This window comes from Anopheles gambiae, chromosome 3, assembly GCF_943734735.2.
Source record: "Anopheles gambiae chromosome 3, idAnoGambNW_F1_1, whole genome shotgun sequence".
Classification (NCBI taxonomy): Eukaryota; Metazoa; Arthropoda; class Insecta; order Diptera; family Culicidae; genus Anopheles; species Anopheles gambiae.
In genome coordinates this window covers 12,199,084-12,270,431 of record NC_064602.1, presented here as the reverse complement: position 1 = coordinate 12,270,431, position 71,348 = coordinate 12,199,084, and the positions used below count along the sequence as shown (strand labels likewise).

General features: G+C 45.1%; 5 protein-coding genes across 5 annotated transcripts in view; 4 read left to right on the top strand and 1 right to left on the bottom strand.

Annotated features, from left to right (window-relative positions):
- The window catches only part of LOC5668234 (protein-glucosylgalactosylhydroxylysine glucosidase), a 7,659-nt gene extending 1,213 nt beyond the window's left edge, over window positions 1-6,446 (bottom strand). The window contains exons 1-6 of the mRNA XM_061655449.1: window positions 5,609-6,446; window positions 4,732-5,057; window positions 1,935-2,264; window positions 1,308-1,698; window positions 984-1,228; window positions 791-878 (exon numbers count right to left, since the gene is read on the bottom strand). Coding sequence (XP_061511433.1) covers window positions 791-878; window positions 984-1,228; window positions 1,308-1,698; window positions 1,935-2,264; window positions 4,732-5,057; window positions 5,609-5,769 — 1,541 coding nt within the window. The 5' untranslated portion in view covers window positions 5,770-6,446. The remainder of the gene's footprint in view (window positions 1-790; window positions 879-983; window positions 1,229-1,307; window positions 1,699-1,934; window positions 2,265-4,731; window positions 5,058-5,608) is intronic.
- Window positions 6,447-38,984: 32,538 nt separating this feature from the next.
- Window positions 38,985-40,950, top strand: LOC3291745 (probable 4-coumarate--CoA ligase 3). The gene is made up of 2 exons (XM_557684.2): window positions 38,985-39,606; window positions 39,668-40,950. The coding sequence occupies exons 1-2, from the start codon at window positions 39,053-39,055 to the stop codon at window positions 40,758-40,760; spliced, it is 1,647 nt and encodes a 548-aa protein (XP_557684.2). The 5' UTR covers window positions 38,985-39,052; the 3' UTR covers window positions 40,761-40,950.
- Window positions 40,951-42,730: 1,780 nt separating this feature from the next.
- Window positions 42,731-44,669, top strand: LOC133393704 (probable 4-coumarate--CoA ligase 3). The gene is made up of 2 exons (XM_061659691.1): window positions 42,731-43,330; window positions 43,401-44,669. The coding sequence occupies exons 1-2, from the start codon at window positions 42,792-42,794 to the stop codon at window positions 44,485-44,487; spliced, it is 1,626 nt and encodes a 541-aa protein (XP_061515675.1). The 5' UTR covers window positions 42,731-42,791; the 3' UTR covers window positions 44,488-44,669.
- Window positions 44,670-46,898: 2,229 nt separating this feature from the next.
- On the top strand, window positions 46,899-48,741 carry LOC133392905 (probable 4-coumarate--CoA ligase 3). Its single transcript, XM_061655450.1, has 2 exons — window positions 46,899-47,527; window positions 47,595-48,741. Exons 1-2 carry the CDS (start codon window positions 46,974-46,976, stop codon window positions 48,685-48,687), a joined length of 1,647 nt encoding a protein of 548 aa, XP_061511434.1. The 5' UTR covers window positions 46,899-46,973; the 3' UTR covers window positions 48,688-48,741.
- Window positions 48,742-48,916: 175 nt separating this feature from the next.
- LOC1275412 (probable 4-coumarate--CoA ligase 3) lies at window positions 48,917-51,195 on the top strand. Its single transcript, XM_061655451.1, has 2 exons — window positions 48,917-49,925; window positions 50,001-51,195. Exons 1-2 carry the CDS (start codon window positions 49,387-49,389, stop codon window positions 51,085-51,087), a joined length of 1,626 nt encoding a protein of 541 aa, XP_061511435.1. The 5' UTR covers window positions 48,917-49,386; the 3' UTR covers window positions 51,088-51,195.
- The last annotated feature ends 20,153 nt before the right edge of the window (window positions 51,196-71,348 follow it).

Here is a 71,348-nt window from a genome sequence, read left to right as displayed (position 1 = left end):
CCGCTCAAATGGGCGGAAGAAGGCGGGCTGCAATCATTTGGAGCTACGGCTTTTGTTGTTTTTTGCACAAACAACCTTTTTTCGAAGATCTCAGAAATATGATTTCCCTTTTTTGTTTTCGATTATTTCTTCAGTTAGTTTGTTAGGTCAATTGATCCTTTTTGGAGGAAGTTTGGAGCTCATCCCAAACATGATCGCCGTTAGATCGTTCCTCTCCGAAAGCGTACCGTAATGCTTTCTTCCAGATCAGAAGGCAGTTGTGCGCAGAGGAATGTCTTTGAGGTTATAATTTTAATCAGATTAGCTACCTCTTGATCGAACAAGTGATCGAGAGATGTCGTATACCCAACCGGAAGAGAGATGACCTAACACAATCTCGTTAACTTTTCGTGTTCCGTTACGTGTACGTTCGACAGCCACGGGCGGAACTAGATCAGCTACAAAAGGCGCGATGGAAAAATAAAAACTTCCTGTCCTGTTCCGACCTTTTGTGGTTGTCTTGTGTTCTCCCAACAACCTGACGATTTGCTGGCTCATCCATTAGCTTCCCCGACCAGAGAGCGGGAGAGCCTGAGGAGAAACAAAAACAAACATAATCAAACATATCAAGCAGATCCGCCGACTCCGCCGGGGTCTTCTTTGTACGACCGCAGTCTTCTACGAAGGACGGACCCGCTTTTTCAATCTAATTAGTTGGACAACCCTCCCACAGAACCACTGGGAACTACTAGACCAGCTCTGTTCAGGTATGGGAACACACTCCGCTTGATCCGTTTCGCTTTCTACTTACTCGCCAAAATACAAAGCATAGCCGGCGACCACATTCGTGTACGCGTTGTTCGTTACATTTTCATGATCCTCATCCGGTCCCATTACCGCTGAAACATACAATAAAAACCGAAAACATACACTCACACACACACGCTGTTACTACAACGCCGATTCGAGTTAAATGGCGCCCGACGGTGGCGCCCCACGCTTACCCGGTATGTCGTACTGCTCGCTGCCGGTATAGTTGAACCTAACGCGGCTGCTCCAGAATTCGGCTATTTGCTGAGCCATCTCGCAGCCTCCCAGCTGCCGCAACCCTTCCCGATCGTGCGTGGTGCCGAGATAGTGCCGGAGGGCGAAGCTTATATCGCCCGTGATGTGATGGCCGTACTGGGCTACGGCTGGGCAGCAGGGTTGCGTTACCTCCACCCCCGTAAAGGCGCTCTCCCAAGGGAAGCTGGTTGCAAATTTTAAGTAAATATCCAGCGGAACATTTTGATGCTGATCTTTTTTTGTTTTTCGTGAGTATAACCTACCGAGCGCCCCTGAATCCAGCTTCCTGCGCCAGCCGCTTGGCAGTCGGCAGCATCTTCGTGCGGTACGATATCAGCAGCCGGGAGTACCACGGATCGATCAGATTCAGCACGGGAAACATCCACACCTCCGTGTCCCAGAACGAGTGACCTTCGTAGTCGTCCAGGTTGGTACCGCCGCGCCCGAGCCCGGTTGGGCTGAGGCCCCAAAATGGCCCACTCCGCACGGTGAAGCTTGCCTCGAACGGTAGATTGCTGACGAGATAGTAGAGGCTGGCCCGTACGGTACGCTGTAACGGTTCGTTTCCGGTGATTAGGATGTCCGAACGGGCCCAGAACGAACGCCACAGTGATGTATGGGACTCGAGCAGCGCATCGTCCGAGAGGGCGCGGGCTGTGAATTATGTTATTTTAGATTAGACACTAGATTAGATAGAGATCGCTCAAGATCAGAGCGGAAGAAATTGAAAAGATTGGCAGCGTCAGTGAGGCAGTGAAGCGTGAAGTTTCACGCCCGTACATGGTGGCATGTGGAAATAATCTTATCTGTGTGGTGGAATTTTGAACGGGAAGTAAGTGAATTCTTTTTAGGTTTAAGCTGGAACTGTTTCACCCGTTCCAAAAGCGAACCTGTTTCGAACTCCGTCTGCGCAATTGCCTCAGCTCCATCGACGGCCATTAGGAAGCGGTAGGTGACGTTTCGCTTGCCCGCTCCCAGCACCAACCGTTCGGGGACACGGTTCCATAGCACACAGACCGATCTGCCCCGATTCTGGTAGGTTGCGTTTTCCACCTGAAGCGTTGTGCCGCAGCTCTGATAAATGGGATCCACATTGGCGTCACCGGGCTGCGCTGGCGATTTGCTCCAGTGCACACGGGCATCGTGTGTGCTGATGGGTTGAAACTGAATGTCCTCGCTGGTGAAAGCGGGCGCTGGCATCATGGGAAGGCTGATGTTTTCTGGAGGTGAGGGAAAAGTTGGTACCGAATACATTAAGCAGCAGAAGAGCGAGCGGGGAAGAAATAGTGCGGTTTTAATTGCCCGATGCGGTGTGTGTATGTGTGTGCTTTCAAGCGATGAGATTGTCATGGTGTGTGGCTTTGATTGCTGTCCTCCAGGACAGGCGTTGTTGACGGAAGAAAGATCTGGACTTAATAACAGTATGTTGAAGCTTTGATGATTTTGGTTGCTTATGAGATTTGGTCTTTCAAAGTATTGAGGACGTCCGGAACGAGAATAACACGGATACATAACTCCAAAATACAAAACTTCACGAACAATTAGCAAAAATAAGATATATATATTCAAGATCATGATTTTGCTTAGAACTGAGATAATAATCATTTCCTTTGTAAAATGGCAGAGATGCAGCCTTCAGAGAATATAATTATGATATTCTGAAAGTGAATAAAGGTTATATTTTTGTCTTATAAACTTAACTTCACACAACCCTCACTTTTTAAGACCTGTATGTCTTATATTAGGTACAATTGTTTCCACTTTAAAGCAATGAAGCAATAAGCAACGACTTAAAAACATGCCCGTCATAAGTTCAAGTCCCGTATGCACCAAGCTCCTATACGTAGGACTGACTTTCCAAAGTCATATAACTAAGCTCATTAGGGGTTTTAGCTAAGCCTAGATCGACTAAGATTATTGCACCAAATAAGAAGCAGATTGGATTTATGGTACTGAGAAATGGCCGTTCTCGTGGTACAGTCGTCAACTCGTACGACTTAACAACATGCCCGTCATGGATTCAAGCCCAGTATTGACCGAGCTCCTATACGCAGGACTTGACTGCCCAATGTCATATAGCCAAGCTCATTAGTCGTTTTAAGTAGGCCTAGATCGTCTCAGGTTATTGCACCAAATAAGAAGAATTTTGGAGCATTTCAATTACTGTTAAATGGCACAAATTGTGTATTTGTAGAGACACCTATAATCCAAAATGTTAAGTAAAGTTCTCTGTTGACTACATAGTATATCCTCAGAAAAAGTATTTGTTAAATGATATATTAATTACATTAATAAATAAGAATGAAATTTAAACCCTTGGTTAACTGCTGTGGTAAAGTTATTGGTAGTGCTATACGCTGTTGTGACTTCGGAAATATTTAAGGCATAGATTTTAGTTAGTTCAGCCGCTTGGTATAGAATTAATTGGAATAATACATTTAAGCGTGAAATTGGACTTATAAGGGAAAAAAACTCTTGGCTTGACAGTATTGTCTTAAAAATGTGTTAATAAGAACGTAAGATAAACTGAACGCAAGCACTGAAGCTTAAAAAGAGTTCCAGTTGGAATTCGTACAACATACAGAGCGACCCGTACCATGGAAGCTCATATCAATTTCTTCATGGCAGCCTACGTATGGCAATTGAAGGGATTTTGTTTGTTGATTTGTTTTGTATCCTATTTTTTCCTATTTTAGTAATTTGTGTCGAGGTCCAAGCAACAGTCTAGACAAGTCAGACAACGATTTTAGAAACAAAGATTCATGAAACATACGACTAGACCTAAGTATAAAGCCTAAAGTCTTATTTGCTTTGCTAATGATAACATCAAAATGGTGATTTAGCCTAAGATTAGAATCAAGTAGAATACCAAAATCTAATACTACATTATAAGGAAGACGTGTGACGTCCATAAGTTTATAATTGTGTTTTGAAGGGTTCTTGCTGCGGGAAAATGACAGATATAACAGATATAACAGTGCATTTACTAACGCTGAAAGAAAATGTATTCAAAAAAATGAACACCAAGATTGGAACAAGGAGACAGAGTACTGCAGTTTGAAACATTTACATTTTTAAACATTTAAATGAAACAGCTAATAAAATATACATCTGCTTGGCTACACCTAATAAGCAGCTATCCCAAACAGTTAGTGTAAGTACGGGCGTAATGTGTTTATTACATTTATTAGAATCCGTTAAGTTAATATGCCATGTTTTCCACATTTCCCATCATGCTCCTTGCTGCCCTTGACGATAGCATTGTAATAAACATTTAAATTTGTCACAATACTCCCAGATCATGTCCCTTTACGGGAATGTCACGTTATGTTTTATGTTCCACTACTTTGACTACCCATTCTGTTCTTAAAAATGCACCCTCTTATGAAACCAGGCAGGTGCATCGCAATATTGAGCGTCACACTGTTTGGAAAAAGAGGGCGAAAAAGGGGTCACCAGTGCCACTGCAAACACCCTGAGAAAAAACAATGTGTTGCTCCCTATGGAGCATTTCCATGGCGGTTTAAAAGCGACAGGAAGCTCTACACAGGATACAATTATAAATGTGGGATCCAATTTTCTGTCTCTGTTGAACTCCCTGTCATACTTTCGCATACACAGTAACCGCCTTCTTGTTAAAAAAGATAACATTTTTATACATTTTATCAAAAACATGTGTAACCTTACCGTCGTTCGTTCCAACTCGTTCGATTGTGAACTGATTCACGATCACACGCCGATACAGGGCGTGTGGATAGAGCAGATGAGTCAATCGAAAAGATCGTCCGTCATTGGCAAAGTCAGACCGAAACAGTCCCCTGGCAAGATCGAGCGTTAAGTCGCTGGGAAGCAACAACCGTACGTTGGCCATGTTCGGTATCCGGGCGCGATGGCTCAAACCACCTGCACCATTGTACAGGCCGGCCAGGTAAACCGCATCTTCGTACACGGCGAACCCGAGGTGACCGTTGGCGAGGGTTGGCAGCGGTGTCGCTGGGTCGTGCAGGATCTCGCTGAAAGTGAAGAAGGATGATGTGTGTGTGTGTGTGAGCACCGTTTGTATTGACAGGCTTGATGGTTTGGGGTGTGCTTTATCTTGCGCAACCGTTAATCCTTGACTTTCGCTGGAAAAGGGGACCAGTATCCCATGATTAAAAATGTGCATGCCCGATGAGGTGACTTAATTTCCGAATTCCCTCCCCTTCTCGAAACCTGTGTTTTTGTACGTTTGTGTGTATGTTTGGTTCACAGAGTAATTATAGAGCACTGTGCAGAAGAAATAGGGGTTGGTAAAGTCAAGCTCTAATGTCTCTCGGCTCGGAAGTATGCCGACAGCGGTCGTGTTGTGGAGATGTGGGAAAATGTTTCATTTGCTCGCAGCAGAACAGGGGAGGGTCCTGTTATTCTCCAACTTACTCGCACTCCGTCAACGATGATAAGAGCAACGGAAGGCGAAAGACTAAAGTTATGCTAATGAAATAATCATTAACCCATTCACCGCAATGCTAGTTCAGCAATGAGCAATGGGGGGGGAAAAATAGGAAAAGCTAAAACCCATTCTTACCCGGAGGCACTCAGCTCGAACTGGCGTTTGTCAACGGTCGTTATTGATTCGCTCGTGACCGATGATGGACGGGCGGTGGATTGTTCACCCACGTCGCCTGCCGTGGCTAGGCAACTCCCTAGGATGACGATGCTCACTAGCAGCCTGCACACGATCGACATGGCGCGGCGTGTGTCCCACTGACTAGTGGAGGGGTTAATGTTCACTGGCAACTGCACTCAGCACGATCGTTCACTTCACTCAGACCAAGAATTAAGCACGCTCAATCATTGCGCAATGGCAAGCACTGGACGAACCTGGCCCAAACTAGATCAGCCGGATCGTGTAATGATCCTGGGAATTGGTTGATCGGCTACCGTCCACAATCCAGCGGGGTCAGCGGAGTGGGAATGGAGGTTTGTTTACTGGTTTCACGTTTCGTTCCATCACCAGCGCAACACTGTGGCGCTTCCTTCCGTGTTGAGTGTTTCAGCAAATTCCCAGCAGCTCGTGTGCCCGGTCGTACTTCCAAGTCGTGACAAAGGTCCAGGGCGTTGGTTGGTTTTTTTTTGTCTCTCTCCCTCTCTTTTCTTTACCCAATGACGGATCACCAACGAAGAACCCGTGGCGGTGGCGATCGCAAGAATGATGATGTCGAAACTTCAGCATTGAGCGCAATCGTTCCCAAGGTTCCCGAGGGGTGGGGGTTTGTTTTGCAAACAGAGCATTAAGCAACGGAGCTTGATAAGCGGACTGGAGCTATTTCTGGAGCAGCTCCAGGAAGTGCAACTGAAATGATGGCCATCGTTCGAGGAGCTTGTTTTGGTGTGTTCCCGTCCACCAGCAGCAATTCGTACAAACTTCTGGAGGCGATAACGTTCATGGCTGTGGTCATGGTTTGTAATAGTGATGGGAAAAATGAAGATTTCGTCGGAATCGATTCCGGCTAGCTCCGAAGTTTTCTGGAATCGTTTCCCGATAGTAGGTCCGGAATCAGTTTCCGGAATTGGATCCGGAATCAGTTTCCGGAATCGGCTCCGGAATTGGTTCCGGAATCGGCTCCGGGATTGGTTCCGGAATCAGCTCCGGGATTGGTTCCGGAATTGGAATTGGCTCCGGAATTGAATCCGGAATTTGCTTCGGAATCGGAAACGGCTCCGCAATCAGAATTAGCTCCAGAATCGGAATCAGTTCGGGAATTGGCTCCAGAATGGGAGTCGGCTCCTACATCAGAATTGAGTCCGGAATCGGAATTGGCTTCGAAACGGAGTCGGTTTCGGCATCTTCTTAGGAATAGGCGTTGGGGTCCAATGATGTGTTGATAGCGGCAAAGAATCAAAATTTACTTGTAAATGATCTATTCACATGGAGATTCCCAGACTTATTTCGCTTCCCACACTTCTTATTTCAATTCAAACCATTCCGTTTCTGGAGTCAAGCCTGATTCCGTTACCGGAGCAAATTTCGATTCCCAGGTCGATCCCGATTCCGGACACGATTCTGATTCCGGAGCCGATTCCGATCCTCGAATCTCCGAATTCAACTCCGGAAACGGCTCCGGATTCAACTCTGGAATCGGCGCCGGAACCAACTCTGGAATCGGCTCCGGAATCGACTCCGGAATCGTAATCGATTCCAGCATCGGAATCGGCTCCGGAATTGATTCCGAACGCGGAATTGGAATCGGGTAGGTCCGATTCCGAGCTCCCACCACTAGTTTGTAACAATCCGTAAACATGATTTTTTTGCTCCCTTCAACATTTTGTAATTGATAAGAGTATGCATTCATTTCTGACATTCATTTTGATGCTGCAAGAAACACTGTAAAACACACACACACGCAATAGCACTGATAATGCCCGACAGCTGACTGATATTGCGCGTGCCACCTTCATACTGGCCCGTTTCGATTTCGTTATCTGCGTAAAGTGCTGCTAATCGATTGCGATTACGATTATCTTCGCGCCCGTTTGTGCCCCTTCAGCGGGATGCCACATTGCGACAGCTTGGTGGTACCCCCCCCCCCCTCCCCCTCTCTTTGCCTTGATGTGTAATGATACCCGTTCTGCCCTCCGATACATTACCTGTCATAAAAAAACAGGGACGCGGTCGGATTTCCAGCTTCCCCGGATCGGCTTCCAACGGGTCCCACGGCTCCTACCGGTAGCGGACCGGTTTTCCAACATCCAACGTCATCGCCGCGGACATGTTTTGACAGGTGGGGGGGGGGGGGGGGGGGCTGTCACGGAAAGGAAGACTTTTGCGTTGAACAGTTGAAGCGCACGCAACAGGTGTGTACCGCCTAGTAGCCGCTGATGGATAAGTAGCCGCGGCTGGTAAAGTGACTTCGTTTGCAAAGCGAAAATTATTCAATTATCAGTGATTGATTTTAGGATGCTTACCGGGCCCACTTTAGCCCATCGATCGAAGCAATAACTCATACCCGACGCCGTCGTCGTCGTTGTCGCCGGGACGACTCTTCACGCATTTAGGGTACTACAAAATTTCTGGAAGGGAACGATCGCGCATCAAGCGGTGGGGCAACAACGGGACGCGTACCTTGAAAACGGGGCGCAAAGATGAAACACACAGAGAGGAAATGGAATGTGCTTCAGAGTGTGTGTGTGTGTTTGCGCCCCCTGCAGAACGCATTAACCATTCGCACCACGCATGGAAGGCATGCGCAAAAAAGCCTTGAAAAAAAAAAGCCGCAAAAAAAATCACAATAATTTATATTAATTATTTCACGCTAAACATACGCAAGCATGCGTTCGGTGGTAGCAAAAACGGAAGGCTTCCTGGCCTCTCTCTCTCTCTCTCCCAATCCTGCATTATTCCCTTTGATGTTGTCCATTAATCTTTTGCCTTTGCCTGCAGCAACCATCCACGCGATAAGACATCTACTGGCCGTTGATGGTCCACTTCTGAGCCGATGATAGCTGTTGCTGCTGCTGGTGCTGCTGCTGGTGCTACTGTTGAATGATGCTGACAGGACATTAACGCGTGGATCGGTCTCGGCCCAGAAGGGGTAAAATGAATCAACAAGAGTGTCTGAATGTCCGTTTGTTTGTGCACTGCTGCGGCTTGGGGAAGATTGATAAAAATCAACTAATCACAAAGCGGGCGCCAATCAATGACGTTCGACTGGCCACTGACAATCAATCTTTCCCGCGATGGTGCGGGAAATTGGAGCCGTGATGTGATTGGGGAGCTTTCTTTTTGGTGTGGTTCATATTTGGTCTTCAATATTAAGTTGTCTGGGAAAGCTGTCACACGCATAACAATTTCTTATGAATTACACACGATTTTGGTGTTAGAAACATCATCATATAAGTCATTTATGTTTCGAATAGGATGTTTCGAAGCAAGTACCTCAGCTCTACCATAGCAAATTGCAAACAAACACCACGACGTACATATTCCCTTTTGCCACTATCAGCAACACCAAACCAAAGTGCTGCCCGTTGCGACACCGGGTTTGCGCAACCGGGGACACACCGGACTGGGACCCTCCAGGCTAGACCGGGCCGCCGTTCGTGCTGGAGCGTCGCAGCAAAAAAAAAAAAAAAAAACGGCCACGGGAGGCACTGGTCGAGAAAAAACCTTGAACCGACAATGGTGCGACGGATATGTATTTTTTGGTGCCGCGTCGCTGCTTCCGTTCCGGTTGGTGGATTTCACCCTTCGGCTTTTCAGAAATCCCGTTCGCTCCCCCCCTTTCGCCTGCACTTCCCATTCCCATCGGTGAGACTGTTCCCTTCACCGCTGTGTCGCGCCGTGTGTGTTTGTTCAACTCACCGGGCCAGCAAAGCCACCGAAAGTGAGGTGCAGAAGTGGGGTTGGAAAATAATAAAAATAAAACAACTCACCAGCAAAGTTTTGCAACAGGTTAATGCGTGCTACTAATATGTGTACGCACGCACACACTTGCTGTGTTGTTTTTTGTAGAGTAGCGATAGGAGTAGAATCATCAGGTTCATATCATCAGCTACTTAGGAAGGGGTTTGTTATTGGATTGGCCAAAATTGCTAAAACGTGTCACTAATTAAACAAGCAATTTTCTCGTCTGTATGATCCAAAAACTACTTTCAATTGATGTAAGCTGGATTGATCGTTTCCAAAATGTACACAGTAGATACTTTCAATAAATAGAGACCAATTATGTGGGATAGTAAACGATTCGAAATGGTTTTTTTTTAGTATGTTATATTTAAGGTTGAACGAATTTTTGAAAGAATTTAGTTTTTTAACTAAATTAAATACATTTCTCATTTTATTTGCGATCATATTTCGATCATATTTGTGAGTTTTTCTCACAAATCAAGTTTTTCTCACAAGGTTCAAACGAATTCTAATTTGCTGTCTGTTGAAAAATGTGTCTCAGATCAGTATAATATTATATACCATTAAAATAAAAACCATTGTGTTTGATTTTGAGATGGGTTGAGGAAGCAATTAAACATTAAGCAATGGTTACCAACATTAGCATATGTCATAGAAAGTAGATCACAAAAATAGATCCTATTCCATTAGAAAACAGAACTAGAATCCTGAGCAAGACATAGAGACCTACAGAATTGCAAACTGATAATAGGATAAAAATAGGGACTTGTCCTTAATCTATAACTATATCTATAAATAGTTTAACATTTCAAATCGTGATCCAAAATATCCAAAATATTGGACAATAGAAAGAAACAGAAACAAAACCAAATATGGAATTTAACGAACAGTAAGACAAATGCTGAGACCAACACGATACAATTAGACAAGAACAACAACAACAGAGCAGGGAACGTGGACTTCAAATTGGAAAAAGAACGTTCCTTTGGTAATGAACAATGAGATAGAATACTAACTGGATTATTTTATAAATTGTCAAAAAAATCTTTGGAATGTCCACTCGAGTAAGTTCACTTTAATTTACTATCAGATTTTTTTATCGATTAATTGATTGTTATTATATTGGTAATTATTGTTCTTTGCCTCATATATTTCCGGGATTATTGAACGTTAATCTTAAAAAAGGCTTTTCCACGTTTTCCTTTCCAGAAATAAATACAAAAATCATTACAAAAGCAACGCCTTGCACCACCCAGCTTACAGTTTGCCGCCCAACGGAACCTTTCCTTCGCTTTGTGTGATTCACCCCCTTTGCCCCCATTGCCCATGTCGCCCTCGTTTGCGGGGAGTGGGAATCGCGAAGCCCTCACACGACATAAAACGCCATCGCCGGCCGTCATCATGTAATGATCGATGGCCAGAATGATGCGGTCCCGAAGAATGGGCTTCGTACTTTTATGAATGAAATTTCATTTTCGTTTCTCCCCCCTCCCCCCCTCCTTTTCGTCCCGGGGAAAATAAAAGCAAAATGAGCCACACTCAATGCCACACCGATCGGCCATTCATTGATCCAGTCGGACCGTGGCCCTCGGATCAAATTCTTCCCAGCTGAAGGGTTAACGTGGCTAAAGTGGAAAAGCGACAAGGCGGGTGAGAATTTGTGAGAGTCTTTTTTGTGTTCTTGTTTGCGCACAGTAAATTGTGTTTCCCGCTCAAGGTGTCGTGGTCACACGACGAATACGGAGCTTGTGTTTACAAGAATCTTACAAGAACGATCACAGAAATCGATCAGCCGGAGTGTTTGTTGATGGCCGAAGCGGCAGATCAGACAGATAGAGAGAGATAGAGAGAGAGAGAGACAGTGAAAGAGAGAGCTTTGCTCGCTGACCATACCGACAATCGGCTAATGATTTTTCAATTAACAAAAATGATCCCTTGGGATCGATTTCTGAACCTCCACCACTCACTCTCCCTATCTCTCTTTCACTGTCTGGCCTGGCCTGGCCTATCTGCCGGAAGATGGCGCCGGCAAACTTCAAAGCGAAGCGAAGGCCACCGGAAAAAAGGGTTCCACCGGGTTGTGGGTTAGTAGGTGGATGGATCCGAACAATTCGAATCGAGCCTGTGGGGTGTGGCTCGAACCGGAGGCGGAATCGAACATTCGGCCCTGTGATTGATTCCGGTGCGTACGGTGGGCTGCGATCGCAATCAACTGGTCAAGGGAAGTTAATTACACACACACACACAGCCCCTCTCACACGCACGCACGCTCGCAAATGGCAGGAAGCAGTGCGGTGATAACGTAAAAGCTTTGAAAGAGTGATTAAGTAGAGAAATGTTTGGGAGAAACTCAAACAGCAATGCCATAGCTGTGGCCAACCTTTGCAACAATACCCTCCCCTTCTTCCTGTGGGTGAGAGGGAGTTCTGCCGTGCGGTCAAAAAAGGGTACAGAAAACCGGGGCGTCACCACATCGCCGAGAATCTTGCTCCACATCTTCCGGTGGGAAGTGTTCTCAGCGGGAGAATAGCTCATAAAAACCGGCACAGCGAACATGGGCAACACGGTCGGTCCCGATATTGGTCTGTAAGATGGGCGTCCCTTTCCCTTCTCCTCGTGTTCTCTCCCCCCCCTGCAGCAGAATGTCATCGTATCTTTGTGGGGCGGATATTGCGGTAAGGTTAACCAGAGAGTATGAGAGACACATCCCGCTTCAGCACTGCCATTAGCTGGCACGGTAAGACCTTTCACATTGAACCGGGAACGACGCTTTGCGAAACAATTCCCACTCCCTTCCCGAAAACGTGCGGCAAACACCGGGTGACACCACCCTAGGACCCCGGAGCATGGATGTGTTTGTGTTTTTATTTGTACAGTGGACCCACCAAGGAGCCGCCCGCCAGCACCCAAAGGGGCGAAACCAGGAGCAGGCAATCGGAATTGTGAATTGTGTGAACCCTTGAATCCGGCTAATTGTTCCCTCTTGGCGGTGGATTTGTTTTTCTATTTCCTTCTTTTCTCCCCATCTCCCTCACTCTGTGTGTGTGTGTGTGTTGCTGTGTTCGACATTGACACCCGGGCCTGCGGTGGCCACGGGAAAAGTTCAGCGAAGCGTAACGAGCTCTTCGAGAGAGCGCTCATGCCATGTCGCAGCCATTTTTGCAGTTTGGAATATTTTGGGTGAGTATTTTTTCCATCCCATTCATTTGCTTCTATTTTTTTATGCGTTAATTTACTACGCTTTTATGTTGCTGTTATACGTTTGGCGTCCTTTACCCTCCCCAGTTGCCCTTCACAGCAATCACATCAACAGTCCCGCCCCGCGTTCGGGGGTGAACTTTATTCCACAGCACCCTGTTGTAGATTGCAGGTGGAATTGAATGAATACTACCGTATTATTTGTTGCTGTTTTCGTTTTTTGAATTAGTTTAGTCCACACTAACGCCCCATACCAGAGGTTTTGAAAATGGCTCATAGATTTCTATTTTGCGAAAATATCAGCTAGCCCAAAATACGGTTTCATGCTGCGGGATGCGGGAACTGCCACGAGTTGGCAGGCTTTGAATTGTTTATATTGAACCATAAATGAGCATTTCGGTGTTTTGGAATGTGAGCTCAACGTATGGGAATAGCTGTTAAACTATCAATTAAGAATGTAATTAGATTTTTATTAGATTCGCAAGGAATTTCTTTGCTGGAATATATAACATTTTTTCTATCCATGTAAGAGAGTGTTTTATTACTACTTTTTGTTTTAGTGTGAAAACAATTTTCCACATAATCGGCAATATTAAAGCGGCCAGCTGAAAAAAAGGATTTAAGCTGAATGATGAACCCTAGGCAAGGTTAAATACCCCACAGAAAAATAAAAAAATAGTTTGTGTGTTTCGTTCAATTTTTGGAATTTAAGTATATATTAGAACGGATTTAAATTCTGATCTATTTGAAAGTATATTTTTTACAATTTTCTCGGACGGTTTGTAAAATAAAAACTAAAAGGACCAAACTAAAGTGTTGAAATGAAGGATTAAAAGAATTTTATCCAATAACATTAAAGATTCATCTTTTCAATTGATTTTTACTGTAGTGCTATGCTATTTTAATTGTGAAGCTCTGTTGCTATCAATCAAAAGATTTTACTTTGTTTTATATATCGTGCATGAAAATATGTCGTTTCGATAGTGTATATGATTCAGCAAACGCTTGAAGCATCCTGCCATACAACCGCAATAGTAACGAATATACTTCCCAAACAGCGCCCGGTAGCTGCAATCCTCCCGGAACCATTAGACTGTGAATGGTTGAATGAAACGAGGCAACACACGTGGCTGGGACATGGATGGTCAGCAACCAGATACCTGGTACCAATCATCATCGGTCCGCTCAAACAACCAAGCACCAACACCATGCTCGAAGTGGGAAGTTTTTTTTTTTATTTTATTTTGCTCCTCTCCATTCGTTACTGTTACGAACAGCAAACATGTGTATTTGAGTTCGAACAAAAAGTGGTGCCAAGATAAGAAGAAGTTCCCCATTCCCGATTCAAGGTCTCTCCTTCTCTGCACTCGGAGCCGGGCTACGATTTCGAATGTCCGTAACGGCCGTACGAGCAGCGTCGTAATAGAGCTGGCGAAGGAAAATTAAGATTGACTCGCTCGTACCCGCAATCGAACGAAACTAATCGCGAAGAAAGATCGAACAGGAACGGGGCAACCTCGGACAGCATCCATTCGTCGCTGATCGTTGCTTCATTTTAATACACACACACACACACGCGCGTAGACCCTCCAGCGGCTGTGCAGCGAGATGGGGGCGAAAGCGTAGGAAAATAAATGTTATTATAAACGATGCGAAGGATGGTTTCGTTGCTACCGGATTGAATGTTGTTTTAATTGATATTGATATAATTAAGGTTTGGAATTGATGTAGGTTCGCTACCATTGGAAGGTGTGTGTGTGTGTGTGTGGAGCCCATAGCTAGGCTGCTGCAGGGTTGCGTAGTAGTGTCGATGGTTTGAATCGAAAGCAAGATCGGAAGGCGTCGGAATGGAGGAAGAAGAAAGGTCTTCAGAAGCCTTGTGGTCTGATCAATCTTTCAAATGCAAATGATTGTTGGTTTACGTTACTCGTGCTGTTAGCAGCGTGTATTGAGTGTAAAAAATATGTACGATAAGGTTTGAAATTTAAATAAAATGCTCAAATTCCTGAATGAATACCCATAAGCTAATAGAAGATATTTCCAATAAGAGAAAAGAAATCCCGGTTCGTCTCTTACTCGCCAGTTGAAATCTTTCGTTGTTTGTTTTGCGGATTCAAATTAAAGATGAAATTTCTTTTTAATCTTTCATTTTCTCTGCGCATCGGAAACGTACAAACACAAAATGAACGCTCACGATATGTTTCGAGGTCAGGTTGTAAGGCATGTGCCAGTGGATAAGGCGAAATAAAATCAGGCTAGACGCGTAATTACCTGTGGCGGATTAATGATATTCAAACCTCATTCGAAACGATCATTTCGTAACTTTCCAATTGCATCTGCGTTCGATTCCGCTTGCTTCCGCCCGATAACACATTAAGCCGTGTATCAGATCAATTCAGAAGCTGTTCCGCAATTTGGCCGTGGGGGGCTCCTCCAGTGGCGTGTGTTGTGTGCCATAAAATCGCTCTCAATCTCTTTACGAAGCACGCGTGACGCGGTGGAGTACGAGCATTGCAGTATTTTTACGCCTCTTTCATTACGCTGCTGCCTAAATACTGGCAGGAAATTCAGGTGTAAAAAAAAGCTTTGCAGAGTTTGACTGTGTGTTGTTAATTTTGCATACGCGTCCTAATCGTGGCTGCGTTGTCACGCGATTAGCTTCAGACGATTAACGGTTAGACGCATGAAGCTCAATTGTACGTCACAGTGAGGACGTGTTGGCTGCTCCGTGTCTCGTGGTACGCAAACGGTAGAAACGGAAAATAGCTCCACCGAGTGTGAACGAATCAATTTTAGAAGGCCCACACTGGAAGGCAGCCCTGCGGCCTTCACGCGTCTTCAGACGCAATTTGGATTGCATTCCCGTCGGCTTGACGTCCGCTTTCGGGTGATGAAATCAAACATGTGGAAGCATGTTAAATATATCCTGCTTTTAGAAACGACCCAGCCAGGTGTCGAAAGTGCCGGCAACCAGGCAGCGAAAGAAAAGGTGATGAAACTAGAAGTCAACAATGCGGACAAAATGAAACGGGCCCCAATTGGCTCGCAGTGATGCTATTCGTTTTTATGCGTTAAATTCATAGGATCGTTGGTATTTTTGTCTGTGTGCGTGTGAGTGTGGTTGGTTTCGTTTCAAGCACCTTTTTGCCAAGGGAGACAAGATTAATGCTCTTGAAACTGGGTAGCTTCAGCATGGGGACAGAAGCGCTGCTGATAAAAGCATGAAGTGGACGAGAGGGGATTAAAAAAAGAAATCAGAATTCCTTTACACTTAATGCGTCAAGTGCTTGGTACAACGGCTGTAGAAATGGTAGAAATGGTTAATGACGTATCTTTGTCATTACTCCACGGCACGCTCAAGTAGCTGTAAGGGGTTCGATAGGGCCTAAAGATTTAAATATACATTATTAAAGAGTCTGCAGAGTAAAGAGATGTTTTTACCTTCATGATCATATTTTTAATTTATAAAAATATATTAAAAGAGAACTCACGATCGTAATGCTTCTACATAAATTCATGTACACGTGTTAAAGTATTATGCTAAATTTATAGTATGTCTAGACATGTCTAGACACTCCTGATTCTCGAACAGTGTCATAATAGATGCTCTTTTTTCACCCTACACGTCAAAGCGCCCATCTTGGTGGGCTTCATCAGCGAACCAGGCACTATTATTACACCCGCTTTTGCCTACGAGCCCGGGGACGTAACATCCAGCGAACTGTTTAATGCACCTAAAGTAGACTTATTTTTTGAGCCGTTTTTAAATGTATTTTTTTGTTGTTGTGTTGGCCCCGCGGCCCGTCCAACCATCGTCTTTTCTCCGTTGAGGCGGAGGTATTTCTACACCCAACCAACAGTGTACGGCTCGGCCACGGCCACCAATTCGAATTCAATTTCCTGTTAATCTCTGCGGGGCCTGTGAATCCAGTCTTAGTATCGCGTTAAACGATTTCGCCCGTGTGGAGTGTTTAGCTTCGGTCGTTGTTAAAGTGTGGCATAGCGGCAAGTTTGTTTCAGCAGCAGCCGTTTGGGCAGTTGGGGCAAACGGAAGGGCTTAAACGCCCCATGTACGACAAGGGTTATACCACCCGCGGTAGACCTTCTCCGGTTTATGTGTCGTAATTGGGGAGATTTTGAAGTAATGTGTCTAGTGGGGTTGTAGTACGCTACTAATTTGTAATGATTGGAGTAAGAGTTCTTGGTACATTGTAACAATTTGCCTGCACTAAGGACACATTTCGTTATGAGAATGATATCTTCATATAAACTCAATTTACTCCAATTTATAGCACGAAAAACAACGCTAATGCAGCTTGCCAACGAAAACTCTGCCCATGAGTTGTGTTATTTTAATTAATTTTCTCCTCCTCCTCCGGCTACTTGTGCCACCCTAGTGGTCGATGGCTAGTAGCTTCTTTCTTCGACGAGTCGGCTCATTACGATCATAATCATGACCATCAGCCACCACCGTTCGCCGTCATATCATATCTCCATCTGCATCTTGCACTTTTGCGCCGCTCAATCTACTTCTGGCCTACACCTTCTGCCGCACATCTCTTGGTGGTGGCTCGAGGTTCGCATACCATGCCACCTTCATTCCACTGTAACCGACGCCGCGCTCCTTATTATTATTGAGGTGGGTTGTGGATGTGTTTGCGAGCGTTTTGCGTCCCTGTAAGGGTGGGGAGCCTACAACCACTTGCTGCCACCTTCATTTGCGCTGCCAATTGAGCGCTGCCCGGTTGGGGCTTCTTAGCGTGGCGAACCTTGGCAGAACGCAAGCATGCATGGAAATTGTTTGCTACACCTGAACGAGCAGATGAGCCGTCGGCGAGTGGCGTCGCTGGGGAGGTTTGTTTGCACCGCAGGCAGCGCAAAGTGGCAAAGTGGACGTACGTATGGGGGGGGGGGGAGGTAAAGGGGAGGACAATGAGAAAGTTGCAGTAGCCGAGGCCACGACGAAAGTGAGCAGGGCAAAAAGTGAAACGTTGTTTTTGCGCATGCACTTTGAGCATTTCCGTTGGTTCGGTTCCCCTTTAGGTAAGGGGATGGTAGGAGGTGAGCTTCGGTTAGCTAATTTCAGTCGACCACAAAACAGAACCCATTCTGGGTGTTGTGTTGGGCCATCTTGCTTTTGCCATTTCTCTTTTTTCTTACCCTCCTTCGAAGGACGTCTCGGCGGGGGCAAACGCGTCTGCAGAATAGCTCGTGAAATAGCTCTAGCGAGGTATGGTGTAAGCGCTAGCGAGTCTAGCGAGGGAAAAGGGTTAGCCGCATAAATGGTATACAGAAAAACACACTCTTGCAACGCTTCTTATACATTTTCCACGCTCATTTGCACGCAGCGCAAGGAAATGTATGCAACCGCCAGCGAGGCCACCTGTGCATTTGCGCTGTAACTGTTCGCTTGTCTGCCCGTCTGACTGGCTGCAGCAGTCGTGGTTAGCAGCGTGCAGCATGCAGGGAATGCAGAATGGTAATACATATTTTTGAAGCAGATATGCGCTCGGTGTGAAATTGATCGAGCAGCACGTAATGGATGGATACTGGACTGGCTGAGTGCAGTGGAGCCGTGTGTTGCCTGCTTCAGCAGGTAAAAGGTAAAATAATTATCTAGGGAGAAATTCCTGAGCATGTTTCATACGGTCTTACAGTATTTGTTCACTTTGCTTAAGAAGTACCTTTATTTACCTTTTTGTAAATGTAAAGACAATGAATATAATGGGAAATTTAATTTTCTGAAAGGTTAGATTATATTTGCATACATATGATAAAAAAACGATGTGCACAGAGGCATTTTTCTAATCTACATTCATGCAGCAGCATTCAGTTTCTAGAGAGAAGACTCTAGAGAGATAAAACAGCTTCAAGTAGAAATGCTGTGTTATTTTCGTTTTAGTTTGGGAGCAAATGAAGTGATTTCATAAGTTCTACACTAATTGACAAGTAAGCAATAGGGTCGTAGCCATTTCTTCAGAATAATCAGAAATAATTCAAACAGAAGAAGTCAATACAATTATTGTGTAGGAAATCATCATTAGTTTCCAGAGCTTACATCAAAATGTACACTGTATTTACAGTCGCTGCCGCCAAAAGTTGCCTCTCAATCATCAGTTTGTTGACAGTGTTCACCAATTTTTTACCCAAACGCATCTATTTTTGTATTTAAGTCATCAATTTTTGACTCTTGAACGCTAAAATCACAACAAGTTTGAGCAGATTTATGATCGATTGGCTTACGTTCAAAAATTGATGCCTTAGATGCGAAAATTGAGGCACACTGACAAACAATTACATATTGTCTAAAATTTGTGCCTCGGAGACAAAAATAAGTGAGTTAGAGTGAACATGTAGCGGCAACGACTCCATTTATATATGTGCTGAATTTTTTAAGGATATGAGTCAAACATTACTTTCATTTTGAAATAACTGACGCCAAAAGACTTAGAAATGAATAAGAAATTATGATGAGATTTACAAAATAGTTGAAGGAAATCAAATTCGATTGTGTCCTAATTCGTTCTTATTAGAACTTGCACCCCATACAACACGGGAGAATGACGGCGCAGTGCCTATTTGTACAACAACTTTTCTGTGGTTTTATTGACGCCTTGTCCATTGTCTAGAAACGATCATGTACAAACAATGTACTAAGACCTAGAACACGTCTACATATCGAGTCCAGATCTATTATTTTGGAGCCAATGACCCTTTGTTTCAATTTTTACAACTCGTAAAACACCATCGTTTACAACTCATCGGGAAACATGTAGATGTTAGTACCAGCTTAAGTAGCTAGTGAATTTTGTGTACATAGTATGGTTTGACGATATTCAGATTATGTTATCTATTTTAACGTTCACAAAAACGATTCCCACGTGTTTTTGATGTGCAATTAGATAACATGTTTAAAGACAAAATAAAGTCTGAGAAAAGATAATATATTTCACAACAGTTCAGGTAATTAAAATCAACATTCACCCGTAAGTAATAGAGCACATGCGAAACATGACATCTTTTTTTAAATTTATTTATTTATTTCTACAAATGTCCGCCTCGAGGGCTTAACAATGTTTCTTCATTACTAAGGAAAGGATAAGGATGAGGAAGAGTGAAGACGAGAATGGAAGAGGGATAAAGGAGTGTTAAAATCGAACAAATGATAGTATGAATTAAATGCAATCTGGGCTTTAAGGAATGGGTCATTTTGCCCATATCGAGTTAGCCGGGTGGGAATATAGAGAGGTGGCCTATTGCGAAGATGGCGGGAAGGGGCATAAAAGGAAATGGCAGATAAGAGATAAGGAACATCAAGCTCATTAAGGATGACGCTGGCAATGAAACAAGCTTGCAAGTGCGAGTGGCGAGTTTTTATCGAGTCCAGACTCAAGAGTCGACAACGATGTGGATACAGGGTTTCCCACGATTTATTGGTTGGTTCCCACGATTTATTGGTGCGTTCCCACGATTTTTTGGTCATTTCCCATAATTTTTTGGTAGCAACCCACGATTTATTGGTCGGTTCCCAAATATTATTGGTCGGTTCCCAAATATTATTGGTCGTTTCCCAAATATTATTGGTCGGTTCCCAAATATAATATAATATAATACCGACCAATAATATTTGGGAAACGACCAATAATATTTGGGAACCGACCAATAATATTTGGGAACCGACCAATAAATCGTGGGTTGCTACCAAAAAATTATGGGAAATGACCAAAAAATCGTGGGAACGCACCAATAAATCGTGGGAACCAACCAATAAATCGTGGGAAACCCTGTAAGACGGGATTACTGCATTATCATGACCCGAAAGAAAACGCCTCGTGGCAAGTCGTGTAAATTTGCGTTGAACACCTTCCAATCTAGCAATATCCTGCACATTATTGGGGGACCAAACCACACAAGCGTAATCGAGAATGGGGCGTACCCAGCAACAATAGAGAGACTTGAGACAAAGTCGATATGGTCTTTGAACGTAAGCTTTTCATCCAACCAGACGCCAAGATCTTTGACGGAAGTTACACGATTGATAGGAATATCTCTCAACGTGTAGTTCCAAAGTACCTTACGGGTGGACCGACCAAACGAGATGGTGTTGCATTTTAGTGGACAAAGACGCAACCCATTATGTTCACACCAAACAGAGAAAGAGGATAGTACATTTTGGAGTTCACAACAATCCTCAGAAGAAGAGACAGGAAAGATAGATCTTTGTAGCTAACCAACCATCTCGGTCTCAACTTTGCGATGAAGATATAAACATATTATTATTAGCCGAATTTACATTTCGATACATTGTTTTTGTTTGATTCATTCACTAACGTTCATTATTAAATCTATCTCATAAATTGCTAGAGATCAATATTTTTCGTATCGTGTGGCATAATAGACACATAACCCCCAAACAATTTACAACGGGTTGGGGTTTGAGTCTTGCTGTTTTAAATCTATTACACATTAACTTATAATACTCCTTTGTTCCTTTCTACTGTTGTAAGTCTTACATGTACCAAACATCAAAAATGTGTCCAAAATGTAACAGCACTGCCTCGCCGCTTACACTTAATCGCATCGGATGCAAGCTAACAAGCGCGTGCTCGAAAAGATTGCGTTTGTCCATTTCCTACTTTCATCTCATTACCGCTTTGTAAGCGAACCCATGCAGCCTATGCCTTTGCCGTAACGGGGTCGGTGCAGGTCGGCGCAGAGAGCCATTGAAACCCGAAACGGCATTTGATCGGTGGCCACTGCAGTGTGTTTTTCTTCATTACCGATCGCACGACCGATCGTTTGTTACAAACCGATACATACCTGAATTAATAACTTTTGCTACCTGCTTGTGTCTCGCGCTGTGGAGTTGGGAGCGAGAGGGAAGGACACCACTCTTGCGCGATCAATTGACCGGCGAACGTGCGCGCACCCACTTTGGTATGCAGAAAAGGATCTCAATCTGTGCTATCCGCTTCCCACTAATGAGAAACGGCCAGGTTAATAGCTTTCCGCTTTCGGTGTCCCTCACATTGACAATGTATCGTAGGCCACGATTCGAATGGCAGACAATTTGGTACTTGACGGAACAGAGTGAGTAAGAGTACCAAAACCCTTTAACGACAGTAGCACGGATGCGGACGGATGCGAGGAGAATGTGCAGCAACGGTCAGCAGCAAATCTCCAGTCATCATTAGCCCTGGAATGGACGGTTACAAGAAGAAATTCCTTTAGCTGGACTACGGCAGAAGAAAAGCAGGCGCACACACACACACACACACACACACACACACACACACTGCCAAAGCAAATATGTCGGATGAATATCAATAATTTGACATGGATTTTATTGACTGCAGTTGTTGCAGTAGGGAGGGACCAGTTGGTGCGACCAGTAGCCTGTATGTGAAGGGCGTGAAAGGGAGATTGCAGAAAAACTCTCCCTTTTTCTGCGAGTGGGAAGCAAAGGTTTTGTCCTCAACCTTTTGGAGCCCGCAACGGTGACGGCAAATTAATGATACACCATGACGGGGTGGAGAGCAGAAAAAAAAAACGCAACCCAACGGTGACAAACGACAAGTGCATGTGCATAGAATGTCACACAGAGCAGAAGGCGCAAGAGAGGCAGATTTGGTATGTCGTTAGTTGAACGTTCAATCCGTCTAGTGCACTTATGATTGGCAGTGAGGTTTTCCTTTCTTTTTAACTCGTTTCACTCGACAACTCGCTACTTGCTTCGCGACCCGCCATCGCCATAAAGGACTGCCGGCCCCACCGTTCGTTGCGGAGCGAGGCAAAAGAAGTTACTTAGTGTTTTCACTCTTAACATAGAGTGGTCTGTCGGGGCTAGTTTGTGGCAAGTTGCAAAAAAACTCCTGTACAGGCAAGTGTGTGAGCAAGGCGGAGCCGTTACGTCGTGTTAAAAGAATCGAAAACATTAACAACTCGAAAGTCATCAAACATGACCCTTTACCGGCTCGCACTAATCGGCATTCGAAAAGTCCGGCGTCAGTACTGCTAAATTATTCATTCCACGATGCCACGGTGCCGTTTGTTTGTGTTTTGTCTTTCTTTCACTCTCTAAATATTTTCCTTCACGCGTGATGGCTCTAAGCGCATCCTCTGCGAGCGACCATTGCATCGAGCGCTACCAACGGTGAGTGACTTACATTTTATGGACTAGCGGACACGGTACAGGGTAGACATGATGATGGGAAGCTGGGTTTGTTTTTTGCCCTTTGGTGTGGCAAATTGCGTGTTGACAAATGGTTATTGATTGTCGATGTACAACACTTGTTCAGGTGGAAACGTTTGGCGCCGTATTATCTCCTTAGAGGTTGTTTCAAATACACGGTTTTTGTTAAGTAAGGTTTAGAAATGACAGTGAAAATTCATTTATTCTTTCTATGGGGTAGCTGTTGGCTACAATTTGCTTATTTCTGAAACCGTTGTATTGAAAATGTATTAGTTTCAGTTGTTTTATATACCTTTTCCAATTTTTATGCTGTTTCCTTACTTACTTACTAACTCAACAAAGCTCTCTGATTTACATACCTAATTTTTCCTTGTTTTTACTTACTTACTTACTTACTTACTTACTTACTTACTTACTTACTTACTTACTTACTTACTTACTTACTTACTTACTTACTTACTTACTTACTTACTTACTTACTTACTTACTTACTTACTTACTTACTTACTTACTTACTTACTTACTTACTTACTTACTTACTTACTTACTTACTTACTTACTTACTTACTTACTTACTTACTTACTTACTTACTTACTTACTTACTTACTTACTTACTTACTTACTTACTTACTTACTTACTTACTTACTTACTTACTTACTTACTTACTTACTTACTTACTTACTTACTTACTTACTTACTTACTTACTTACTTACTTACTTACTTACTTACTTACTTACTTACTTACTTACTTACTTACTTACTTACTTACTTACTTACTTACTTACTTACTTACTTACTTACTTACTTACTTACTTACTTACTTACTTACTTACTTACTTACTTACTTACTTACTTACTTACTTACTTACTTACTTACTTACTTACTTACTTACTTACTTACTTACTTACTTACTTACTTACTTACTTACTTACTTACTTACTTACTTACTTACTTACTTACTTACTTACTTACTTACTTACTTACTTACTTACTTACTTACTTACTTACTTACTTACTTACTTACTTACTTACTTACTTACTTACTTACTTACTTACTTACTTACTTACTTACTTACTTACTTACTTACTTACTTACTTACTTACTTACTTACTTACTTACTTACTTACTTACTTACTTACTTACTTACTTACTTACTTACTTACTTACTTACTTACTTACTTACTTACTTACTTACTTACTTACTTACTTACTTACTTACTTACTTACTTACTTACTTACTTACTTACTTACTTACTTACTTACTTACTTACTTACTTACTTACTTACTTACTTACTTACTTACTTACTTACTTACTTACTTACTTACTTACATGTATGCTCACTTACTCAGCTGCAGTCATTATCCGGTATATGCTTTCGCACGGGACCGAGCACGATAGCGTATTTCGCGCTTATAGCGGATTCCTATGGAAAAAGAGTTTATACTACTGGTTCGAGTGTCGAAAAAAATCGACGCAGAGTTTTGATTCGAAGTTTTTTGTTGTAAAACAGGTAGCTTTTGCACTAATTCGATGCAGAATGCTTTTTGAACATTAATAAAATTCTGAAAGAGCATAAAATATTTCTAAATATATTAATTTTTTATTAAAAAAACACATGGAGCTGTCAAATTTGGAGAAACTGCGTACTGAAAATTCGTGTAAATCGAGTATCGCGTACTGTGGATAATTGCTGTACGTTTTTATTAACTAGAGTAAGTGTACCAATTCCGGCTAGAGCGATAAATTGTGCATTTACATAACTCGTGATAGAAAACGGAGATTTGAAACTATTCATCTATCGTTTTTAATGGAGTTTATAAATTTATTTACCGGCAGTGAATTTATTATTACCTTATTTGAGTGAAAACAATGTCACAAAATGATTTTGGTGTAAATATTCACGTGCTTTGTCTTACAGCCACCATTTGTACATTTGTGGCAAATTGCTAGGAACATTGTAGTCATAATTGGTACCTTGAGATGTAATTTTTAATTGAAAGTTTAAACTACTTCGATCAACAATGAGACAATATTTTAAACATCTCAGGCTCTACACATTCTAGGCTTCAAGAAAACATAAAGTTTGTTTAATTATACCCTAAAATTATTTTTACAGGAGTATAATTATACCGATTTTATGGCATATTACAGACATAATTGTCATTCTTGGCTTTTCCTTTTCGCATTAAAAGTTTGATATAACAATTGAAGGTTAATTTATATTACATTTAAACTTATTGAAGAATGCCGATAAAAAAAGATTTTCTTTACAACTACACCTACACTCTTTTTAAAATAAATATGCAATAATATTCGATCTTATATTCGTCTTCTTGAATCTGAGTCTTAAAATCTTAAATCAAATAGTCATTTTTTAAATCTCGTATCAAATTTTGAAACGAAGAAGAAAGTACCCCTAACTGGTCAAGCCGTTTCGCTGTTAGCCTCTCCAGCACAACGCTAAACTTTACCCTTTGCCAGCTAGCTATCAGTAATACAGCCAACATTCACGACGAACATACTGCCTGCACGGGAACAATTTTAATAGCAGCGTGATGCAAACGTACCTTCATCGGCATCAGATCCGATCCACACGATTCGCAAACGGTACACTGCGACGGACGATGCGACGATCCGTCAATTCTTGTTTGACATGATTCAACTCCCATTCGATCCGGGACCATCTGCTGAAGCCGTTTGCAGTTCAATCGCGTGAAACACGTTGTTGCCGATACCGTTCCTTTTTTATTCCTTCTGCCTCTTCCTCCCAGCTCATCGATCTCCTCCTCCTCCTCGTGCAATCATCCCGCAAAACATGTTTCCCATGGAAGATGTCGATGATCATCATTTGCAGCACGTACGATTTTGCGGCGCGAGGCCAATAGCGAGAACCAGATAAAATTGCGCCCAGAGAAAGCGAATCCTTTCCGCGCGCGCGCACTCGCGCGGTACGCTCAAAGGTCACCCCACGCGTCTGTGCCGTTGGTAAGCGCGATGCAGAGATGTAGATTTGCTCTCGGCTGAAGTTTTGAGCAAATATTTGATAGCATCAGGTTCGCGAACGGGGCGAAACGTACACGAATGTTTCGGTTTCGGAGCCGTTCTGCGTGGATGCTGTGCAATGGTAATGTGAATGGGAACATTCGAAGAGGCTACCCTTATACCCTATGGACAAACAAGGCAGCGCGGTGTCCGGATGCTCGCTCCGAACGGTGCGTGAAAGATTGTCTTTTATTGTAGAAGGAAACGATTTTCCCTGCGCGGCCCTGTGCGATAGAGGCCTCGAATCAATCGAGAGCCGATTTTACGCCTGTTCGTCTGTTAAATAGATACCAGCGCGTTGATTGGGTCTTTTAGGCCCAAAGCCTCACAAAGCGTGCAGCAACGCGTTCGTACTGGATGATGGTAATGTGTGATGATGATGATGCTGATGAAATATCAAACGCTTCGACAACGGGGCTTCGCCAGCAGCCACAAAATGATGGACTGTTTATTGGGCCACGGAATTCCGGTGGGAAATTGTGGGCGACCGAAACGAACCACCAGCACCACCGTCGCGGACAGGTTGCACGCATTCCGGAAGATTACTGCCCGAGAGCGAGCTGCGGACGGGGCTGAACCTTCGTTGGAACGGATAGCAAGGGTATACAATTTTTGTTTCTAAATTTCGTGGGAGTTTGAAAGGCACGAAACGATAACGAAGAGAATACCTTTCGGTGAGGCGTGAGCCACCTCGGGATTGGAAGTTTGTGTAGCGTGAAAAATAAAACAACGAAAGAGAGCGAAACCTCATGAATGTGGCATTCTTTCGCATCTGGAGCAGTCGGGCCGGGCCTGGCAGGGCTGGACGGTGGAAAATCCATTCCTTTATCGCTATTCGTAGCCGTGGCCACGCTCGAGCTGCCATGAAATCAGTAAATATAAATGTATATATCTTTGCGAGTGAAATAGAACGCCTGATGTCGGTGCCAGTCCTTCCCCTTCCCTTTTCGGGTTGTTTGCTTTTTGGTGGGGGGCACTCGAATCAAATCATTAACAGCAAAAAAAACAGAAACAACAAGCACCATCACCATCGCCAGGGTGAACAAAAGTTGTGTGCCTTTATCTTAACACTCCGACGATGCAACTTTCATCACGTCCCGTTGTAATCGCTACATTGTACGTGTGTACCCACTCGAGCATTATAATAATGTGTACGCAAAACTGCACAGCTCTTGCTGTTGTTTTGCTTGCTGCCTATCCATACCCTTCAATATTCACTGCTGACGCAAGGGTTTTGATCCCGGCCGTGTGCGTCCCGGCCACGCGGGCTCTTGACGCAGCAGCAACGCAGCGCTCAAGCTTCCTCTGAAGAACGTCGTTCTTTAGTCGTTGATCAAAGTGGTAACATTTAATCGTCTTGGCATTGCTTTCTTTCCTGCCCACCCCAAAACACAGCCGGCCACCAGGAACAAAAGATGGATGTCTCATCAGCGTCGCTTCCCACTTTTTTCTCTCTCTCTCGCTCTCTCTCTCGCTCTCCTCGAATAGCAGCATAAAGACACAGAACGAACGGTCTCAAAGAAAAAAAGCCAACAACTTCGACACACAGAAACAAAAAAATCCTGTCCCGTCCATCCCGAAACAACAATCTCCCGGGTGAACCCGCTAACCCGATCGTTGTTCGGACAAAATCTGTCCAGTTTTTCGGACGAACCTTTTACGAGGATCGCACCCGGGGAGAAATCGTGCCTGTGCCTGTGCAGGGTAGTGGGGAGGGTTGGGCGGACCTGGAAGCGCGCTGGGAGGTGGGGAAGGAAATTCTTGCTTAACTGGTTTTACGGTTGAAACATGAAGACCGGCCCAATGTGACGATGTCGACGACGCTGATGATGAACCTCCTCGCTCGGCGTGGTGACCGATGGTGATCTTGCCCTTGATCCCTCGCCCCCGTTGCTTCCATGGTGCTGCTTCGGTTGGTTTTGATAGTGGGGGAAGCGGGGGGGAGAGGAAGGAGGAGATATCCAAATGAAGATGCCGCACTTTCCTTTTCCTCGCTCCAACGCACCAACCAGCCCCGTGGAAGGGTGAATTCGAGCCCGGGTTCGTCGCTGCTGCTGCACGTGCAGTTGAAGTCTTTCCAGGCGCGTTGTTCGCGCACTTTTGCTCACGGGGGTTTGGTAATGAACCATCGGAATCTGAGCGTGGAATTATTCTCGTTTTGTTTTGTAATGTTGTATTTTGTTAACGGTCTGTTAGTGTTATAAGAAGGCTTTAAGAGACTAGCAATGACTTTGGCTTTGTTTTATTCATGGTTTTGGCCTTGTTCTTAAAATAAGAGGGATATAAGTAAAATATTACTTCACCGCCTGGATGCATGTACTCAAACATGTGTTTAGTAGTTTAAAAAAAAATTAAAAATATAATTGTTGTTTATATCTAGATGACATTGGATATCATAAATATGTAGACAATTAGCAATAATTAGAAGAAAACGCAGGAACGTCAATCTCATTTGAACAAAGATTGTACAATGACGAACATATTTTTTTTAATCAAATGTATTCGTAATTTTAGACGCATTCAATTTAAATTTTTCATGTTTTTTAGAAAATCATATAAGTTTTTTTTCCAACACATTAAACATTTACCCCGTACAATTCCTATTAGAGCAAATGCTTTGACTTTTTCGATTTTTTGAAGCTCTCTGTTATATCTGAAATAATTTTCCAACATCTCTGAACAGAGCTTACATGCAAACGGTAGTTGAATGGATCAAACATTTATTTTAGTTTTCATCGTTTCAAGCTGCTCAAATGTGTACTGTTTAACACAAATTAATTTTTAAAATCACAAATCTATTTCCAAGTATAGGGGTTTTGTTCTTCCCTACCATTATCCAGAATGCTAACATCCATTATATATTTATGATCTCACTCCTAACCATTTGTTTTGTGCGATCGTTCATAGCGATCATCATGAAATCGATCACTTTATTTACTCAAAACAACACCGCTCACATCGACAAACAAGTTTTATGATCTTCTGCCTGCTGTTTTATGGCGGTTGGAAATTCGCCACAAAATTAGCAATTGAACCGTTCAACAGGCTTACCCTTGCCCGAGCTTCAGCATGCTCAACCGTTCACAGTTATGTGTGAAAAGTGTAAAGTAAGGCTAAAAACGGACAGGTAGCATCCATCCAAACCCGATTTCAGCGTACAGCGTGGTGTCAATGTACGCAGCTGCTTCATCACAGCTCAGAAGCAGAAAATAAGCTCGTAAAGGATTTGGCCTCTCTGCAGAACGCTGCTCCAACTCCCTTGGCTTAACCGAAGAATAAATTATGTTGTTTCCAGCCATCTCCAGAAATGCCAATCATCGGCGCTGGCCGATAATCTTAATATATTCAGATGCTCAGTCATTTTTCTCAATCAATTGGCCTCTAATGTTTTGCGGTGTTTTATGGTCTCGGCGTGGTGGAGAAACCACACGACCCTTCGCTCCGAATCGGTTATGTCTCATGATTATTCATTTGCGATGTCATTCTGCGGGCGCCATCCTAACCGGATCCACGCATTGGAGGAGTCCTCTAGTGCTCTCCCGTCCCACCAAGGTTGAGGCCATCGTTAAGCACATCAATTTTCACCTTCAAAGTCGTTTGACTGGTGGACCGCTGGTAAAAAAGAGAGGACCTAAGACGAGACGAAATTCAATCGGACTCAATCAGTGTGCGACAGCGTTTGGGAATTTCCCGGTTTCTAGTAGGAAAAGCAGCAACACAATGAAAGATTACCAATCGTAAGGGGTATTAGGCTTCTGATTTGGACAGCGTTACGGCAGGAAGATGTTTTCGATCGTTAGCTAAAGGGCGTTAAATGTAAATGCTCGTTTGAATGTACCGTGGAAGGGTGGAAGGATGGCGAAAGACAAAAGTGAAATAAAATAATCAATTGGAACCATCATAACTCGTATCCAATTCCCGTACTCCGGCACTGATCCTCCGAACGGTGATCGATCGAGCCTGGGAAAGTAATAAAAACGCTACGAATTTTAAAGCGCAACCCTGCACACTACCTTTTTTTCCCGAAAGGCGACATCAATTGATCAAGATAAGCTAATTTTTATTTGATACTGATTGAACCGGTTTCACACATCACGGACACGAGAGTGGGCATTTCCCTCGCTCTTGCCCTGCTTACTGCCAGTGTACGAGTGTTTCCTTAAGTCGATTACGGACTGGTGTGGACGAAATCGTTATGATATCTTAATTAATACTTTTTAACCCGATAAACGAGCCACCTGTAGAATGGGGATGGGGCTGCAGGTTGTTAAACGAGATGTGTGGATAATTCCCCCCAGCAAACTCGTGTACCGTGTTCAATTCTGTCCCCTGCATCCCTGCACAAAAGGGGGAATGAAAAAGGGGCTGTAATGGACAGCATGCTGTCCTGGACGGTGGCGCCCGGTACTATAAAATCGGGCTAATAAACACTTTTATCTGGTGCAGCTTGGCGTTGAAATTATGGCTGCTCGTTTTCAGCCCACTGCCAACCTAGCCCTGGGATAGGTGAATGGGATGGTATGCAAAACCAACGAGAAAGAGAGCCACGGGGAAAGAAACCACTCGAGAGCGTTCCAACCAACTAGGTAACCGTACGCAGCTATCGCAGCTAATGTGCAAGACGCTTAAGATAGGCAAGATCCCACGGGATCCCACTGGCCAGGGAGCTGTTGGCGCCTCCAACCACGAACCACGCTTCATTGCTTCTTGTTGGGGGGAGGCATTTCATAGTACGATAATAATAATTTCACCTGTACGCTTCCCATCTGGCGTGATCAGGTTGTGTGTGTGTGTTTTTTTTGTGCAATGACGAAGCTCGAGCACTCTTCTTTCCTCTCCCTCGTAGCTGGGATTAGGATGCGAAAGTTCCCCAAAGGAATTTAAACCGCTAGCAGACGGTATTGGTTTTGTTGCTCTTGCTGGCTATTTATGATCATGTTTGTGATGCTGGTGCCACTAGAGGTGCTATTGTTAATGAAACATAACTGTTACAGCAATTCAGCGAACCAAAGTTTTGCTTCGTGAAGACTGCTTGAAGCTTTTTGGTGATGTTTCTGTAATTACCTCAGATTACGAATAATCTAACAATTTATTGGTGTAGAGCGTTATAAAATAAAAATAAATTAAACTTATTTGAAATACTATTAAAAGTGTCAGAAATTATTAATTTGCTTTTCCCCGATCTAACCTAATCCTAATCCCAAATACCCTATTCGAGAAACAAAGCCCTGAGTTAGCTTGTAGTTATTATTGTATAGCATTTTGTTAACACTATATTAAAAGAATCATATACTTTGCTTGCTTGTGTTGATTTCGATACTATAAATGAATTCTCTTATTATTGATATAGAATACAATTAATGGGGCCCTTTCCGTTTAAAGTTCGTAGGCTGAAATTTCAGCATGTCATCTGTTTGCATTGTATAGCAGTTTTCGAGCAGCTTTCTAAGTGGGTATAATATAAAGGTGGGCTTATCCCACGGTGTATGTATTTAGAAGGCTGATTATTATCGCTTCTGATTCTGAATGAAGATTTTAAGAGTGTTTTATGTATTCTTCAAGCCTCCAGAAAGCTTGTTTGAGCAAAAGCTTTCACCCGTCCTGTCAAAAAGTGATATTCAAATTGGTTATAAAAAATGATATGAAACCACCTAGACTACATACACTTTGATTCCAGATTCGATCACCTAATCTCTTTAATGCACCTTGGGGTAAATGTAAACGAACCCGTGTTTTCGAGCAGGTACTCGAATCTAATTCTAGCTTTGAGGCTAAAATAATCTAGACTGAAAATTGCAGACTAGTTTTATGTGTGGTTTTGTATGGAGTGTTTACATGATTTCAGCCTCCAACTGTCAAATTTCATACAAAAAGCTGACTAGAATCGTGAAGGGCCCCAATGTTGATCTTTTCTTAAGCCTGAAATGTACTAGTATCATAAACCAATTTAATTTGTATTTTGTACGAGTCCTTAGTTTATTGTTAAGGTTTGAAATTTTGAATTTTGTGTAATTAGTATATTCAGCGCTTGAGGGCACTTTGGTACAAAATTATTTGATCAATGCGCCTATTATTTACTAATTTTTGTTTTTATACATAGTTTGAGCTTAGAAAACAGGTCGGACTGTACGATTTCTTAAATGAACTTTTCTGCGTCTGTTCGTTATTACGCAGAAGGAAAATAGACTGAAAAGATGAAAAAGAAGCAATCAAATATGTTAAAGATTAATAATCCTAGAAAGAAGCTTATCAGATAGCACGGTTTGCTTCGAAATACAAACATCGCAAAACATAAACTATGCGATTAGCTATTTGTAGAATACTTCTACAACTACAACAAGTAGTTGTGTTATTTTATTCTGTTTCTGGCCTACTAACTCTTTGACAGATGTTATACCGAACTGTGAAAGAATGTGTTCGGAATGTCCAAAAACAACTCCTCATGAGAACCCGTTGCCAGTGATGGCCCACGTTACGCACCCTTAAGTACCACGTGCGAGTGTGGCTTAAGTGTGGAATAATGGTGCTGCTCATCCGTCTTCTAATCCTGCTGCTGCTGCTGCTGCTGCTGCTTGCCCAAACGGCCGTACGAACAAGCACATTGATTAGCACTTTGGCCATCGGAAGAGGGGAAGAGATTTGGCTGCCGGCGTGTCGAACATTCCGCGGTAGATGAGCATGATAGTCCACGGGCAAGGTGTCGATTTGGGCCCGAGCAGCTGTGGGAACTCCAAACACATGTGTGCTGGCGATGAGTTTGGTATTCTTGATGCTCCACCACCACCAGCCTCTCCTTCTTTATCGTACCATCAAAGAGGCACCAGATGGTGGAATCATTAGGAGGCAAAATCTAAGCGACAGTGTAGCAGCCAGTGAGCTGCGGATGGAATGTAACAGCTCGAAACGGTGCTTGAGATGCCAACGGTAGAGGCAACACACCAAATATTCAATGTAAAACCGTATAAACCTACTACCAGTCGTTTGATTATTTTTATGACAACCTTGGAAGAATGCCCCTCCCGCAATGACATTCTCACAATTCGATTCACGTATCCGATGCGTATCATTTAATTAGATAAAAGCTGGCCAGCACCGTTTGATTGCGCACGGTTTCACGCACCTGGGGCCGATTTTATTAACCCGATCGCGAGTGCCCGATAAGAGAACGGGTGCGCAGGGAGACCGGGAAGTGAGGGAAAAATAAAAATCAAACTAGATTAATAGTTTCGGCGGAAAATTCTCACGATTAACGATTAAAGATCGATGCGCACGGTGGGATGGAAATTTAAGTGGAATTTTAATGGCCATATAAAACAACCAATCAATTATCGCACCTGATCAAGGGATGGAGCAAGGCCGTTTTGGTGGGGATTGGTGACGAGGTGTGAGCTTTTTCACAAACGTCAAACACGTTCAAATATCCGCAAGGTAGAACTTCAACTTGAAGCTAAAAAATGATTCATTTTTAAATATTTAAAACAAATTAATGCTCATGCTTTTATCAAACACCTTCAATCTCGCGTAAATTAAAAATTGTAATTATTTATTCTTAATTAAATTGTTTTAATTATAGCCAATGGATGATTTCAGCAATCAAAACTTATCTCTTACCCAACTATCTGCTACCGAATTGTCTAACATCTCCATCATTCTAATCCGTTTTTCACCGTCAAAGAACCAGCTAGATATATGCTTTCGTTTACTCTTCTTTCTCGCTGTTGTTTCCCAACCAGCCGGGATGAGAAATGAACGCAAGTAGCGTAAATCAAATCATCGAGATTTAGAATAATAATTAACCTCCAATTTCCACACGGTCGATATCGATCGGGCAAAGGGCACGCTTGCCTTTTTCCGTTCAAATTTCAGCTCAGCAACGGGGCTATGCAACGGAGCTCACCACCATTCGTGAGCGGACGCGTTTGAACCCAAACGCTTGACTGGAAATTAATCAATCAAAACGCAAGTCCGAACAAATCGTGCCTCGATTCCGTGCCCCGTGCGGAAAATTCGAAAGTGCGACTTTGCTTCCCCAGCCTGGTCGGATGGCAATTTGAATGGGTCGCCCCCGTGGGGGTAACTGCTGCTCCCGCGGCGTCAGGTCAACAGCCGTGACCGTAACCATCGGGCGAGCGTGAACAGAAAAACAGTCCTGCAGGTGACGGAGCACGGGCACGGTGGCACGATTTCGTTCGTCGCGTGGACACTACGGGGCAACGAATGCAACCGGCAACGCAGCGTCAACTTCAAACGCTGGTTTGGGGTCCATCTGAGAAGCCGTTGGGCGGTTGGCCGAACGATTCAATTCAAAAGACATCGGCAGGCAGCGTGAAATGGGGTGGGTTGGTATCGCATGGTGAGAGGAACATCGGTACCCTCAAGGCGTTCCAGACACGGGAGGGAAGTTGGCATGTGTGTGTGTTTGTGTTTGCTGGTGTGGAATAATGAGATGGTACAGCATAGGTTTGCAAACATTAAAAGGAACATGCCGCGCATGGTTCTAGGCTTTGTAGATTGTTCCTGGTGTGCGGAGGACAGTGATGTACAAAGTAATAGGACTGTTTAAATACTAAAATAATGTACAGATATGTATTCTACACCATCGTCTATCCTATTATTGAATTTACGCAAGTTCGCATAGTTTCCTGACCAACAATATAGGATAAACAGGTTGGAAACTATTTAACGAAAATTTATATTTGGGATTTCAATGCTTACAGAGTTTCTCAAGCCAGCTCAACATCGTAACACTATTTTTCAAATACGTTAAACACGTCAACATCGTACATACTATTGGAATCCGTTCAGTCTTTTCAAATGAGTAAAACTAGGTTTTGGGCCCGTAAAATTCCAACTCGAATCTGAAAAATGTATAATGGGTAAGACAGCCAAGATTTTCCAGATTCGAGTTAGGATTTTACAGGTCCAAAACACGGGAACAAGCTAGAAGTTTGAAAGTTCTTTGTTATGTGTTGAAAATCATGTGTTGAAACTGAAATTTCATTTTGAAACAAATAAACCATTTGACAACTGTTGAAAAACATCTTGGTTGCGGTGATTAACAATGGTTACATTCGAAACTGGCTTGATGACAATTTTAGGCAAGGTTTTGCTGACAGGATAGGAATATTGAATTAGTTTTAATTGCTATGCTGCTCATTGCAGCTCGAAGTCTTTAGCAAATAAATACGAATACAATCATCAGAAATCATAAACATTGCCTCATTTTGTAACAGTATGATAAAATATGAATATGAAAACGATCTTGAGAGCCGTCGATCTTCCTGCTGCACTTACACTTACAGCTCACACTGTTCGCTCGCTCCAACCAAAGTGAGATGTAATATGCAGGTGCTCCAATTTTCCTCCCCACGGGCCATCAGGTCCAACAGGTAGCGGCATGGGCACGTTTCGCCTTACTTATGACACCGCCACGCCAGCTCGAGGTGACGACGCCCGAAACAACAATGCCCGAAAACAGTCTTTCAAGCTACACATCAACAGAAGGCTACACAGGTCACCGGCAAACCGGTGCGCCAAACCAACCAAAGCCGCCTCGGCGCTCGGTGTGCGGCAAATCAGAACAAAAACGCGCACGAACGCGCAGCTTCTGGGAGTGAATAATCTACTCCGATCGAATCGCTCCAGGGCAGCGCCGCTTCATCGGTTGATCGTTGCCGGGGCTGACACGGTTCTACATCATGTTTCTACATGCTGTGTATTTTTTTCTTCTGTTCCTACCTTATGCCTCGCCCGGGCGCTGGTAATCAATCATCATTTTTCCCGATAAGGTGTTAAATAAATTGTAGCAACTAGTGTGCCGCAACGAGCGGCTGGGAGGACGATTGTGGCTCGCGGACAAAACTAATCATAAACGTCGCTAGGAGTCTTTTTTTCCCCCAGATCTACTGTTGATGCCGTTGCTTCTGTTGCTTCCGTCTCTAATGTTCGCTTGATGCGCGAGGTGTGGTACGGGAAACGGGAATGCGCATTTGAGTGATGATCGACGCGATGGTGAACAGGTGAGCAACAGAATAGAATCAGCAGCGGTGCGGTAATTTAGAATTAGAAAGCTGCCGCAAGGTTAGTTGGTTGGTTGGTACCGGCGAAGGTACTAAAACTTTCTCTCGTCTACATTTGCTTGCGGGCTGTACGAGGCAGATTGTACGTTTGGTTGACATAAGTAGCTGTTTGGGGTATTTGAGATCGTGTTCTTTCGATCAATCTTGTTGCTGTGTTCAAGACAGTTAGAATGTGTATTGTGCACCATTTGGTCCGGCGTATGGATTTCTTATGCTGTGTAGGCATCTTTAATTGCATACCCCAGCATGAAGCATCAAACTCATTCTCTTTTGGGACATCATTTGGTCACTGAAAGCATCAAAAACGCCATTTGCTTTTATTTATTTATTTATTTAATTATGTACTTATTTATTTAAGTATATATGTATATATTTATTTATTTATTTAATTATTTATTTATTTCTTTATCTATTTATTTCTTTATTTATTTATTTATTTATTTATTTATTTATTTATTGATTTATTGATTTATTGATTTATTGATTTATTTATTTATTTATTTATTTATTCATTTATTTGCTTATTAAATTGTTTTTCCATTAATTTATTTATTCATTCTTTTTAATTTAGTCTTTTTTTATTTTTTTAATTGTTTATTTATTTATTTATTTTTTGTTTATTATTATTTGATTTATTTATTTATTAATTTATTTTTTCATTATTTATTTATTTAATTCTAATTAAACTGTCCATTTATCATGAAATTATATCAGTTTTAGAGTTTAAATGGATATGTTTTCATACAATCATATTTCATAGTCGGATAACTTTAAAGATAAAATTGCATTAATATTTGTTATAAGGCTTGGTGGACTTGTTTGTCATGTTTGTGTATCTATTTAGATTCATGACAGTAGTAGTACTTTACATTTTGCAGGTTATATGACTCAAACGTGTATGCTATTGTTGGATCATTTGCTTCATTCTTAGTAGTTTTTCTTAAATAAAGAGAACTCCACATACAAAGTAATCACACAATCGTACAACAACAACAAAAACATGTCATGAAGATGTAAATGAACGTTATATTATACATAAATAATATCTTTTTCTCGATAGAACCCTTTACCTATGATGTGGCCTAATAACAATCCCAAAGCCAAACCTGCCCACCGTAACCGCTTAAGATATTCTTCTCTCACTCACGAGGTTCAGTTTTTGTAAGGTTCATTATCGCTTCCGGTGAGATTGCAAACAGCTTCTTAAGCATAATTTTGATCGAGAGTTAATCAACCTACACACACATACACCCTTAAGGCCATAGATTAGCCTCTTGTCAGACATTAAATTCATAACTCCAGGCAATTCATCAATTTGTCTACAATTTCCATACGATCAGCGCCTCATCTATTCACCGTGCCTGCCTTTCCCTTTACCGTTTGTTGCGCTTCTAACTAGTGCAGGAAAAAAACCCATCTCTCCGCAGTCTTATTTTTTGCACTGGGAAAAAGAGTATGAAAACAACCAACAAAAAATTAATAACAAATTGATGAAGCAAAAAAAAAACACATCATGCTTACAGCTTCTCCAGCAGTCCCCGTGTGCTATGCTGGTGTGCCGCTGGCACCAGGTGAGAAAGATATTCCCGTTTAACACATACCCACAGCCGCTTGACCTTTTGCGGGACGATTCGCGAACGGCAAACGGGAGCAAGAACGTTCGGGCTTTTTTTTTCGGGCTCCGTCGCCTGGCTGACGGTTGGCTTCAGCGGTCGGCGCAACATGCTTTTAATACTTACCTTTCAGAAATGGATTATGTTGTTGGCACGATGGAACCCTTCGCGAAACTGCCACAAAGTCAGCAGATTGTTTGCCACCGTCGAGCCAAGCGCTGTCCGTTAGCGATCCGTTAGGTTCTCGCCTCGCAACCCGTCAGCCTTGGGTGAATGTTAAGGTACAGCTTTTTTTTGGTTGGTTCCTTCTGGTTTTATTCCTACCGGACCGATGGGATCGGTGTATGGGCAATTAATCATTTTGCCAGAAATGTGCCCATCCATCCGGGGCAGCACACTTAAGCCCAAGAGATCTTGGGAATTAGCCTAGCCAGGGCTACCGAGCGGCCCGAACGCGCATTACATCCAGTGACCGTGCTTGAGTGTGTTTAATTAGAAATAATTGAAATTAATGATGACCTGCTTTGTTATTCAAAATCTTGACCGTCTGGCGTAGTCCGGTGGATGGGAAGCAGTTCCGAGTGCGCGGTAGCACTGTGGTAAGTTATGCATGATGGGTAAAGTGGATAAAAGTTAGCTTGCAAAATGAGATGGGAAACGCCAAAGCGAAGGTACGCCAAAGATATGTTCAACTTAGATGACTTTAAGAGGATTAGCTAAAGTTGTGAATGCTCACTTCCCATCAAAGAATATTTGAAATGTTTTTAAACATGATTTATTCTTGGCAAGGAAAAGCGTTGTTTTAAAATCTTGAAGCACGATGTCACTATGTTCTTCCTGGTTGAGATATGTCGTGACATCGCATGTGTACGATAATACCTGTTGTCAAGTACCGTTTACAGTAGGTGTAGCAATCAGTTACGGCGAAGCCAGATAAGATACAGCATATCATAAGCTTACGATTATGCTAAATTACTTTGAAACAGTTTTAAACAGAACGATTACATGTTTTCTTATGTACTCAACTCAGTACTCAGTAAATTTGACTAAATTTATTTACCTATACTTGTCCACTTGATGATCATTTCATCTTCATCAGCTCGCTTTTCTCAGGGTCATGAAAAGCTTTTCATTCTCTATACAGTCCTCTCCCGAGATATGCGATTCTGGAGTTACGTGGCAGCTCTTGGGGAATATTCTTCACATTTTCCCCACGAATTCTATTGGATTATTAATTTTACTATGAGCATCACTACTTTTAGATAAAAAATTTATATATTAAATGTATTTTGGTGGCAAATCGCAACATTCGCCTTACGTGATCACTGACCGTACCATTCCATGGTAGCGAAAAGTAAACAACAATCAGATAAGATTACATCAAGATATACGAGGAGGATACTTTTGCAACCTACATTAATTTGGCACCAGACGGTCACTGGCCCCCAGTCGCTTAGTTGCCCGAGAACAACGCACCTGATCGCAGTAACGATGGCGAACTACCGTACGGTGTACGATGAGACCACCCGAACCTGGCACGGTCCTACCGTGAAGCATCTGTTCAACCCGGAGGCCAGCATGGGACAGATCATGCTGGAGGTACTGAGCCGCTCGCCAGATCGCGTGATGCAGCAGGACATGGACACTGGGCGATCGCTGACGTACGCCGAGTTTCGGACGCGTTTGATCCGCTTCGCCCAAAACCTTACGGCGGCCGGTCTGCGGCCAGGTGAGGTGGTAGTTTTAGCCAACGCAAACAGTGAAAATCTGGCTCCCCTGGCGTGTGCCTTGCTAACGATCGGTGTACCGTTTAATCCGCTGGCGCCGGCCTTTAACGAGTACGATATGGAAAACATGCTGCGAACAACGAAACCGAAGCTGGTGTTTGCCGATGCGGACAACTACGAGGTAGTGCGGAAGGCGCTGGAGCGTGCCGTACCTGACGGGGACACGTTACCTCCAATCTACGTGTTTGAGTGTACTCGGGACGATGTGAAACATGGGGAGGACTTCATGAAGGAGACGGGAAGCGAAGAAACGTTTGTGTATGTATGGTAGGGTTATAACAGATTTGAATGTAACAATATGGCCTTCCATCTCCCACAGGGCACCTTATCTGGGTGACTCCAAAAAAACGGTGGCCGCAATATTGTGCTCCTCCGGAACATCTGGGCCCCACAAGGGCGTGCAGGTAACGCACGCCGCCTGCATGCACATGACGCTAAGGACACGCTTTTTCGATGCCACTCCGTCGGTACACTTCAACTTCAGCGCCCTTCACTGGGCGACTGGTTTTGCCTCGATGCTGACTCCGTTTTTCAGCGGGACCATACGTCTTATCACCCGCAAATCCTTCAGTGAGCGGCAATTTTTGGAGGCGGTGGAAAAGTATCGCGTCCAAGCAATCTTTTTACCCACGGCTTATTCAAACGCAGTGATGGCCCATCCACGTACCAAAACGGCCGATCTGAGTTCGCTCAAAATCTGGATGGTCGGTGGCAGCCACGTACCGGAGGAGTTGCGAGACCGGATCGATGCACTTCTCCGTCCAACGGGAGGCCGCTCGGTAACTACGTACGGATCGTCGGAGAATGGTGCCTGTGCAATGGACATCCCTAAGCGGAAGCCAGGCGCTACCGGACCATTGATGCTTAACACGATGATACGCATCGTGGACGAGAATGGGAACCGGCTGGGAGTGGGAAAGCAGGGTGAGCTGCTGACAAAGATGAGTGTAGAATTCGGCGGGTACTATGGTAATGAGGAGGCTTCCAGGAATGCGATCGATTCGGACGGGTTCTTTCGGACGGGCGACATTGGATACATCGACGAGGAAGGCTACCTGCACGTGGTAGATCGCAAGAAGGACATCTTCAAGTACAGTGGGTTACAAGTTGTACCAACAGAACTGGAAGCGATCATTACGGCTATCGAGGGTGTACAGGAGGTTTGCGTGGTAGGAATTCGAAATACGCAGAATGCAACCGATGTACCAGCGGCTGTCATCGTGAGACGACGTGACTCCAAGCTAGATGCTTCCCAAGTGCGCTCGATCGTCGACGGACAGGTATCCGACTATAAGCGATTGCGGGGAGGTGTTCACTTTTTACCAGAATTACCGAAAACCCAGACAGGCAAGGTAATGCGTCGGAAGGTTATCGAGATGATATCGCGCATGAACCATAATAACGCATCATAACGAACGCTGCGCAAGAATGTAAAGAAATTGTATGTGGTATTGTTCTGTAGTTCATGCAGGAGTGTTTGATTACGAGCAATTTGTTGAATGAAACCGATCTTTTGGTAGTCAGAAATATAGTCTTCAGTTACTGTAATTAAGCATGTATAACGACCCCCGCTGAAGAATAATTTAATATTTTAGAAAAACACGTTTTTTTTTTTATTTTTTATTAATACTTTTAATACTTTTTTCTATTGGTTTTATCTGAACAAGATTAGTTTTTGTTCTCATGCTTAAATGGTTCTTTATTACCGAATTATATACATCACAACCATACGGAACACCGCCAACTGTCAACAGTAATGCATCGATCAATGCTTAGTAAGAAATGTTTTGCCTTCACGAGCAAGTAGATCAGAACACACTCATCAATATACTTCACACTTATGAAACACACGCTTCCGAGGGAGGTACACTACACACTAAAATCTATGTCCTTCCCACTTCAACGACCGAAACCGAAGAGAGCCTCCGATATTGTCAAATACAGAAGGATGAAGGAAGGAAATGGAGCAATTCAACTGAAGGCACTACCTCACTTACTTCACCTGTCGATAAGCGCAGCAAAACCCGCAGCTACGCTCCTTGTTCTGAAAAGAGTTATTTGGACGTGGAGTAGACGCCTGCGGCCTGCCCGGCTTTTTTTCAATTTTTGTATGACTTCGTGAGTTTTGGACTGGCAGTGCGTGTTAATATGTCACCTCCCTTACACTTTTCCTCCACACTTATACCTGCCTTTTTTGGAAATAGCTAGATATTTAACGATTCTCAGTATTGAAACTCTCAAAATGATCACGATTGCTTATCGGGAACAAACATGAAATTGCTCGTTATGCCAGATTTTACTCGTTAACAGGGCAGCATTGAGATTTGTTCGTTATAAGGGGTACTCGTTATTTGGCGGTAGCCAAATATACATTTTAACATTTATTAAATTAGTTTATTACGAAATTGTGAAACATTCCTAGATGTGAAAATGTGTGCTGTTCAATTTGATGAGTGTATCTTTATTTCCGGTTGGTAATTTGACGCTTTTCTAGTATTCTTAATAAAATGGTGATATAAAAAGGTAATAATGGCCAGTTTTCTTTGGTACCGTGATGGTACTAGATTATAAAATGTCATAAATTGATAAAATGCAATGAGACTACGATTGATTCACTTAGTAATCTCCAACCTTTTTACGATCACAGACCACTTAGCTTGTCATATATATTTTCCGCCTGTCTGTTGATAATTTATTGATAGTTGACAAAATAAAACGGAATCAAAACAGAAGGAGCGGTTCAAAAAAGCCGTATTGATTTGAACTTTGAATACGCTTGAGTAGACTACTGAATTAACTAGCTGCAAAAACTGCAGGGTTATCTTGACATCTGACAAATAATCGTTTACTACTGTTTACATTTTTGGCAGAACAGGTAAAACAGCGAAAATCCGGTAACTCTGGGATAAGCCTTGCTACCCTAACGGGTTCACAATACTTCCAATCTATGTGTACTCGGGATCATGTGAAACATTCAGAAGACTTCATAATGGCAGCGGAACGCGAAGAAACGTTAGCGTATGTATAAGAGAGTTGGAACTGATTTAAATATAGCAATTTGACCTTCCATCTTCATCTTTCAATGCCATCTTCCCACCCACTGCCAATGCCATGGTGGCTCATCAGCGCATTGAATCGGCCGATTTGAGTTCTTTCAAAATCTGGGTGCTTGATGACAGTCACGTGACCGGATTGATTTGCTGCTCGCATCGACAGAAGGCCGTTTGATTAACGCATACGGATCGTTGCAAAATAGTGCCTGCTTTAGTCCATTGTTATAGCCGTGATAACGAAACATCGCCGTGCTGGTCACACAGATAAGAGCGATCTTCAAATACGGATGCTCCAAGCACGCTTCACAGTCTTTTTCTGTCGTGGGCCAGTCCAAAACTCCGCAGTAATTGTTAGGCTTTTGAACGCACAGGAAGTAGTAACGCTCCAACATGGCACTCTGTACGTACGATGAAGCGAGCCGAACCTGGTACGGCGTGCAGCGTGTTTCGATCTACAACCCAAAAGCGAACGTTGGTGAGGTCCTGAACCATATTCTGCTCCGAACGCCCGATCGGATCATTCAGATCGATATGGATACGGGCAGCCGACTGAGCTGTGCCGAGTTCCGAATGCGCATGGTCCGCTTCGCCCAGCATCTAACGGACGTTGGACTGCGCAAGGGTGACATTGTGGCGATGGCAAACGGGAACAGCGAGAATGTGGCACCGTTGGCCTGTGCGCTCATGACACTAGGAGCACCGTTTAATCCGCTTGCGCCCGGGTTCAATGTGGAGGACATGGCGCACATGCTGCGTCTAACGCAACCGAAGATGGTATTCTGCGATGATGACAATGAGGAGGTGGTACGGCAAGCTGTCTGCAGTGTGTTTGAGGGTGAAATCCCGATCTACGTTTTTGAGAGCCAGCGGGATGATGTGAAACATGCGGAAGATCTACTAATTCCGACAGACAAAGAGGAACAGTTCATGTGAGTAAATTAAATTTTGGTATTTTTGGTTTCTATTGAATGGTGGCTTCAAATGTTGTTCTACACTCAGGCCCGCTCACTTGGGAGATTCGCACGAGCTGCTGTCCATGATACTCTGCTCGTCCGGTACTACCGGTCCCCCGAAAGGTGTTTGTGTGACGCACGCACAGACGGTCTCTACGATCGGTTGCTACCCAATGGACGAACCGGTGACAGTGTTCAACTTCAGTCCACTGTACTGGGGCACCGGGGTGTACGTGCTGCTCAGCACGTTTGCCAGTGGCTCCACACGTCTCATCACGCGCCGCCTCTTCTCGGAAGAAACGTTCTTCGAGGCGGTAGAAAAGTATCGAGCCAACTTTGTGTTTATGCAACCGTCATACGCCAACCAGATTCTGCGCCACAAACGCGCTTTGCAGGTGGACTATTCCAGCTTGTGGGCGCTTGCGTTCGGTGGCAGCTACGTATCGGAAAATTTGCGCGATCAATTCGATCGTCTGCTGCCAAATGGGCGTACGTACAATACGGTCGGCACGTCGGAGGTGGGATGGGCGACAAACGACATTGGCAAGCGCAAGCCGGGTTCGGTCGGTACGCCGGTGGTAAACGTTTCTGTCAAGATTGTGGACGATGACGGTAACGATCTGGGTACTGGTGAAAAGGGGCACGTAATGCTGAAAGGCGCGGAGCCGTTCATTGGATATTACAAAAATGAGGAGGCCACTCGATCAACGATCGACGGTAGAGGATTCGCACACACGGGCGATGTTGGGTATTTCGATGAGGAGGGCTACCTGTACCTGATCGATCGAGAGAAGGACATCTTCAAGTACGGTGGGTTCCACGTGTCACCGAGCGAGCTGGAGGGAGTCGTCGGTCAGATTGAGGGTGTTATAGAGGTGTGTGTTGTCGCGGTGCCGGCAGACGAGGGGCGTATGACCGAGCTGCCGACAGCCGCGGTAGTACGTGCGACCGGAAGTCCGCTCACGGCGGAGCAGGTGATGAAAGTGGTGGACGGGAAGGTGTCCGACTATAAGCGCCTGCGGGGTGGAGTTCATTTTGTAGAGTGCTTACCGAAAACGCAGACCGGGAAAAATGTGCGACGAAAGGTGTTGGAGATGGTGTTGGAGCTGGTGAAGGATAAAACGGTTGCTTGAGGTAGGAACAAATTGATTTTTTTACTAACGCACGACTGTCAACAGTAGCCGGTATGGTAAAGAATTCGTAGGAACTCTAGAGCATAAACGATTCGGAAATTGCTCCCCCCTTAATATTGTGTTGGCACTATAATTAACCTCGGTTTAGGTTTTGATCATTCCGATGGTATAGGTCCAAGGTATCTGGAGCTTGGCTGCAATAACTAATGCACAATTTTGAGCAGTGTTTTGATTGGCAGGCTAGTAAGACATTTAGTACAAATTTTCAAATTATCTTTTGTTTGATATAAAGAATACATTTGCAATATTTTTTATATAATATGCCCATTATTAACAAACTAATGTTACAATCTATTTTTTTTAAATATATTACCTTATTTACGAATAAAAATTATACAAATGTATATTTTTAACTTGTAGTAGTTAAATATGTTTTATCTTCCAAAACCTAACAATTTATCCAGAAGCACAACAAATTTATGACAAAATCCTTTGCTTTGTCTGTTTCGAATACTGACGCAACTAAAGGAACCATGCCACCATTTTGATACGCCTTGTTATGTCTATAATGGTGTTATGGTTCCTTTAGTTGTCCAGTCAACTTGATTATTGTCATAGATTAGTAATGGTTGAAGTAGACAAAAATCTGTCGAGAACTGTCTGGAACCGTCTGGTGTCGTCTGGAGTCGGAGTCATCCGGATACGGTGTCGTCTTCCGCAGTCAGAGTCGTCTGGAGCCGGAGTCATCCGCGGTCGGAGTATTCTGGAATCCGAGTCGGAGTTATCCGGAGTCGGAGTCGGGTTGAAGTCATCCTGTAGCCGGAGTCATCCTGGAATCGGAGTCGTCCGGAGTCGCAGACATCTAGAATCGGTGTTAACTGGAATCGGAGTAGGAGTTATCTTAAGTAGGAGTCGGAGTTATCTGAAGTCGGAGTCGGTGATATCCGGGGTTGAAGTCATCCTTAGTCGGAGTCTGAGTCATCCTGAGTCGGAATCGTCCGGAAACGGAGTTGGAGTCCGGTCCCGCTGTCAACGGCGAGTCTCCACTGGATGAGGCAGCGGTCTTTACACAACAAAATTCTTATACAAACAAAAATTCAATACAAAATCCTTGTGTTTCACAACGCATATTTTCACGTCTTGTATATGCGCATGATAAATTTTTACATCGAATGTCAAGGATGGCAGTTGGGTAGATACAATAAGGCGTGCAATTTTATAGCCTTTTTTATTCTGGCTATTTTTTTTCGCCAGCCTCTCCTACCTCTGCTCCGTTCGGGTGTTCTTCGAAGTAGCGCTTCCAAATGTGACGTTACCTTATTTGCTGATGATACTGTAATATTTATTGAGAAAAGGGTGTTGAAGTGGCAGAAAATCTTTTGATTTTTGATCTTAAGATGACTGTCTTAAACATAAACATAACAACATGCGTGTTAGAACGTATAGTGAGAGGATGAGTTAAAGATCATTATAGTACACGAAGATCGAACGCACCAAGACTTCCCAACTACAAGACACAGTAGTAAAGGAATTCTTTGTATTTCAAAGTGCTGCAGTTGTATAACAAGATGCCGCAAATAATAAAACAGTTTTGAGCTGGCGCGCGTGCAAGGGGACGTTAAGAATGTCAACTAGGGTTGCAAGCTGTTTTGTTTTGCAGGTCATCATGGGTAGCAATAAAAGGTAATGGGATATCTGCTGCTACTATTTGCGTAGACTTCAGAAGGAAGTGCTTTGTGAACAGAAGGTTGAACCTATCGAAGGCATCACTTGAACGAATGAAGAATTATTAATTAACTATCAAATTAGTAAATTAAATAGATTCATAAAATAATATCGCAAGATAAACTCGTCTCGCTTAAACCTGTTTCTGGGGTATGTGGCGGTACTAGTTATCATCTTTTATTAGCGGTGTGTAAAAAACGGAGATAAGCTGCAAACATGCAATGAATATTAAGGATGCTTCTGGTGACGAAAATTGCAAAATAAAAAAAGAATTAAAATAAATCAAAATTAATCAAAAATCAACAAAACTGAATTTCAAAGTCCGCGCACCTAGAAACAAGACTACAGCAAAAAGCAATAAAATATCAGTTTATTGATGAATTGTTGTACAGAAATCCCGATTGTTCTTTATCAGCCGTTTATCTAAATAGGCATCTACAGCTTAATGCACGATGTCATTACTGCCTGAAACGGAGCGATACAATAGTTGATCATGTGCTAAGATTAATAAACTAGATTCAATTTACTAGGCTTATGTTGTATGTGTGCTGATGATTACACCTAGACATTCATCCCAAAGGTTTTCCTATCTCAGTACCGTTTTATTTTTAGGTTAATTTAATAACACCCGATAAGATTACATCCAGTCGCACGTGCGAACAAGTTTTGTCGAGCCGAGAGCAACTATAACTCTGCAGCGTTCTGTAATTGCTCCTCAGTTGTCCACAGATAGCTCGAGAACAACAACGTTTGCAGTGACGATGGCGAACTACAGTACGGTGTACGATGAGACCACCCGAACCTGGCACGGTCCTACCGTGAAGCATCTGTTCAACCCGGAGGCCAGCATGGGACAGGTCATGCTGGAGGTACTGAGCCGCTCGCCAGATCGCGTGATGCAGCAGGACATGGACACTGGGCGATCGCTGACGTACGCCGAGTTTCGGACGCGTTTGATCCGCTTCGCCCAAAACCTTACGGCGGCCGGTCTGCGGCCAGGTGAGGTGGTAGTTTTAGCCAACGCAAACAGTGAAAATCTGGCTCCCCTGGCGTGTGCCTTGCTAACGATCGGTGTACCGTTTAATCCGCTGGCGCCGGCCTTTAACGAGTACGATATGGAAAACATGCTGCGAACAACGAAACCGAAGCTGGTGTTTGCCGATGCGGACAACTACGAGGTAGTGCGGAAGGCGCTGGAGCGTGCCGTGCCTCGCGGGGACACGTTACCTCCAATCTACGTGTTTGAGTGTACTCGGGACGATGTGAAACATGCGGAGGACTTCATGAAGGAGACGGGAAGCGAAGAAACGTTTGTGTATGTATGGTAGGGTTTGAATTCATCCGAACGTAACAAACTGACCTTCTATCTTTATCTCCAACAGGGCACCTTATCTGGGTGACTCCAACAAAACGGTGGCCGCGATATTGTGCTCCTCCGGAACATCAGGAGCCCATAAAGGCGTGCAGGTAACACACGCTGCCTGCATGCACTTGACGATATGGACACGGTTTGTGGCCACTCCCGAGGTACACTTCAACTTCAGCGCCCTTTACTGGACGACCGGTTTTGGCTCCATGCTGACTCCGTTCTTTAGCGGGGCCGTTCGACTCATCACTCGCAAGCCCTTCAACGAGGAGCAGTTTTTGGAGGCAGTAGAAAAATATCACGCCAAAGCGATCTTTCTACCGACGGCTTATGCAAACGCTATGATGGCTCATCCGCGCATTAAAACGGCCGATCTGAGTTCGATCAAATTCTTGGCACTTGGTGGCAGTCACGTGCCGGAAGAGTTGCGAGACCGGATCGATGCACTGCTCGCACCGACCGGAGGCCGCTCGGTGAACGCATACGGATCGTCGGAGAACGGTTCCTGTGCGATGGACATTATTAGGCGAAAGCCAGGCGCGATCGGACCATTGATGCCGAACGCGATGGTACGCATTGTGGACGAGGACGGAAATCGGCTGGGAGTGGGAGAGCAGGGTGAGCTACTGACGAAGGCGATCGTGGATTTCGGTGGATACTATGGCAATGAGGAGATTTCCAGGAATGCGATCGATTCGGACGGGTTCTTTCGAACGGGTGATATCGGGTACATCGATGAGGAAGGTTTTTTGTACTTGATAGATCGCAAGAAGGACATCTTCAAGTATCGTAACTATCATGTATCACCATCCGATCTGGAAGCGATCATTATGGGCATCGACGGTGTACAGGAGGTTTGCGTGGCCGGAATTCTAGATACGCAGGATGCAACCGATGTGCCAGCGGCTGTCATCGTGAAACGACCTGACTCCAGACTAGATGCTTCCCAAGTGCGCTCGATCGTAGACGGTCAGGTATCCGACTTTAAGCGACTGCGTGGAGGTGTTTACTTTGTAGCGGAACTCCCAAAAACCCAGACAGGCAAGGTAATGCGTCGGAAGGTTATCGAGATGATAACGCACATGAATCAGCAACCCAACAAGTGTTGAAACTGTTGACAGAAATACATCTCGCATCTGTTATCTTTTGCGTACGAACGGTTACCTTCGTTGTATTTCGTTGGCCTTGTTATTTGTTTTTTGAACTGAGCTTTTGTGGTCCTATAATAGCGAAGAGCACAGCGCTGGAACCTGTTTGCCTCGAGGAAGCAACACGGAACGAGCAGGAACCGGTTCTAGCACGGGCGAACAGTGGGGCAGAGCGTGGGCACGCAAATGCTAAAACTTCGTGAACTCAGCTCAATTGCTGGACAATCCCTTTGCTAGAAGGCATTCGGATAGTTGTTGTGGTCAGCGGTGTTGTGTTGTGTGAATTGTGGCTTTAGTTCCGAAAAAACCGTTTCACAAACCGCATTCCTCTATCCGAACTATCGTGAACGTCGCTCGTAAACGAGTTCCGATCGCAGCCGCACCACTATCAACAGTGAGATATGGTGGAGATGCTCCAGCAAATCTGATAACCTCCACGACGATAATTCTCCACGTTCTCATCTCGCAGCTACACTGACCGATAGCGTCAGTCTCGAGACAGTCATAGTTCATTGTTATAGCCGTGATAACGAGGCATCGTAGTGCTTCTCTCACAGATAAGTCGAATACTGTTCACTGTTGTTCTCTGTCGGGTGCTAGTCCAAGACTCCGCAGTAAGTGTTTGGCTTTTGAACGCACAGGAAGTAGCAACGCTCCAACATGGCACTCTGTACGTACGATGAAGCGAGCCGAACCTGGTACGGCGTGCAGCGCGTTTCGATCTACAACCCGAAAGCGAACGTTGGTGAGGTCCTGAACCATATTTTGCTCCGAACGCCCGATCGGATCATTCAGATCGATATGGATACTGGCAACCGGATGAGCTGTGCCGAGTTCCGGATGCGCATGGTCCGCTTCGCCCAGCAGCTAACGGACGTTGGGCTGCGCAAGGGTGACATTGTGGCGATGGCAAACGGGAACAGCGAGAATGTGGCACCGTTGGCATGTGCGCTTATGACGCTTGGAGCACCGTTTAATCCGCTTGCGCCCGGGTTCAATGTGGAGGACATGGCGCATATGCTGCGTCTAACGCAACTGAAGATGGTATTCTGTGACGATGACAATGTGGAGGTGGTACGGCAAGCTGTCTGCAGTGTGTTGGATGGTGAGATCCCGATCTACGTCTTTGAGAGCCAGCGGGATGATGTGAAGCATGCGGAAGATCTACTGATTCCGACGGGCAAAGAGGAACAGTTTATGTAAGTAGAGTGTTTCAAATTTGACGTTTTTATTTCCTAATGAATGGTGGCTTCATGTGCTTTTTGCATTCTCAGGCCCACCCACCTCGGAGACTCACACGAGCTGCTGTCCATGATACTCTGCTCGTCCGGTACTACCGGTCCCCCGAAAGGTGTTTGCGTGACGCACGCACAGACGGTCTCTACGATCGGTTGCTACCCGACGGCCAAACCGGCGACAGTGTTCAACTTTAGCCCACTGTACTGGGGCACCGGGGTGTACATGATGCTCAGCACGTTCTCCGGCAGCTCCACGCGCCTCATCACGCGCCGCCCGTTTTCGGAGGAAACGTTCTTTGAGGCGGTGGAGAAGCATCGGGCCAATTTCGTGTTTATGCCACCGTCGTACGCCAGCCAGGTTCTGCGCCACGAGCGCACTTCCCAGGTGGACTTCTCTAGTTTGATCATGCTGGCAATCGGAGGCAGCTACGTATCGGAAGGATTGCGCGATCGGTTCGATCTTCTGTTGCCAAATGGGCGTACGTACAATACGGTCGGCACGTCGGAGGTAGGATGGGTGGCGACTGATTTTGCCAAGCGGAAGCCGGGCTCGGTCGGTACACCGGTGGTAAACGTTTCCGTCAAGATTGTGGACGATGACGGCAACGATCTGGGCGTTGGTGAACGGGGTCAGGTTCTGCTGAAAGGCGCGGAACCGTTCATTGGTTATTACAAAAATGAGGCGGCCACTCGGGCAACGATCGATGAGCGAGGGTTCATGCGCTCGGGCGATATTGGATATGTCGATGAGGAGGGCTACCTGTACCTGATCGATCGGGAGAAGGACATCTTCAAGTACCGTGGGTTCCACGTGTCGCCGAGCGAGCTGGAGGGAGTCGTCGGTCAGATTGAGGGTGTTTTAGAGGTGTGTGTTGTCGCGGTGCCGGCAGATGAGGAGCGTACCACCGAGCTGCCGACAGCGGTTATCGTACGCGCGGCCGGAAGTTCACTTACGGCGGAGCAGGTGATGGAAATAGTGGACGGGAAGGTGTCCGACTTTAAGCGCCTGCGGGGTGGAGTGTATTTTGTGGAGCGCTTACCGAAAACGCAGACCGGTAAAAATGTGCGACGGAAGGTGCTGGAGATGGTGTTGGAGCTGGCGAAGGAGAAGACGGGCGCTTGAGGAGTCAAATCGGAAGGAACAACTCGAATTTGTATTAACATACTACTGTTAACAGGGTGGAGGATTGATGATATGATAGTAAATAAATAGCTATTCTTATATGTTTAATTTAAGCTTAGGCAAGAATTGATTCATCCGAAAAGTCCTATTAGATAATCATCAGCATCTTGATTGAGCTTTGGGTAAGTCAGTTCGCCTTTTGATAGTCTGTCTGTGGTGGTTTATTACTACTCTTCCATATCTCTCTTTTTCTCTTTCTCTCTCTCTCTCTCTCTCTCTCTCTCTCTCTCTGTCGATGTCTGCGTTCGTCTGGTTCGTGATGGTTCGTCGGCCACACAATCCGGTGCGTACGAACGTGGAGCAGCAATACTGCAATAGATCCAAACTGGCTGACCACGCAGCTCCTCCGTACGACCATCAGGTCGCATAACAACAGACTCTAATTACTTCCGTGAAATTGAAACAGATGTTCCCGTGGAGCGGATGCGCGTGTACCTCCACAGCAGATCGATCCGATCGGCCATTGTACGATCCAGCTCTCTGTGTGTCTGTGTGCAAGCGGGCGCGCGCTCGCCTATGACCTCGGTTACCCCCGGATGCCGCGGATGCTGCGATTAATGAAGAAGTTAGCGCGCTAACGCACACGCAACCCGCTCTCCGCAAGAAGGAAACCGCTGGCAGGAACTTTACCAAAAATCTTCACCCTCTGCGTGTTGCGGTTTACTCCCACGGCAAGTTCTAATGCGCACACATACACACAGGAAGGGAGTGGAAGGAGCGGACTAAGGGGGTTGAATCGGAGATTGGGTTGGTTTACGCAAAATGGCCGTGTAGGTGCTACTCCCCCCAAGTTGGCCGGTATGGTAGCTGGTTCGCAGAAACTCTATTAGGATTCGCATAAAAGATTCGGAAATTGACCCCCCCCCCACCTTTAGCCTGTTTTGGCACTGTAATTAACCTCTCTCGAGGTATTTGCTCATTCTGTGAGCTACGGGTCGAAGGTAACTGGAGCTTGGCAGTGATGGAAACGGGTCAGCACTAGCTAATACACGCTACTGTTGAGCAAGCTTGAGCAGTGTTTCGATTGTTAATAGATTTGAGTTGAAGTGAGGCTCAAAATTCAACATTCAATTACAAAAGTTTTGTTTTCTTTTTGGAGTTTAATTTAAAGAATACATTTTAATTTGTTAATCCTTAAATGTGGCCATGTGTTAACGAAATTGCACAATTTGTACGAATGTAACTATTAATTTATTGATTTTGCGAAGCTAATTCGTTACTTTAGTAAGTATTAGTATAAGTATTATTATTAGTATTATTATTACTATTATTATTATTATTGTTATTATTATTATTATTATTATTATTATTATTATTATTATTATTATTATTATTATTATTATTATTATTATTATTATTATTATTATTATTATTATTATTATTATTATTATTATTATTATTATTATTATTATTATTAATATTATTATCATTATTATTATTATTATTATTATTATTATTATTATTATTATTATTATTATTATTATTATTATTATTAGTTTTATTGTTATTTTTAATATTATTTTTGTTGTTATTATTATTTTTCTATTATTGTTGTTATTATTATTATTATTACTATTATTATATTTTTTTAACAGAAAAAAAACAAATCAAATCAATTTTAAAATGTGTCTATGTTTTTTGCACAATTTTTTGGTGAATTTAAGTATTGCGGACGAAAATTGTTGAATCCGACTTCAACCCGGATGATATATATAGTTCCATTGACAGGCTAAAATTTCAGTTTATTGGCCACACGATATTCACAATTAGCATTTCCCTTACACAGTTCAGCACAACATTCGTTTCTCTTTTAAAAGCTCTTCTGTTACCCGTTCATACTATTCTACGATGCTAAGCTTTGCGCTCCCTAAAACGCCCCATTGCTGCTCATCCTAAGCTATCGCAACCTTTTGTGCGTAATGTTGCGTTACGCATTTTGCTGCGATTTCAAACAATCGGTCCCGGCCTGCTTTTCCGGGAACACATTTAAATATAATGGAGCTGGCAAACGGAACTACTACTGCCCGGGGTCCCTATCGCTCGGGTCGCATCACTCGGGAACGGGGCTGATTCAAAGGAAAGTCCCGATCGCTGGCAAGGCAGTCAGTGGGGTGAAAATTCCATCTCATCGTCAGTTGAACTCCCTTCATGAAACGTCCCTTGCTGCTGCCCCGTGACAATTGGCAATGACTGTGAAAAATTCTCACGATCGCTGGTAGCAAGAAGACGTACGAAGGTTACCCCAGCAGCAGCAACACAACAACGCATCAAACGAGCTTAGAGGCTAAGGTTAGTAATTGCGACAAATTTCTTCGACCACGCACACAACCAGGCAACCAGGCACTCGGTCGCTTAAATCATCGCAGTGACGTGAGTACGCGGGTCGACCGCACGCTGGGAGGTCCAGCCGGCGAACGCGAAAGATGTGGCGCGTTTGATTGTTAACTTAATTGAACGAACGATAGACGATGACGGAATGTGTCACCTGATCGTAGCGCGCACAAGCAAAGCTTACGCGTTCGTTGTGCGAACGAGGAGAAGCTAAGTGTACGTGTGCTGACGCTGTGGTTAGAGAATGTTTTGAGCTTAAAATTCCGTACAAAATTCGATACCAAAAACATTTACTCCCACAGCTCCCCAACACACACACACAATACACTTGCACCACCCTCCGCAAGCCGGGTGGTACATTCTCTTTTGTGTTGAAGGTTGTCTGCCGGCAGTGGCGTGAGTTTTACTGCTCCGTGCGTCCGCTGTCTGTGTGGCTCATAATCCTTTTTTACCGCAAGCGCATCGCCGCCACTGCTCCGAGCCAGCCACTTATGCAAACATCCATAAAATATTTCAAAAAACACAACGAACATTACAAAAAAAAAAAAAACATACAAACACAAAAGGGAAAGCGTACGATACCGTGGGTACAAGGTGCTGTGACATCCTTACGCGGTACAGTACTTGCTCTCCCCATTCATGTCTTCCTTTTCAGGGTCGTACTTTATCGTTTTGTTTGTCGTCGTCGGTTTTGTTCCTATTTTCTTTCTGTGCGCTAAAGCATTCGAGGTCAGGTTTTGTAACTTGGGCGCAGGAAGAGTGCAGCATAAAAGCTGACGTAAAAGCTGTGCGAAATAACACAATAATGTAAATTCCAAAACGAATCGTATTGGTGTACCGTTCTTAATGCGTTTATTGTAGCTTAATCCTATCGGATTAGTATGACTTGTAAAGAAGTTTTTCAAAACAATACACCAAAAGCTCATATTTTCTAATTGATTAAACTGAATGATGACTAAACTAAACTGACTGAATGATTAAATTCGTTGGACAAAAACAAATAAACTGAAGGTTGATGTTTACAAAAATAAAATCAAAAGCTAAGCAAATTATGAGTATTGCATTTTTTAACTTTATTTTCCAGTGATGCTCAATACACGTCAACAAATCAACTTGCAGCAACAAAGACAACTGAAGTTAAAAAAAGTAATATTCATAATTTTGCTTTGTTTTGTTGCCCTTCTGCCTCGTTTTATGAACGCCTCGAGCTCAAGTGTTCATAATTCCTACGTACTCGTCCAAACTGCTTTACCGTTTCTGAGCTCAAAGTAAACCAAAAAAAACCCAACCACATTCACATAAAACATGTGAAAAAGGGGAACAAAACCGGGTGCATTGTTTCAAACGACTAGCTAAAATATATCCACATCCAAGTGGAGTGGCCCCTCACTGTGCCACATTCGCCACACTCCGGCAGAACATTAAAATGCGCCGTTTATGTGTTGTACGATCGTTCCATCAGTTCCAGCCGCATAGAACATGCTTTAATTTCACCGTCCCCGCGGACCAGTTTCGTGGTTTCCCAAGAACCGGAGGCAAGCTGGGGTCACTCAACCCGGGTAAAACAGCAGCCGAACCAGAACAGTTTTTTTGTTTTGTTTTTTGGGGGGATTTATTTTTGTTCCTATCATGCAGCTCCCCGTGACGGATTTATGCAAGTTTCAGGGAATTAGTTTCAACGCACAGTGCAGTGGAGTGAGGGCACGAGTTGTGCGATAACTTGTTGACAGATTGTACTTTACTGCAAATGCTCCAATGTACAACCAGGCTTCCTGTAAGAAAGCCACTCTCGGTTCATTACGTTGGCCGGTAATCTGTCGTGTCGTAATCGTTTGTCACGTTTTCACGTTGCTTGGGGGTACTTTATGGAATGACGTGTGATGTTTTGCGATTTTTGCCATGTGAGTAATACCTTTTAAACGTGTGTTTTTAAGTATTAAATTTTATTTAGCAATTTGTATCACACACCAACATGCCTAAATTGATCAAATTTAATCAATTCAGACACTAAACTGACTCTAAAGAAGCATAAGCATTCTTTTTTATGACTGTCAAATAATTGTAGCACATTCGCATTCTCCCGTATAGCCCCAGAAGGCAGCCTTACCGGTTGGGTACATCAAACAGGTTTTTCGAATCGCTTTTATTTGCCGAACGTACGCGGTACGCCGTTGTGCAAATTTCTATTACGCCGTTTGATGCCCCCGAACACACATCAGGTCAGGCGTCAAATTCGCTTCAGGCGCGTACACCGGCCGTTAATCATCATTATCAAAAGACGGATAGAATTTGAAAAAAAAAAACATGGCATGAGGAGCACAATTGCCGATCTATGATTGTGCCTGCCCCGGGGAGGATCCGAGGGCAGCGCGATCTGCTAAGACTACCGGGGTTGCTCTTTGTGCCCCTGCCAGTGAGATTGGAGTGATTGGTTCAGCACTGAAGGTTCTGTCGGTGTGATCGTTAACCCCCTCCGGTGATGATGATGATATTGTGGTGAAGATTATTTATTTCCCAGCTCTTAATTGTACTGGAAATACTACCCCCTTTTAAAGAGCTTTTAATCCGATCGTACATCGAAGTTGTATTGCTGTGAGTTTTTACCGTATTTACTAACAACTTGCAAACAAAGTTTATTCGTCGTTTTACAATGTTTCTTATCCTTACAGCGCAACCGGTCACCGTTTTGAGTGAACATTGTGTTACCTTTTGCCCAACAGGCACACTATCTACTAAGCATCGTTTCCGACTGTCGTTAATGGCTCTGTGGTTGTCACAGCCGCTGCAGTTGCCCGACCTTGAGCGTGCGAGCACCCGCGTGTTCGGTGCCCTCCGCCCGATACCGGCAACAATAGAATCGGTCTATTATTTTAGTCCCATCGCGACATTTTGTTTCCGCGTCCCCTACTATCACTCGCTGCCGAGCGGAGGCTTTCGGTCCCGGTTACGCTTCCTCTTCCGCCCGTCTGATTGCTATTATTATCAAATTACTCACGTTTCACTGGTGCGGTTTTGCACGGGGCAAGCAAAAAAAAACAATAATGTCAAAATCTTTGTAACCGGACAACGTGAAGCACAGGCACACACTTTGGAACACGCGATCGGTCGGACACGATATGTGGGGAGGAGGGAGGAGACCCCGGTTGACACAAATCGACGATTGTTTGGCTCGAGAGATGGGGCAAGAGATTGGCGAACGAGCATTGCGTCGTTGGAAGATCATAATGATGATGATGATGATGACAGTAAGTAATGTTACTTTTGCGCTCATAGATGCGTGTTGAAGTGTTTAAGGGTTGAAGAAATGCAAAAAGCTCATTTTTTTTAGGCGCAGTAAATTATTTACAGACATTAATGCATGAAGCAGCGAATTTTACTTCTCGCAAACGCTCGTCGTAAATGTCACAAGTACACAAATAAAAGGCACATTTGTTGAAGCCCGGTAACACAACCCCACACAATTGTACACTCACTTTTGTTCACCGTGTTTACCACTGCACATCACCATTTTTTGTTGTTGTTGCCATGCCAAACCGTTGAGCTACCCTGTACTAGGTATGCCACTAAGAGAACACGGGAATGTTGAAAAAAATCCCGTGAATTCTTCCAGTGCCATTACATGTACCAGGGGAAAGAAGAAGCGAACTAACTCGATGCACGTGAGCTATTGGCCAAACTCCCTAACGCCAACCCATTGGCGGGACGATCGTGTGTGCGGCCCGGCCCGAGAGCACCCAGCAACTGACGCCGGAACCTGCGCCGGCGTGATCGGGAAGCCTGCGGACGCTCGTCCGTTATGCTGCCCGGTTCGGGAGAGAAGCTTGAGGCTGAAAAGGAACGGTGCGATAAAGAGCGAAACCAAAGAAGAATTGGCCGATGAGAAAGAGAGAGAGAGAGAGAGAAGAGAGAAAAGGAGAGAAAGAAGCATAAAACGAGAATCGAGGGGGATGAAACGCAGCCAAAGAGATCGGCTCTCGCCTCGTCGTACAAAACGGGAAGTTGTGGCCCTCGGGAAAGAAGGATGGATGGATGGATTGCGGAGCATGATCGGGCGAAAAAGTAAAACAAAAAGGAACTCGGTTGATCATGAGAGCAAAACAGAGCAATGTGTGCGTGTGTGTGAGAACAGTAACAGTAACTACAGGGAGTGGATGTGAAAGATCGCTCCAGTTTGTTTGATACACTGTGGGAAGGAGGGCCGAGAGAAAAAGGGGAGAAGATGGGAAAGGAAGCATTATCCGGAAGAGAGCAATGCGCACGGGAACGGGAAATTAGTGTTTCCAAAATCAAAAGGAAGCACAAGCGGGAGGAAAACGGGCCGTCATTTCCCTGGGACTTTGACGGTGGGCGCCGTTTCTGACGCTTTACTTACAATAACTTGCTGGACTTCTCGTTTTTCCTCTTTTGGGTCTTTGCCTCATGTCCTAGAGAAGTAGACAAAAGATTGAAACTGGAAGAAAAGTTAAAAGAATGATTTTTAAAGAATTATTGTACCGAAAATTCCACTACGAGAGCATGTTTTAGTCTCTCACACGCTTAAGTTGCTCCCTTTTAGGCCACAAAGTCGAACTTTTTTTTGTTGTACCTGTCCCTGTCCCTAACCAAAACCTGCTCGGTGTCGGGCTGAAGAAAAACCGGACCGAAGACATGCGACCCGCCCGTCATCGGGCCGACGAGTGACGGATGGATTGACTTGCGCTTGTTTATTGTTGTGTGTTCTCTCTTTCTCATCCCTGTTATGTTCACCCTTGTGCATGTATGTATGGATAGACTTTGCTTGTTTCACTCGTCGGTAGGTGGTGGTGAGACCGTTTGATGATGATGATGATGATGATGATGCGATCGGTACCCAAGCGTTGGCTTTTCCAGCGATGCGTAACCGTACCTTGCGCCAGGCACCGGTTGCGACTGTTTGCGCCGTGCTCGCCCTAGCGTAACGATTCATTTCTCCTCGGCTGACTCGGACGAGATTGTTCTTCTTTTTCCTGCAAGCTTCACACAGACACAGACACATACACCTCAACAGAAAACAATTATCGCCCTCCCTTGCTCACGGCTCGCTTGCACGAGGAGCTCGGAGGAGTTCGTTAGCGCTGGGGGTTGGTGGTTTGTCAGAGGGGAAGGGCAAGGTGGCCGAATCGTCTACGTCCGGTTTGCTGATGCTACAATTTTATACAGTCATGCTAGTAATGCTAATACTACTGCTACTACTAATACTACTAACCCTACTACTGGAGGGCTTAGGATGTTCTCACTTTTGTTCCAGCCTGCTGGCGAGCGCTTCCACCATAATTAATCAATCGGTTCGATCTTTCCCGCGCTACAATGTTCGGTTTGGAAGTCCGCACGATCCTGCGGCTGTAGCTGTGCGTATAAGTATGTGTGGAGATAAATCTTTTTTTCCCTCTTTTCTTCATTGCTTCATCTAACACACCGAGCCGTTCATCATCCTCACCATCATCATTGCCCATTGGTTTTCAACCATTCCGCTCTTCTCCTTGCTCGGCCGTCGTTCTCGGACAGCATGCTATGGTTTATTAATTATTTAATTCATTCACCGAAGCCTTACCGAAAGCCCACCGGCGAGGAAAAGCCAGCCACCGATCGATCCGAGCACTTTGTTTGCCACGCGTGAGCGACAACACAATCCGTGGAGTAAAAAAAAAACAGAATAAAAGAGAGAGACAGAGAGAGCGAGCGAGAAACAACCGAAAAAAACGCGGTCATTTCAGCGCGCTTGGTACGGAAAGACTTAAACGCTTGCGTGTGGGATTTGAAGCGACGAACCCCATTGTCGAACGAAGTGCGTGTGGCGTACGGTCTTGCTCGGTGGTTTCGTTTTGAAACAGGAGTGGTAATAAATATTTATACCTCATGAGTATTTATAAAATAAGCTGCTGGTTGGATGCAGGTGTGGCGGGTAGAAGTTGGTTTGAAAATTCATTCGATAAAGCCTTTACCAAACCAAAAACGGCGAACTACGTTGTTAATCTCACACCGATAAGAGCTGTAACACCTGGACCAGCATTATGCTGTCAAAAAAAGGAACAAACAAAATTACTGTCTGTTTTGCCTTCTCTTCAGAACCCGCAGGTTTTTTTTTGGTGTTACACGTCTGTTTTTTGTGGTTGTTTAATTCTAACTCCAACTAAATGTGGCAAAGGAAAAACACGTCCATTACACCTAATCACTAGTGTACACTGCTTAGTTCTGCGAAGCGAATAACAGAGTAATTGCGTGGTTTTATGTGCAACCCGGATGAGCTCAAAGGCAAGCAAGAAACGACAACGAAAAAAAAAAGACACACCGTCAAGAAGTCAAACACGAATTGAAGCATCACAACCCAGGATCCACACCATGATGAAATAACAACGGCGAATGGTATTTTTTTCCCTTCCCCAGCAAGTCTCACAGTTCATCATTGCATTGGAAGCGAACCGATGACGCCAACGTTCACTACTGGTGGGCAAACACACACGCAGCCACTCCAATTTTAGACAAAAGGCTGGGAGAAGATCATAATGCGGATCAAGCCGCAATCGACTGGTTAAACGACTGGTGGACATAGCGCACACACTCAGCAGAGCACGGCCCCGACGGACGGAAGAAAGGCTGGCCAAACGGTTGTTCGAGCAGTTGTACTGCTTCAGCAAGCAGTACCCGTAGTACACACACACACACTGACACACACCCGGATACTGCTGGTCCGGAGTAGGAGATCGAGATCGGTGGCGTCACACACCGCAAACACACACTTGCTGGCCCGAGGTTGGCCTTTTTTGTTTGTTGAGGGTACAAGAAACCAGCCGGCAGCTGGGCACCAGAAACACGTCCACTCGAAGCGCGATCGCGATCGTGAATAGCAGCGACGAACCTCGCGCACCGATCGCGAAGCCCATCGAAGCCACTGTAGCGTCACAGCGAGCGAGCGCGTGTATCTGTGTGTGAGTGTGTGTCGATTATTTCTCCTCTCTTTCTCGGCTGTACATTCTCGCTCGCTTACGCGCACGAATTTTGTACCGATCTAAGCTTCGTTTTTTCGCCTCTTTACGCCTTCTTTCACCAGGTTTTGCTTTTTTTCTTCGTTGCTTCTACCCTTTTAGATTCTGCAGGAAAACCAATCGAACGTTAGGGAACCCTGGGAAAACGGCAAAAACGCCTTGAAAAACAGCTGGTATTTTATCGGTGTTTGCCCTTTTGCGCCGAACCGTCGGGTTTCGGGCACAAAGCGGACTTCCAACGTGGAAAGACATCAACGATGACACACGGCACGAACCGGGCCAAATGATGAAACGACATCGGCGATGGTCCCACACGTTGAAATTGTGTACAGCTCTGTTGCTCTTTCTATCTTTCTCTCTCTCTCTCTTTTTTATCTCACTTCCAACATGTCTAAGCTGCTACACGTGATCATGTGAGCTGATAATTGGATTAGAAATGTAATGATAATTAGTAGCTCGCTGTCGATGTCGATGGTGAATCGCTCGCGTGGATAGAAAAACTCACTTTTCAACAGTGGATGGAGCTAACGTTTTGATTTCTTGGATCGAGTTCGGAAACGTGATAACGTAGTTTAATTAAAAACTTTGTTCAGTACTGCATAAAAAGCACATTGATCCATTCCGTTCACTTACAGATCCACTATCCACAGTGATAACATTTGCTGGAATGCTACCTTTCGTTTGGTTTGAGCGTCTGCCTCGCTCGCCCAAGCCAGTTGTACCAGAAGTCCTCTTCTGCTGCTCGCTCGCGGCAGTGGCTAATCTTTGACAGATCGAGAAATAAATTCATCTCATGCTTCACTTGCTAACCTCACGCTTCCAGTTTATCACTCGCTCATCGAGGGCTTCTCGCCTCGCCTCCTAATTGTGCCCTCGAACCGTTCAGTTTAGTAAACCTGTTTTCCCCCTCCTTACAGCTACATCACCCTTCATTCCTTCGGCAGGAGCCTTCGCGGTCCAACCGTGCGCCAAACGGGGAGAAAAGGACGCAAAGAGCTGTTTGTGCACCGTATCGGCGATCATCATCATCGTCGCATTTCCGATCGCAAAACCCTATTTAACATGGTCATGTTCAGCTGTCGAACGGTGACACTTTACTGCTGCCGTTGCTGGCTGGTGTCCCCTTTGGCCGGAACGCGCTTCATTTACCGGTTTTTCCCTCCCTGTCAGGCCGACGCCACTGCTGCCTGTCTTTCTCTTTCAGGCTTTGTCTGCTGCTCTGCCAACTTTTGAGAGATAATTCCATCGCAATGCAAAATGTTATTGTTTCCGCAAATGATGCAAAACGCGCGCTCGGATACTGTAGGGGGGATGGGCATTAAAAATTCGTCCCCAACTTTGGTCTTCGGTCGGTGGTTCGGTTTAAGTGCATATGAAAATGAGCAGCAGCAGCAGTACATCTACCCCCGTTGGTAACAGTCGCGCGTTACCAATGTAACGAGGGCAAGCATAAAGAAATGGAACAGCCTTAAAAAAAAAGTGGAAACAACATTACGATACTTTGGCCGCCAGCATCGCGCCATACTACCTCGCTCCCTCTCTCGCCCGGTTTCCTCCACACCTCACCTGCGGCAGAGGAATGGTGCTTGTAATTTTTTGAACAATTAAACATAAAGTTGAAGTGACATCGCGCGGCAACCGCGGCAACAGATATCCGCAAACGCAAACTCAGTATTTAACAGCAAAAAAGGGAAGCAAAAACAAAAACACAGAGAGAGAAGTACTACGAAACAAGCCCTGGCACTCTCCCTTCCCCCCCCCCCCCCCCCCCAACCAGATGCCGTTTGTCAACTTTTGTCTTCGTCAACCGCGTTTACCCGCTTGCCACAGCTGCTGGTGGCCTCCCCGTGCCGTTTGCACCCGGGCGGAACCTGCACTTACCCCCAGATGGGGCCGGAGCGCGACAACCCTCTGCCAGGGTATGCATCTTCGGGGCACGACAAGACCACGATCGACACGACCGAAAAACCGGTTCAAGCGGGGCCGCGCATGCATGCGCGTACGTTACGCCTGCCGAAGAAGGGATGCACCCTGCTTGCGCGCGTTACATCGCGCACCCCATCCCACGGTGCGCATCGCCCAAATTGGCAGGAAAGGACGAAAGGCAGCGAGGCAAGAATGTACACGGCTCATTTCGTCATAACTGGCTTTTGCTTTTGTTTTTTCACGTGTGTGTATCCCTTCTTCTGCAGGTCGCACATTCGAGCAGTGTGCAGCAATTCGAGCAGTGGCGACCACACACACATGGAACGCGCCCCGATGCAAAATGTCAAACCAAACGATGCGACGCAAGAGTTCACGGAAGTAACCTGCACGTTCAGCAAACCGTCACACACACACACAGGCACTTGTTATTGAATAATCATCTGCCACGAAATGTCACGTCAGCAATGTGCGTGTTTTTGTCAAATTGTCATAGTACGCACATGTTCGTTTTCGTTATTTTTTCTGTGCCCCGTGCCCAGTGTGACTCACAAATTGCGCTTGTGGACAAATTACAAAGGTAAGGTGTTTTTTTTTTTTGGGTGTGTGTGTAACTCCCAACCTGTGTTCATAAATGTGCGGTGGACGTGGTAAGCTTGGGGATGGTTTTCGGGTTGTTTGGGATTGCGTAAGCCCTATTACGAAGCGGGTAGGGGGATAGATATGCGTTAAACGTGCTTTTAAGAATAATTTTTGAGGGAAGGTAAGCTTAAGCAATCAGCTTTAAAACGTTTTAGATAATGACCGTACGGGTAAATGGGTACTTTATGCCAAGAGTTGCTATAATATGAAATTCTTATATCATTTATTTAATTTTAAACATTATTTAAGACGAACGTGAGCAACGATCCAAAACTAAAGAGCAAAATCGTCTTATAAAATCACAAATATTGGACAAGTATGAGTTGCTTGAAGTCTTTCTTCTGGGATAGATAGATGTTGCCAGTGGTAAAAGGCAGCTCCTCTCAACTCAAATGCTCCCATAAATGAGGTAAAACCTTCCCAGTGCCTTCTCAACCACTTTGGTAGCGGCTAAACCGCAAAAAGGTGATAAAAAGTCGATCCGACACAACACTTTCCATTCACCCGCTAAACGAGCCGTGTTGATATGTTCTTTATGTTGATTGCTCAAACAACACCCTCCCCTGTTCCCTTTGGCGACCGAAAACCCACGGTAGGTGCGGCAAACGGATAGCCAATAGAAATATTATGCTAATTTAACTGAACATCGGTGGCGTGCCTTCCGTTCGAAGACGCACCCGACCTGGAACGCGGCCCTCAGCAGAAGGACGCGCGTGCCTACCGTACTATCGCAAATGGGTGGCGGAGGGGAGGGGAACTGGCATTGTGGAAAGTGGAAGGCGTGAAAAATGTTCTCCCACAGTTTTCTCACCCCTTTTTCGGGGTGGTTTGCTTCCAAAGGCATCCCGCGATGCGGGTCGACGACGTGACAATTGGCACCCAGCAGCGGCACTCGCGGATTGAAGCATTGGAGGCGGTGCCAGGGGAACGTCAGGTCTTCCACAGGACGGGGAGAAAGAAAAAGAGAGAAAGCAAAGATTTAGATGGCTATCTCGATGGCGATTAGGACGATAATTTACGGGATCACAGAGCGCTTTCCATCATTCGTACACGTCAACGGGCTGGATACAGTAAATCTCTCCCGGGGCCTGGGCCCTCTGCACCTTACCGGCCTGTTCTGCAGAAACAGAACCGATTCCAGGAAGAGCTGGAATCCTTCCAACATCGCCCGCTCTCTCTCTCTCTCTCTCTCTCTCTCTCTCTCTCTCTCTCTTCCCCGAACGGATGAAGATGCCACCAGAAAGATGATACGCAATCGCTCACGTCCGTGGAAGGGATGATCATGCCACGCGCGTGAGTGATCGTGCAGCAGTGTGTACGGGTGTGGATTGATTTAGTGCGTTGAGGTCCCGACCCGTTGAGTTTAAATTCGTGACGTGGCACTTTGGGGTACGGAGGTACGCGGGTTTTTTTTTTGTTGGTGTTGCGAACTTTGACTTCAGAGTTCGGTTCTTTCTCTCCGTTGCTTTTTCTCTTTGTTTCATCCACATTCCACCAAGGTTCCGAGCGACGGGTTCCGTGCAAGGGCATGTTTTGGGCCTTCCGGTGTGTGCGTTTTTAACCCACCTATTACTACGGTCGGATGTTGTATGAGGGGCAATTAATAGCAATTGCTGCATTCCGAAGAGCACCAAGCCCAAGGTAAATCGATCACCAAACGAACACCAGGCAAGCATTCAAACCTGCCAAGGCAGGCGAGAAGTTCCGACATGTTAGTAGACAGTTTCCAAATTAATCTTCTTAAAGCTCTCAGAAGATCATAATGTACAATGTTTCCAACAGTTTTTAATTTCCTCCCATATGAAGAAGCCGCTTCCACACACACACACGCACCGAAAATCCCATTAATAATTAATTAAATTGAATGTTCAGGTTTACACACCGATCAAAGCCTTCCCATGCTTCTAATATATCCCACTATTACCCACAAGGGTGTAGATTATGGAGCGTTTTTTTTGTGAAGAATATTTTTTCATACCACTCTAAGGTTGTGACGATCGCTAATGATCATCGGCAGGCAATCAAAGGCATTGTAGCCTGCGCCGCGCTCATCCAGCGCCTCAACGCATAAAACAGGAAATGACGGGTACGAGAATGAAGCTGCTCGTTTAGCGATGTTTGTTTGGCATCCTATGGACACCAGTTCCGGATTTGAGGTTGCGTTAGAGAAATGGAAAGGAAAAAGAAAATCTCAAAAGCAAGGCACATCATTGGATTAGACAACGAGATACAAACCATCCCAATGTTCCCCAAGTTCGTCTCTTCCGGTCTGCGGCACTGAGTGGACCACCAGCGATCTGTTTAGAGAGATCTGGTCTGGTTGGGCGTGTGTGTGTGTTTGGTTCTCGATACCTACCAACCGATTAGGCACAGCCATAATCGGCGGAGAAGATTTATCGACGAATAAGCCGATCCGATGATAGATCGTTGCTTTCGCCGGAGGCGAGCGGAGGAACTATTTCCTGTCCAGTTTACAAATCCAGCGCCAAGCATTGGGGAGTAAGCAATTGAGAAGGTAATTTTCTTTGACAACTCGCTGCTTGTTTTGACAGCTGGCAAGGGTATACTGCGGGGGGGAACTACCTCAACATCTTCCTCAACCTGTACCATTCCCCCCCCCCCCCAAAAGGGTTTCGGGTCCGTTTGCCTGTGGGTTATTAGATGTGATTTTCCCATGCCTCGGAGCCCCGGACAAGGGGAATTAGAGCGCGCTTGACTGTGTCCGACTGTCGTGGCCTGGGTTTTCTCTCCAAGATCCTACCCGGCCACTCCCCGATGTGTCCCAACAATCTGGACGGCACTGCCGTTGCTGTGATCATTTCATTCCCGACTCGGGCCTTCCCTCCCGACCTGACAGTGTCGATCTCGGGCCCTTTTCACGCGCCCTTTAACGATCGTGTGGCACAGAATCCGCAGCAGAACTCCGTGGACCGAGCGCGCAATTGAGCAAGAGGCAAATTAGGAGGTTAGGTTCCCGCTTCAGAGTGCGACAAAGCACGCTGAAGACACTCACAGACACACACCGTGAGAAGCGATCGGCGGCGTGCTCCAGATCGTGTCGGGATAGCGGCAAAGCTCTTCCTTGTTTCGTTTCAAACCGAACGTGACAGCGCTACTCACCCCAATGTCAGTCCATGGTACGAGGAGGTTTGCTTGGCGTACTGTCTTCAGCGTTGTCGTCGTCGTCGCTGTCGTTCTCTGCTCTGCTCGATAATTGCCCGACGCGGAAGCCCAATGACCCTTAAGGGCTGTTCTGCGCTGTGGGGAAAAGACATCGCAGCGGCATCCTTTCACCGACCGAGCGCACGATGTCACGTGTCGGAGCGGCGATCTGGTCGTGAGGTCATCCGATCAACGGCTGCTAGGTGTGTCTGTGTTGGTTTCTGTCCTGTTGGTGACGTTCTATTTGATTTAGACAGCCTCGCGCGGATGGCGAGATGTGCGAGCCGTGCCTGTTCGATTAGATGCTCCAAGATTTGTCTGCGCGTCTGCCAACGGAACGGAACGCAGGAACTGGTGTACTGGCGAACACAAAGTTTACGACCGTCGCATTTCATTTCTTCCCTGGGAAGTAAAACAACGGAAAGGAACAGAAACAAATGGGTACACTTTGCGGGGTTTAAATTCTACCGTCCTCTGCCGAATGGTCCGGGAGGTTTGTGCGGAACGAATAAATAATTTCATTTCCCCAGCCTCGGTAACGGAAAACGGCGAAACTGGGGCAACGAAATTCAGCGGAAGTGCTTCCGTTACTTAACGGCTAACACGGAAGCGCACGCTCACGGAGAGCAAGTCCAATCTTTATTACACCTCGCTAGGGGGATGGAAACCGAGATGCCATCTCACGGAAAACATTGGCCACACACAAAAAAAGAGGCGCACCATTCTCTGCGCTCTCGTAACAGCTTTTTTACCCATTGTAAATTCATTTAAATCATATCTTCTCCTCCAACGAGCCGCAACCGAACATGCAAAAGATCAACTGCGATCGCAAACGAACGATTGCGAGGGGGATGGGAATAAATTTATCGCTAAACGAGTGCGCAACTACACCAATCTAATGATAGACCTTTTGGCGAGCCGTGCCCTATACGCCCTGCAGTACCCTACTTCGAAGCCTTTCGGCGAGCCTTTCACTTCTGCGCGAACTCTCGCAGTTTGCGTTTGACATTTTGGAACCATCAGGCAGCCAACCAACCACCCAGGCCCTGGGCCCCTGGGTCAAACTCACCGGGTTGCAGGCCCGGCCCGGCACGCAAACTGGGCGCGTCCTGCGTACCCCTCCACGAAAAAAAAACCCACCGCCGATGGCTCGCGTTTGACGCTCCGGGGTCACGAAGTGAATGACTCGCGAGTTATTTTACAGCCACGCGTTTTGGAGCTCGAAACCGCACCGGTTGCGCTTTCCTGCCCAATCGTCCAATACTTTTCGGTTGTGTTATATTATTCGTGAGCTTTGTGGTGCGTACCTGAGCATTTTTTTGAGTTAGCGATCGCTGTTTTAGTTGCTTCCAAAGAGAGCCATGTTGTGCCTTTTTCACGGAAGTAAAGTAGAGCTTAAAAACGGATGCAGACGAACGAATGTTTATAGTTCAGAACTCAGACATAAACAGTCGCATCTAAAGTGGGTTAAAAGTCTACAATGAATTGTTTGTGGCAAATGATGCTCCCTTTCTGGTGGTCTCCTATTTCTCGGATGTTGCAAATGTGTTATTTCTTCCCCTTTCTCACACTGCTTACTCTCAAAGTTGCACAAGCTCCCAAGCACCGTGTCTCAACCCCGCCACAGACACACGCAAAGCAACACAGGCAGAGTTTGATTCATTCTGAGGCTTCAAAATCGCACCGCAAGTTTGAGGAATTGTAGCAGCGAGGTGTTAAATTTCAATCGTCCACAGGCAGGTGTATTTTGCAGCGTGGCCACACGGTCTGTTCGTGCACATTGAAAACGTCTACGCTCAAACTTCAGCAGCTATGTAGTAGCTAGCAGCTTGCCCGGTTGTCGGCTGGCTTTGTGCAAGCGTTAGCGAAAAATTCACCCCACCCCGGCCACGAAGTTCACTGACATTTGCAGGCTGCCCGAGCCCGAACGAGCTGGTCTATTTATTCTAAAACGCTGCAAAAACTACCCCACAGGGTACAGCCCCCCTGTTTGGGGACCCTGCACACATTTGCTATTCGCAATAAGTCAGGTGTAACGTTTCAACGGCCCACCGCCAACTAGCGCAGGGAGCGTGAAACGGAAGGCCCGCTGGGAAAAGGTTGACGAACGACAATGGCACTGCGGGCTGTTTATAAACAGCGGCGGAAGGAAGTTCGAAGTTTGCAGCTCGCCCACGGGGGCGAATGCAGCAGGAAGAGGTGGCCCAGAAGCTGAGAGGTAGCGAAAAGGTTATCTCACGGTGGCAGCATGTTTCGCGTCATGTTTGAAGCATGTCGAATGGGGGGATACACGCGGCAACCGAACCCGTTGCGCTCAGCGCCATTTGCGTTATTGCCAACGCGTTGGTGCTTTGCTCTTCGACCCTGCGCGTTATTAGTCATGCACACCCCTGTAAACGCTACTGCCTGTGTGTTGTGTGGTAGCATAACCGATCGGTTTTCTGATCGTATATCGCTGCACGGATAAGGCTAGTTGCTGCTGCTGCTGCTGCTGCTGGTAGTTCAATCAAGCACCATTTTACGAAACTACGGGCATTTCGACCTCTTAAGCCAGCTTCAATCAATTGGGAAAAGAACCTCTTCTTGAGGTTTCAAAACACACCCTTCAAAGCTCCAGGTGAAAGTGTCCAGAGAAACGGTGGATGTTTTTTTTGCGGCGATTGCTTAATTAACGGCAAACCTACACACACACACGCGCGCCCCATTACTTGTACCCTGAGCTCCAATACTGTTGACCGTCCCCTAGGTCCCAGGAACGGGCCGCCACGTTCTCAGGCAAAACTGCCGGTCTGGTCTTTTGATGGCCGTGAGAAAGGTATGACTTTTTTGCTGGACCGTCCCGTACCTCCCGAGATCGGCTTCTCCATGCCAGCAAAGACTGGCAGCAAGACTGTGGACAACTTGCGACGACTCATTGGAGGTTCGATTGGCTTTTGGAGTGGCAGGCTGGATCTACTTTTGGACAGCAGCCTGGAGGATTTGCGGTTCAAGCGCAATTGCCTCTCAATAGACCAAATAGGTCCCCGGTGTACCATGATACGCGCGGTGTTTGCAAAAATAGCTCTTTTTCAAGCTCTGTGGTACATCCAGCTTGGAGTTGTTGCTTTATAGCAGTGCCTGTATACTGCCTGCACATCATAGCAGCATAGAGGGGCTGTGGAAGCCGGCGAAGCCGCTCACAAAATGGAAAGTCATCGCGCCTGACCTCGCAACGCGCAAGGGATCCTTCCGTAATTACACACCATTACCGGGCGCGTTCGGTCGGAATCGGTGCGCTCCCTTCTGTTTAGGTTTATCCTGGCCGAAGCCGATGATGCTGCTGCTGCTGCTATCGATTTAGTTTCTGATTTCAATTTCGTTTCGTTTGCTCGTCTCGGAGCAGGCAGCAGCAGCAGCAGCTTCAGTTGTGGCACAAAAGAAAGAAGAGAAAACACAACCACCGCATGGGAAGAGGAATGTTTCACAGGTTCAGAACAAGTTTTCAAAACTAAAAAAAAAAAACACTCAGCCTCCATGAACTTTCCGATCGCTCAAAGGTGCGGAAGCGTAGCCATCGCGAGTGGTATCGAGTTCTTTCGGGGGTAATTTCATGCTCCGCTTCCACAGCCCCGGCAAATCGATCCGAGGCGCGACATGGATCTTTGGCCTACGCCCGGTACGCCCGGTCAAAGTGCCCCGCTTCACTTCCTTTCGGTTTGAACGCGGGGCCCCGGACAGGGTAATTACTAATTATCTGTGAAGTTACGGCTCCCGTTCTATGGCCTGTGGATAATTGGTATAATCAGCCACTGGCGAGAGTGGAGGAGAGCGCGCAAAAAAAAGGATTGAGAGTACGGGCGAGCATCTCGAGCCCTCGCTGGCCACTGGGGCAAGTCAGATTTCTATGCCGCGCGTTTGCCTTCCAACGACTTTTGCAAACTTCCTGCAAGTTTGCGTCTATGCGGGCCGGAGGGGCCGTGGCTTGGAGGATCATACTACAAGGGAGATCACCAATTGGCTTTACCAAGCGAGGCAACTCGGGCCCGCCCGCGGGAAGGGATGCCTGTTGAACTCCCGGAACCCTCCGCGAGAGCGCGCGGCAACTTCGAATGAGCCTTGAAGAATTCGAAATCGATTTCATAATGTACCATTTCCTGTCCGCTGAGCTCGGCGATCATCGGCAATCTCGGACGCCTTTTCGGGAAGCGACGCTCAGAGCTCGGAGGCAAGATTACAGTTGACTTCTTCCCCCCAATGTACCTATGAGGCCCTCCAGATACTCATCGCCACACGCCTTTCGCTTCAGCGGATGTGGTCCGTCTTGGGGTAGTAGCCTCAAAAACCGGTTCACCCCGATGATGGCTTCACTGACTATCACCCCCTCGTTTTAGGCCCCCTCGTAAGTAAAGACCCCAAAAAGGAAGCTTCTGCCGCGACCACTTCCTGCTGAATCGCACCACTCTCTGTGTCGCATTCTTGCGCTTGGTTTCTTGCTTTATCATTTCCATTTCCTCACCGGTCCGGGGCTTAATTTCATCGTCAACGCGGCGATGATCGTGGGGCCGTGGATGGTACGATCGCTTTCGCAGTCGCGCCTTTATGATGGGCGCGCTGGCTCCTATTAGTGCGCGTGCCCATTGGCCCCGGGGAGACGTTTCTTTTATCCCAAGGCCAACCAGTTCCAGCCAAAGGGAGAGTGATGAAGTTTATGTCTTTCTGGAACCCCCACCCCATCCCCGACCTCCAAAAGACACGTTCGAATTCGTGAGCAGTGAGTAAGTTCTCAGCAATCAATCATCAAATCTCATCTCAAACTGTACAGAACCTGTACGGGGGATTCCCGCGTTTTATTTTGGTATCCGTTGCCTAACATTTGGACAATTGGAGATCTTCACTCAAGAGAAGCTCAAAACCATCCATACACACTTTGTCGCTAGATCCACCATTCCGTCATCCGGCTTCACCATTTTGGAACTGGCAAAGTCCCCCCTCCGAAAGACATGTCTCATCCTCCGATTCGTCACAAGACGAATGGTATTACAACGCCGCACCGTGGAGAGACCTCATTTGTCTCGGCTCGGGAAAAGGGATAAAATATAGCAACTGCGCCGTGACTTTCGGGATCTGGGGACTGTATGCTTGCCACGGATGTGAATGTATCGC

What these genes read in the sequence shown, in the direction of transcription:
- LOC1275412 (XM_061655451.1), top strand. Translation starts at nt 49,387, where the DNA reads ATGGCACTCTGTACGTACGATGAAGCGAGCCGAACCTGGTACGGCGTG. An exon ending in GGCAAAGAGGAACAGTTTAT is followed by an intron (nt 49,926 to 50,000) that starts GTAAGTAGAGTG and finishes TTGCATTCTCAG; the next exon opens with GCCCACCCACCTCGGAGACT.
- LOC133392905 (XM_061655450.1), top strand. Translation starts at nt 46,974, where the DNA reads ATGGCGAACTACAGTACGGTGTACGATGAGACCACCCGAACCTGGCAC. An exon ending in GGAAGCGAAGAAACGTTTGT is followed by an intron (nt 47,528 to 47,594) that starts GTATGTATGGTA and finishes TATCTCCAACAG; the next exon opens with GGCACCTTATCTGGGTGACT.
- LOC3291745 (XM_557684.2), top strand. Translation starts at nt 39,053, where the DNA reads ATGGCGAACTACCGTACGGTGTACGATGAGACCACCCGAACCTGGCAC. An exon ending in GGAAGCGAAGAAACGTTTGT is followed by an intron (nt 39,607 to 39,667) that starts GTATGTATGGTA and finishes CATCTCCCACAG; the next exon opens with GGCACCTTATCTGGGTGACT.
- LOC133393704 (XM_061659691.1), top strand. Translation starts at nt 42,792, where the DNA reads ATGGCACTCTGTACGTACGATGAAGCGAGCCGAACCTGGTACGGCGTG. An exon ending in GACAAAGAGGAACAGTTCAT is followed by an intron (nt 43,331 to 43,400) that starts GTGAGTAAATTA and finishes TTCTACACTCAG; the next exon opens with GCCCGCTCACTTGGGAGATT.